At 36.3% G+C, this 72,089-nt stretch overlaps 4 protein-coding genes across 11 annotated transcripts in view; 3 read left to right on the forward strand and 1 right to left on the reverse strand.

Annotated features, from left to right (window-relative positions):
* LOC144973335 (toll-like receptor 4) overlaps positions 1-7,435 on the forward strand; it is a 33,629-nt gene extending 26,194 nt beyond the window's left edge. For all 3 annotated transcript variants that reach the window (XM_078915628.1, XM_078915629.1, XM_078915630.1), the window contains 3 exons: positions 1-67; positions 4,059-4,238; positions 4,451-7,435. The exon at positions 1-67 is cut by the window's left edge and continues 2,377 nt beyond it. In XM_078915628.1, coding sequence (XP_078771754.1) covers positions 1-67; positions 4,059-4,238; positions 4,451-4,645 — 442 coding nt within the window. In that variant the 3' untranslated portion in view covers positions 4,646-7,435. The remainder of the gene's footprint in view (positions 68-4,058; positions 4,239-4,450) is intronic.
* Positions 7,436-10,265: 2,830 nt separating this feature from the next.
* LOC144973336 (inositol polyphosphate multikinase-like) lies at positions 10,266-47,544 on the reverse strand. 2 transcript variants are annotated; one of them, XM_078915632.1, is made up of 5 exons: positions 47,173-47,544; positions 24,355-24,528; positions 23,565-23,737; positions 21,702-21,780; positions 10,266-14,045 (listed from the first exon to the last, which is right to left on the reverse strand). In XM_078915632.1, the coding sequence occupies exons 1-5, from the start codon at positions 47,276-47,278 to the stop codon at positions 13,429-13,431; spliced, it is 1,149 nt and encodes a 382-aa protein (XP_078771758.1). In that variant the 5' UTR covers positions 47,279-47,544; the 3' UTR covers positions 10,266-13,428. The 2 variants fall into 2 exon arrangements, with proteins under 2 accessions (XP_078771758.1, XP_078771757.1); XM_078915631.1 differs by lacking the exon at positions 47,173-47,544 and adding an exon at positions 30,175-30,638.
* On the forward strand, positions 31,478-49,575 carry LOC144973337 (cytochrome c oxidase assembly protein COX19-like). Of its 2 annotated transcripts, XR_013645532.1 has the most exons (5): positions 31,478-31,714; positions 37,212-37,323; positions 40,894-44,259; positions 47,546-47,727; positions 49,031-49,575. XR_013645532.1 is itself a non-coding variant. In XM_078915634.1 (3 exons), exons 1-3 carry the CDS (start codon positions 31,636-31,638, stop codon positions 40,970-40,972), a joined length of 270 nt encoding a protein of 89 aa, XP_078771760.1. In that variant the 5' UTR covers positions 31,478-31,635; the 3' UTR covers positions 40,973-49,575. The 2 variants fall into 2 exon arrangements, 1 of the variants encoding a protein (XP_078771760.1); XM_078915634.1 differs by having other exon boundaries at positions 40,894-49,575.
* Positions 49,576-58,294: 8,719 nt separating this feature from the next.
* LOC144973338 (cytochrome P450 4V2-like) overlaps positions 58,295-72,089 on the forward strand; it is a 38,249-nt gene continuing 24,454 nt past the window's right edge. For 2 of the 4 annotated variants that reach the window (XM_078915635.1, XM_078915636.1), the window contains exon 1: positions 58,297-58,930. In XM_078915635.1, the coding sequence (XP_078771761.1) occupies positions 58,777-58,930 (154 nt within the window). In that variant the 5' untranslated portion in view covers positions 58,297-58,776. Of the gene's footprint in view, positions 58,931-60,484; positions 60,598-72,089 lie in introns of those variants that run through there. The other 2 variants (XM_078915637.1, XM_078915638.1) reach the window with 2 other exon arrangements.

Below are 72,089 nucleotides of genomic sequence, written 5' to 3' on the forward strand. Positions count from 1 at the left end.
TGTCATAGAATATGAATACGATCTGTTTGTTTGTTACTGTCACCAAGACAACAAGTTTATCACTGAGGTAAGTGTCAAATTGAAAAGTGAGTTTTTCAGGAATTTAAAACCAAAGATTTCTCTATAAAATGTGGGTACCGTGTGTAGGGGCTAAAATTGGAAATGCGGCTAATAAACTCTCCCTCTCCCTCTCTCTCTCTCTCTCTCTCTCTCTCTCTCTCTCTCTCTCTCTCTCTCTCTCTCTCTCTCTCCTCCCTCCCTCTATCCTCTCTCTATAATATATATATATATATATATATATATATATATATATATATATATGTATATATATATTTATATATATATATATATATATATATATATATTATATATATATATATATATATATATATATATATAATAAAAATATAAATTGTCACTCACATTATATATGGCCAAGACGTACGTTTCTGTGGCTTCTGTTGGGAAGAGGGGTATAATAGGGTCGGGAAGGGTGGGGGGGGGGGGGGGGCGGGGGAAGGGTTATTTGACCTTTTGCGTTTTGAGCTTGAATTTATTAGAGTGTCTGCACATTGTCATTAGTTCTGATCTTTTGTTTAGGGTGCTATTGTTTCTGTGGTTGTGTAATAATATTTCCAGTTTCTCTGTCAGGCACAGGTTGCATTTTCTAGCACCGCATCTGTAGGGGCTGCTTTGCCTGACGAACTCCAAGGTTATTGTTGGTGTTTTATTAGTGTTTATTTGTTCTCAATAGTGCATTGCTAATTTGGTGCTTTTTGCTTTGCTTTCATGTGTTATGGAGGCTTTGTCATTGTTGTATCTTGTTTTGAATGGGGGTTCTGTGCTGCCGATGTACGTCTTGGCCATATATATGTGAGTGACAATTTATATTTTATATTAGCTCTAACCATCATTATCGAGCACTTTCGTACCTCCGAGTACCCACCAACACTCATATAATATATATATATATATATATTATATATATATATATATTTTATATATATATAATGAGGTTGACGTCACTCATGTCTTTGTTGTTTTTCGTTGTTGTTTTTTTTTTTTGCCATCCATGTTTATGAGTGAAGTTGACGTCAATCGAGTCTTTGTTATAGTTTTTGCCATCCGCGTTTATGAGTAATTCTCACTAAACTGTATTATCCAGACTATAAAAGTTCATGGTTACACAGAGTTATGTGTGTTGGTCCGTTATACTTCCGGATGGCAATGTTGTGAGCTTCTCAGCCAAGCGCATACTATCTATAGTGTTGTTTTGTATTGGCCCTTTATACTTCCGGGAGGCAATGTTGTGAGCTTCTTAGCCAAGCGCATACTATCTATAGATAGAATGCGCTTGGCTAAGAAGCTCATAACATTGCCATCCGGAAGTATAACGGACCAACACACAAAACTGTGTGTATCCATGAACGTTTATAGTCAGGTTAATACAGTTCAGAGAGCATTACTCATAAACGCGGATGGCAAAAAACAATAACAAAGACCTGAGTGACGTCATCTTCGAACTATCTATAAATTAACGATGGCTACGATTGGCACGCAGGCTTTCATGGGTCTCCTCGTAGCCATCATTAACATTATATTATAGCCTGACACTGACCAAAAAATTACGTCAAAAGACAAGTCTTTGGCCACAAAAGAAAACAAATCGTGAATACGCTTCAATAGTAGTGACGTCACTTCCCTCGTAATGACGCATAGTAACTTAGTAACTTGTTCTAAACTATCGGAACAATGGCGGACGCCCTTATGAAATACTTCTCCGACGGGCATAAAAGTGTATCCAGAGGAGAAAAACATTATAAATCTAATCATGTTTTGACTTTTATACATGCTGATCACATGACATGTGAAAAAGTTCTAGCCAACATGAAGAATAAAAAGTACCAATTTTCTTTGTTTAGAACCAAGCTGCTTGTTGCTGGGCGGGCGTGACATCAGACACTGAATCCTATTGTATTCAAACGTTCAAACAATGGGATCACTTGTTTCCTTGAGCTCTACTAAGGACAACTCACTAGACGCTGCACAAACCTAAAAAATGACGTCAAACTATATGTCCTAATGGCTTCCAGCGTCAGGCCGTAGCCATCGTTATGTTATAGCCTGACACTGAAATCCAAAAGGACTGGCAGTTTGACGTCATTATTTGGTTTTTGCACCGCCTAGTGAGTTGTCGTTAGTAGTGCTCATGGAAACAAGTTTATTTCATTGGTTGAACTATTGAATAGATAGAATGCGCTTGGCCAAGGAGTTCACAACATTGCCATCCGGAAGTATAACGGACCAACACAAAAACTCGGTGTAACCATGAACTTTTATAGTCTGGTTAATACAGTTTAGTGAGAACAACTCACAAACGCGGATGGCAAAAACAATAACAAAGGCCTGAGTGACGTCATCTGCATACTATCTATACAATTCACAATTTGTTTTCTTTTGTGGCAAAAGACTGGCATTTTGACGTCATTTTTTGGTCAGTGTCAGTCCATAACTTTACGAAGGCCACGGTCAGGCTATAGATAGTTCAGGTCTTTGTTATTGTTTTTGCCATCCGCGTTTATGAGTAATGTTCACTAAACTGTATTAACCTGACTATAAATATTCATGGATACACACAGTTTTGTGTGCTGGTCCGTTATACTTCCGGATGGCAATGTTGTGAATTCCTTAGCCAACCGCATACTATCTATATGTTAACCATGGCTATGGCCTCCTTGTCCTTGTAAAAATAAAAATTACAATTTTTTAAAGCGTTTTTAGTCGCAGCCTTCGTTAACAAAAAGCCTGATACTAACCAAAAAATTGTCATAAAAGAAGACGAAGATCACGGGGGAAAGTGAGTTGTTATCAATATCTCAACCAATGGAAGCCTTCGTTTCCTTGAGCACTTCTAACAACAACTCACTTTTTACTTTTGTTTGGTGATCATCGTCTTCTTTTGTTATGTCCTTTTTTTTTTTTTTGGTAAGTACCAGGCCTTTAGTTTATGAAGGAGATGGTTTATAGCTCGGGAAACTCATAATTATTATAACAATGGCCATGATTTATATTCCCTTTCCATGTGCTCGAGGTAATTGGTCACATTGCAAAATGTGTTCAAAGTGACCTACATAGTGAAAAGTATTCACATCTTTTGAAATGTCTCACATCACTATTGGTCATTTTGTTCAGCGTGACCACGGCTATGTTTACATTTTTCATAAACAAAGCAACTTGTTTACATTTGTTAAGAAATATCCAATCGTTGGACATCAACAAATCATGTGATTGATGACTAGGTTGGACGAAAACATGAATATCGATCGCTCCCATTTTTATCCCTTGATGTGAATACATCAACCCAGTCCAACCCTTGATGTTGTCAAGGCGACAGTTCGTCTATTTCCCTGGCTCCCTTTTATCATTGGCTTTGCCATTACTCCTTCGACTTCGACATCAAAACCTGTTTCGCCACCACTCCGTAACTTACAAATGAATACTAAGATGTTATATGTTGTTTACTGGAAACATATGTACAAAAATAAATATACTAGCTTCCAAAACGAACAAAATAATAAACACCGAAGTAGGATTTCGACTTTGTACTATTTGCCTGCAAGGTGCACCTCATACTCTTCTGTCTTCCGTTAGGGATGAGAGAATAATATAGAAGGGAAAATAATAATAATAAATTGAGCTTTTATATAGCGCAATATCTACAAACTTGCTCAAAGCCCTTTACAAGGAACAAAATGGACGTCACTCAGTGTTTTTATCCAGCGAGTTTATGAGTAGTTCTCACTAAATATCAATGAGACTTTAACCGTTTAAGGTTACACATAGTTTTGTGTGCTGATACGCTGGTGGATGTTGTAAGTTTATTTAATTAACCTAAACGCATAGAATCATTATTGGCCAACCAGTATTAAAATGATGTAGTGACGTTTTTACTGTTGTTGTAGTTGGCTGAAGAAGGGATTTGAGCCCGAAACGTTCTGTGTATGGTATAGTGTTATATTCAGTTTTTGTACATGAGTTTTACACCATCTTGCTGGCAGGAATTGGAGCCTCGACTTGGCCAAGAGAGAGGCATCAAGTTGCTGCTTCACGACAAGTGTTTCCAGGCTGGGCAAGAGATTGCCGAGAGCATCCTGAAGGCGGTACAACGAAGCAGCAAGACATTGGTGGTCATGTCCAAGTCTATGATGGACAGTAACTGGTGTAATTATGAGATGGCGGTGAGTCTTATTCATTACCATCAACATCATTATCATCATCATCGTCGTCGTCATCATCATCATCATCATCATCAGCATGTCAGAGATAACAAAATATGAAAGAGTACAAGATGTAAAAAAGTCTTTTGGAAACACAATACCCAAGGTATTCATTCTTTCACTCCTGACTCGAGTGTTGAATTTAATATTATATTTAACCTTTTTATTCTTAGATGGCCAAACAAGAATCCATATCGACCGGACGTAACGTGCTGGTCATTCTGTTCCTGGAGAAAATCCCCCAGGCAACCATGAGCCTGGACATGGTCAACTATATACGTAGCAACGTCATCGTCACGTACCCAGCATCCCATCCCGAGGTGCAGGAGGAATTCTGGGACAGGCTGGCCAGTGATCTACAGTCTTGACTCAATTGTACTCAAATTATTATCATCATTTGCAAATCTGATGATAACCTAACGCAATAGGGCACAGAAATGTGATGTCAAAAAATAAATAAATGGTTCCTATCTCGTTGGAAGTGTAAAACTAGTGTTCCAGAAAACTGAGTACATACCTTTTGTAAATGATCTTCTGATTTCAGAGAAATGACATCTTATTTTCTCTTCTAAATTAATATGTTATGCTGGTCGTCAATAAAGACCATCCAGCCTCGCTCTTTTACATTCTGTAATTTTTAGAATCTGCATAATATACACCCTGCTACTGAAATAGTTATGCCACATTATGTAACCTATTCATTATTATTCCTCCGGAGGACTGTTTCTTATTATGAATAAGCATAAGCCTTTCCGCCACGACATCAATGAGCACCCTATGCGTGTAATTAAATAAGGGAACGGAGCACCCTCTCAGTGTAATTAGTTAAAGATCACCTTAAATTCTCATCCAGACACAGACCATGAAAGTTCTGTCGTTATCCTTCTCCTTTTTTTTTCATTGTTTTTTTAACAGTCTTTGTTTTTGTTTTTTTAAAATACTTTCATAGTCATCATTATCATCATCATGATCATCATCTTTTTCAACATCATCTTTATTACTTTATTGTTGTTGTCATTAATATCATTATCATTCCCATCAATATTATTACCGAACTGTGATGGAGAAGTGGGATAAGAGAGAGAGAGAGAGAGAGAGAGAGAGAGAGAGAGAGAGAGAGAGAGAGAGAGAGAGAGAGAGAGAAAGAGAGAGAGAGAGAGAGAGAGAGAGAGAGAGAGAGGTCTACCCAATGTATATATATAATTTGCCCATGACCTGTGTTTACTGATATTGTTGAACATTTTAATTAAGTTCGATAATGAATTTGTTTACTTGTTCGCTTTTTACCCCGATGAATATTAAATAGTAAGCTATCTTTTTAAATTCAAAAGGAAGATTACGAATGAACTGTTGAACGACTCTACGAGACAAGGTCAGACAGTCAGACAGTCTAACTCCCGCTCAAACAAAATCGAAACTCCGAATCTTCATACCTTTAAAAAGGAAACAGTTGTAAATAGGTGAATAGCGTTTAGTAACATAATTTTTATTCTGAGATCAAACACTAATGTTGATTATAAGTGATTTAAATCAAATGGCGGTTTTTTGGTGGATTTTGGGCAACTATCGCAGGTGAAGTAGGATAAAGTTGGCGGATTTGGGTGGATTTCTGGCATAAAGTTAAAGTTGGCAGGATTTTTGCAAAGGCACCTGACAACACTGCTGACATTCATTTCGACGATTTTATTGCGTGATATTATTATTATTATTATTATTATAAACCACTTGATGTGAAGGCTACCACTTATGCCACTTAGGCACTTGGCCTACAATTATGGCTGCAAGACGGCTAGAGTTCCTCGTAGCCAATTTCGACTTCAAAAGTTGCCAAATATAGCGCAATATCCACTAAACGTGCTCTAAGCGCACACGAGGTCCCTGACCAATAGCAACATGTAACATGTAGAACGGGACATGATGCCTGTTAGGCTATATTGGAATATTTTTTTTTCCAACGGAGGCAACGCTGTTAACGGCCAGGTGCTCATTTTACACCTGAATACGGTGAGAGAATGTGAGTAAAGAGCCCTCTCCAAGACTCAACTATGTGCCGAGCGAGGCTCGAACCCAGAACCTTCCGATCCGAAAGTGAGTGTCATACCACTTGACCACATAACCGCACTACTATAACTCTAACCCTCTTGAAAAGCTCTTCGATTTTGATTAACAAAAAAAAAAAAAAAAAATCGACTTAAATCATGAAAAAAAAAAAAAAAATAGAAAAACTTAAATAAGCATTTTAAGTTTCTAAAAATAGTAAGACGATTCTCTGTGGCAAATTTTGGCCAAATCAGCCACGCATTTGGCCATCTGGCAGCTGTGCTCGCACGGAATGAGCTGCGAGCTGCTGCAAGAACATCATAAAATTCATCCTCTCGTTTTTAAATTGTCACGTTATTATTGATAGGTTGAAAGCAATACGAAACTTTTTAATATTAATACTGTCCATTATTTTATTGCTTTATTTAATACCAGTAAACGTGGGGGGAGAGAGATAGTGATACACCACAATACTCTTCAACAGTCGTAACGTCACTTCCTTCCTAATGACGCATGGTAACTTAGTAACACTGGCTCTAAACTATCGGAACAATGGCGGACGCCCGTATGAAATATTTCTCCGGCGAGCATAAAAGCGTATCAAGAGGGAAAAAACCCCATACATTTTATCATGTTTTGACTTTTACACATTCTGATCACAAGGCATATGAAAAGTTCTAGCCAGCATGAAGAATAAAAAGTAATGATTTTCTTTGTTTAGAACCAAGATGGCGGCCGTTGACGGGCGGCGTGACATCAGACTACTGAATCCAATTGGTAGCGCTCTCGCTTCATATACAAAGGGACAAAGTGAAGTCGATCGATATCTTTTCCACTAATTTTGATTTCCGCCATCAAGACGCTGAGCTTCCTTTGTCACCTTTGCCAGTTCAATCACTGTCAAGAATCTATCAAGCCTGAGCCCGTCGGAGAAATAACTATAACTACTCTCAACTGGAAGTGTAACCCCACAAGTCCGCCCACAATATTCAAGATTATCATCATCTCATCAAGATCGCATAAGATACGTATTATCATTATATTCCCACTTATAACTGTGATCACCATTCATTTATCAGAAGACTCATTTAATTAAATTTCATATCATCTTAAACAAATCGTTATGTGTTCTTCATTTTAAAGTAACTAGTAAATTCTGGGGGCCTTATTCTTCACATCTTTATTTTATGCATTGTCGAGTTAGCTCTTGAGCGCTCATTTTAGACCATGACAACACTATCAATGTACTTAGTTTGAGATCACCTTAAAGTCTCACCCAGACACCAGCACAGGATCCCACAAAGAGGGATACACTCAAATGTTTACAAATCATTTTTTTAAAAAGTACATAACAGAGAGATGATTTACAAGGAAAAAAAATATGATCTCCCAAACTATAACCGTACTGTTTTCCTTCCAGCCAATGACTCCGGTCAGGGTCATGACAAAACTAAGTAATCTTATTCAAAGACAAAGACAGAATCAATTGGAAAACAGATACAGGGTGATAGAAGACAAAGCAAGTACCTCCCTGCCCACTATGGGAGGTCTGAATCCCCACCCAGACTCATGTAGGTCATTCCAGGACAGACGCAAATAATCCCACCATGAGGAAAACACTCAAATGTTAACAGACCATTATATATTCAAAACAAAAAATTGTAACAATACATAACAGGGAGGTAATTAACAAGGATAAAAATATCATCTCCCAAAACTGACATTTGACTGTTTTCCACCCAGCCAAGGACTCCGACAAGAGCCAGGACAAAACTATATAATCCTATTCCAAGAGAAAAACAGAAAGCAAATTCAGAATACAGATAAAGGGGGGTCGATTAAAATGTCCCTCATCTTGTCAACAACTCTCCAACCTGAGACTTTAAGGAAGTTTTCAAGGAAGTCCCAGGTGTGAGTGTTTTTGTCAAGATGATTGTTATTAGTTATATTAATCGATCTATATTTGAAGGACGAGTATTTTTGGCCTACCTTTTAAAAACGTGTTTTGTTGTCCGTGTTCGCTTGATCTGGAGGAAAGTACTTGGTGATAGACAAGAGTCCGAATCAAAGTGTAGCAAACAATTGCTATTCTATAAACTCCGGTTCCATAAGCCTAATGGTTCTTAAGGTCTAACCCCCCCCCCCCCCCCCCCCCCACCCCTTTCCCTCCTCCTCCTATTCTTTTTTTAAGTCTTATAATTTTAATGACAAAGGTAAGACAAAAGGGAATTAGTTCAAAAAGAGAACAGATATAGATTCAAAGAGCACACTATCAGTGTACTTAGTTTGAGATAACCTAAATGTCTCATCCTGGCACAAGCACAGGTCCCCACTAAGAGGAATACACTCCAATGTTGACATTAAAATCATCCGCGGACATAATACATGGTCATATTAATTGTTTAGATTTCTCTTCAATGCAACAGAGTCAGGGGCAACGTGGCTCAGCAGTCTGGGCTTTGCATCGTACCCGAAAAGTATCGAGTTCAACTCCTGTTTGTTTTTGTTGTTAAGGGCGCTTGCAAAAACATTTAGGTCATATTAGCACCAGTGAAAAGAAAGAAATTGGGATAATAAAAAGTTCAAGAATTACAATTAAAGTACCCAAGAAAAAAGTGAGACAAAGGGGAATTGGTTAAAATATGAAACATGTAGATTCCAAGCGCACACTATCAGCGTACTTAGTTTGATATCTTGTTTTGTTTTTGTTTTAAGGGTTTTACGGCGCTTGCAACACATTAAGGTCATATTAGCGCCAGTAAAAAAAAAGAAGAAAATGGGATAGTTCTAGAATTACAATTAAAGCACCCAAGAAAAGGTAAGACAAATGAGAATTGGATCAAATAGGGAACAGATGTAGATTCCAAGAGCACACTATCGAAGTACTTAGTTTGAGATCACCTAAAAGTCTTATCCAGTCACAAGCACAGGTCACCACTAAGAGGAATACACTCAAATGTTTACAAATCATATATAATAAGTAAACAAAACATAATACATTACATAACAGAAAGATGATTTACAAGGGGAAAAAAATCATCTCCCAAAACTAAATATACATTTGACTGTTGCCCTCTCACCAAGGGTATCCGGTCAGGGTCAGGACAAAACCAAGTAATCTCATTCCAATACAAAGACAGAAAGCTAGTTGGAAAACAGATATAGGGGGATAGAAGACAGTAAGTACCTCCCTGCCCACAATGGGAGGTCAGGAACTCCACCCAGTAGTTTGAGATCACTTAAAAGTCTCATCCAGACACAAGCACAGGTCCCCACTGAGAGGAACACGCTCAAATGTTGACAAATCATATACAGTAGAACATGAAAGTAACGTACTCGGAAATAGCGAGTAAAATCTAAATCCCCGTTTTTTTCTCTTATTTGAGTCAATAAAATTAGCATGCAAGTAGCGAGTATGAAAAAGAGGTCAACTCGGAAATAACGAGCATTTCCTGCCCCAGCCTAGGACTTCGAACGAAGTAAAGCAAAACACCAGACAAGGGCGATTTAAATATTTTTAGCCTAGCTTCTTTTCTTTTCTTATTTTTCGTTACGAGTAATATTACTGTATCTGTAAAACAAAAATAGAGTGCAAGACAGAGAGATGATTTACAAGACAAAAAATATAATCTTCCAAAACTCTAACTATACATTTGATTGTTTCCCTCCCAGCAAGGATATCCAGTCCGGGCCAGGACAAAATCAAGTAATCCCATTCCAAGACAAAGACAGAAAGCATGTTGGAGAACCAATATAGGGGGATAGAAGACACAGTATGTGCCACCCTGCCCACTACGGGAGGTTAGGAACCTCACCCAGTGATGATGATGGATATGATGATCACGATGACGGATATGATGCTGATGATAGTTCTATTACAATAATTATAATCCATCTCTATAAACATTTTTCTCCTCCAAGGCAAAAGAATCACAAAAATTCGTAAAATTTTCGGAGGAGTCAACAATTTTATTCAAAAACGAGAAAAACAAACACATAATATGTATTGAGAGTTATAAATATGTTACCTAGAACTGTAAAGGAGCAGGACTGCAACGATACAGTAGCTTTACACTTGTCAGCATATTTTGATTTTGAGAATGTTGATATGGGCAAAACTCAACTTGCAAAATTATGCAGGAAAAGCATGCTACGGACATATGTCGACTGATGAAATGGAGGACATAGAAACAATTGTCTTGGCAAAAAATATATGAGTGACTTTATTCATTTTGATAAGCTCTAACCAACATTATCGAGCACTATATATATACCTTACTGGTACGATAACTAGGGATTTCGTGGCGCTTGCGACACTTTTGGGTATTTTCAGCACCAGCGGAAAGTAAGACGATAGAGGAAAAGTTCTAGAACTGAAGTTTAAAAGAACCAAAGAAAAAGTAAAACAAAGGTAACTGGTTCAAATGGGAGGAAAATTCCATGAGCAAATCTATCAATGTTGTTATGGCCAATGAGGAGTTACCCAAACAGGGCCTCAGTCACATTCTGCCATACTCTGGAAAAATCCATATTTTAAAATTTGGCCAGAAAATTCGTCCTTCGAATATTCATCGATTTAAATGAAACTCATCCAGGAAAAAACTCTTAAACCTGGCACTTCGCCACTTGGCCAGAAAATTCGTCCTTCGAATATTCATCGATTTAAATGAAACTCATCCAGGAAAAAACTCTTAAACCTGGCACTTCGCGAAGTGGTAGAAAAGGGGGAAAAAAGTATCATCTCCCAGAAAAAGGAACTGCTTATTTGTTTAGTAAAATAAAGGGAGTAAAAATGACTCTTATAAAAGATACAAAACAAAGTAAACGACATTTCAGCATGGACCAATTTTGGGTGGATCAGACCTCTGATGTCATCAATTAAAAACAACATGGTGTGCAAAGCTTGTAGGTAGACTCAATTTAAAAGAAAATTGGCATGTACCTGGTTTTATTCAACTGTGTAAAAAGTTAAATACAATAGTTTTAATAAGAATCATATAATTAAAAATTATGCCCTTCCACCATGACATCATAAGATACTGTCGCTAGGCAGTCCACGAAGGAATAAAGATAATTAATTCATCAAACAAAATGTCTGATGTCAACAGGAATCACCCATGTTGTCCAAGTGAGACAATTGGGGGTCAATAATCTTGCCCAAGGAAAAAAAGAAAATGCCTGAAGCGGGGCTCGAATCCGGGACTTTCTGGATCACAGCGCAATGCCTTAACCACTCGGCCACTTCGCGCCCACCACCCCTCAATATAATTTGTCTAAGAAGAATATAAGTCAACAATTGGGCAAAAGTAACCACAGCCAGATACCGAGATAGTCCGCCAGATACTGTGACAGTTGGTATTAGGGTTGAGTGAGTTAATGCTTTTAAGATCTGAAATAAAAACTTGTAATAGGATTATCTGATTAATGAGGTAGATATTTATAAAATGCAACAATGTTATAGTTCAGTTACAGCATCTCACCAACCCTGTTAGGACACACATGCCTGCCTGAGTCTTTAAATATGCATAGTTTACCTTGGAGAAAAATATCAGTTCCCAGATTAGCTTTATCAATGGCCAAATTGCCCTTGGGATGGCTGAATAACACTTCCAAATCCTTGCACTTTGCTATCTACCATCATATTTTCATTTTCATTTTCAACAAAATATATTGAATTTGGATGCATATATTGATTGGCTGATGGAGCCCAAAATTCATAGTTCTACAAATTTTACATCTGTGCAGGTATGTGGTTTTGTGGTATGCCACTCGCTTTCAGACCAGAAGGTCCTGGGTTCGAGCATCGCTCAGCGCATAGGTGAGTCCTTGGAAAAGCTCTTCACTCACATTCTCTAACAATACTAAGCTGTAAAATGAGTATCTGGCCGTTAATAGCATTGTCTCTATCCAAAAAATAAAGTATAATATCGCCTTACAGTCATCATGACTCGTCCTACACGTTAAGTGTTGCTTTTGGCCAGGGACCCATTGTAAAGCGCTTTGAACACGTTTAGTGGATATTGCGCTATATAAAAACTCAATTTATTTATTTTTCTTTTACATCGAAGTGGGCAGTTCTGTGTTTGTGTTAGAGATCACATTCAAATATAATATTCTCCATGCATTTCTTGAAAGACATTATCTGAAATCAACAGTTGGAAAAAACATGGAAATCACCCTGATTCTTAATATATTATAATGCTTTGGATATAATTATCTTTCACAATTCACATAGAAAATTACACATTATTTATTTTTTAAAACATTATAATTATCATTCGATATTTAAAACTATATGATAAAGGATTACAATAAATATTTGAAATTTGCACATTTACAAAAACAAAATAAAAAAATTAAGCAATAAAAAAAAAATAAATTAAGGTACAAACCGTGCTTATCTGACCATTGTTCATAAGACTTATGTGACCCACCTGGCAAACCTGATATTATCTTTGAATGAAAAATTGATGCAATAAAAGGTTCTCCTCAATAACTGCATCTATTTTGACTCGGGCCTTATAAATAATGCATAAATTTTAATTCTAAACATCGCATTCAACCCCATATGGTCAGTTTATTGATATATAAAATATATCATGATAGATAATTTGTATGCATTTTACCAATGAACTAGAAGTAACTGGTTGGGATTTTAGTAAATGCGAGGGTATTACTAAAAATAGAAAACAAATAAAATTCCCTTTATTCATCCCATAGGGGAAATTTGACGTAAGGGTCAATTCTATGGGAAAACTGGAATAACCCAGGCGTAAGCTGCAATGCAGCACCACACTGAGCTAGGGCGAGATGTCTTCCTCAAGGCCAAAATAGTGTGGGAATATATTCAAACTTTTGGTTATGGAGCAAAGACTGTACTGCTAAGTAACACTGCCCCAACTATGCACTGTGTTGATACTTTTTTCGCTGATACTGACACGATAGTTTGTGAAACTTGTCGCTTACAATAATATGCTAATCCAACAAAAAAAAAAAAAATAGAATGAAACCAGTTTACAAAGCTTCATGGTTCTACGAGACTAGAGTAATTATAAAGCTGTTACTTAACATGACAACAAATATTTACCAACAACGACTAATCAATCCAAAATTATTCAGTCAGCATCTGGAGGGATGATATCAAGTTTTGGAGGCCAAACAAAAAGTTTTCATCTAAATTTGATGTCGGGAACACATGAGCAAAATCAATGAGATGAACAGAAAACTGTGGAATGTCTTCACCGGTGTCGTCAGCACAAAAACAATCATCAGCAGATTCAGTCATCAATGAGACTGTTGACCCATCCTTCTTTTCTCTAGTATCTTCCCTTTCCAAAACAGTAGTTGATTCTCCCAAATCATCTTCTTTCCTCTTTCGAACTTTAGTAGAAGAAATAAATTCATGTTCGGAGTCGAAATTATAATCATCATCACCACTTTCTGTCATGTCGTGAGATCGTTTGCGATTATCACCCACTGATGGTGAGGAGTTGTCATTTGATTTTGAAGATACGGATGATTCTGAAGCGCTTGTCCTTTCACATACACTTTCATTTCCTATGCTATTTCCTTTCATGCCTTCATATATAATGAGTAGAGAACTAGCAGTGAAAGAAAATCTTCTCTGTTTTAAAAACCAAGCTTCCAGCTTTTTAAGTCTTGACATAATGCCTTGGATTACTTGCCTTTTCATTTTGGTATTGAGGATGGAGAAGAAACCACTGAGTCCTGAAAATACAGAGGTTAAATATAGTGAGTATAAAAAATAATTAACACAATAACAGGTAAATTAATTAAACATGTTCTTGCTTGTTTATATATGAATCCTATGAACAAAGTTTATACTTTTGTAAATGTTACTATGTCACTTTACTTATTTGTGGCTCAACAGTGTGGTCATTGCCTCTTTACCCGAAAGGTACTGTGTTCAACTACCCACTGCGCTGTGTGGCATTGAGCAAGTCACCCCACCCTAGCTCACTTTGCAGCGCTGCACTGTGGCTAACACCTGGGTTGTTCCAGTCTTTCCTTGGAATAGATATTAAGGACAAATTTCCCCTTTGGGATAAACAAAGGGAATTTTATTTTTTATTTATCCTTATTTTAATAAACTACCTCTAATTTTTACAGAAATGCTCAACCTTTTGTTTTGTATTTAGATGACACAAAAATTTTAATGTTTCATTCATCGTGTTTTGTTGATAAAGGGGAAATTCGAAACGTCCATATAATCTGTCTTCTTTAATTAAATGAAAGGTTCCATTCCATTTGACTATTATTTATTTCTTCGAGCTTCAAGCATTAGCAACATTGATTTTAAATCAAACGACTCTACACACTGACATTACAACAGAAATTACCGATTAAAGTGAAAATGCAGAAACATTAAACTGAGCACTTGACTCGATTCAGAAAGCCAACATAAATGTGTCAGTGCATGACATATTCAGTCGGATGGTGAAAATTTTGGATTTGCATTTTCTGAAAGAATATGCTCACCAGAGCATTTAAATCTTTATTTGAAGTAAATTTGGTGATTTTTCATGATGTTATAGTCAGATGTATGGGAAAGGTATCCAGCAACTTTTCTCAAATTCCATACTTTTTCAACTTGATTAGCTGTAAAAAATATTCAGAAGTGAAATTCAGCATTGTTATTTCCTGAAGATGTACCAAAAAGGTCAATTTAATCATTTATGATAAGAAATCATTTTTGATAAAAATTGACCTTCTAACTAAATTTGGCAATATCTCAGTTCAAACCTTTTCACCATCCGACTGATTATGTCATTCACTGTAACAAATATTAAATGTTTGTTTCGTGACGAATTTGTGAATGTTGTAGTGATGGACCCATAGGGCCTTTTGCAAAATTATAACCTGAAGATTAATTCAGAAAAGTGAATGGAGCAGGCACTTATGTTGATAAAAATAATAAAAGAAAATGAAGTGAGTAGAAAATTGTCAGAAGGAAATAGAGAATAAAAATTTCACATTGGTGGATGGTGTCGACTGCATAGCGTCCCTCTGATCGCCAGGCGGAGTTGTATCAGTAAGGTCGTGGGTTCGAGCCCCTATCGCAGCTAAATTTTTATACGCTATTATCTTCTGTCACTTTTCTACCCACTTCAATTTCTGTTTTTATAACCTGAAGACCTTTCAGAATTCCTCTGTGTTCTTTCCAGCACTTTATTATTTCTTATTTTATTACAGTGCACTCTCCTGATAACGACCTCTCCGAATAACGACATTCTCCCGATAACGACATTGGCCCCCGGTCCTGATTTTTTTTACTATATGTTATTAGTAATAAAACTCTCTAAATAATGACATACTTTTTAGACCACTCTCCGGATAACGACATTGAGTTAGCAATAATCGGCTGTGACTTTGCTAGATACAAAAATAAAAATAGCTAAAATGTTGTTTCCGGTAAGTTTCATTTCATTCTCTGAGCCAGAGGCAACTCATAGCCGGTGACCGGCGAGGTATCAGTCGATCCCATCGTTGACAGTATCAAACAGAGACAGGAGCCACCCGAAGATGACGACGATGATGAAGATGAAGCTGCCCCTCTTGTCACGGGTAGTGATGCAAATTCGGCACTACAAACTCTCAGATGGTTTGCACTGCAACATAAGGATGGTGCATCTATTTTCGACTTGTTGCCTCAGATGGAAGATAAAGTCAGCCCTATGATTTACAACAACAAGCGACAGACCGGGATTATGGATTTCTTCTCTAAATCGAAATTCGACAGTTAGTTTAAAAAAAAACAAGACAAAAAAAAAAAAACAACAAAAAAAAACAAACAAAAAAAAACAACAGAAAAAAAACATTTTTAATGTGGCCATGTGTTCAGTTGTATTATTAAAAACAGCTGCACTCATGCCGGTCCCAAACCCGGATAAACAACAGAAGGAAAATGACACACAAAAAACAACAACAAAAACAAACAAACAAAAAACAACAAAACTACACACACACACACACACACACTTCGTGTATTTTACATGTTTGGAAAGTCCGATCACTGATCACCCACTATGGTTGGTACATTAATGTACATTCTAAGGGTCTAACCACACCCCTTTTTCCGCCATCTTGAAATTTTCCGAATAACGACATGCACCTCTGGTCCCGAGCCATGTCGTTATCGGGAGAGTGCACTGTATTACTGTGTGGATCTCAAATGACACTGACATACTCAAGTATTGACCCAACGTATCGACTATCTAAAAACAATCTGTCTGTGTGTTGACAGGACATCGTTTCGGATTTTGATGGGTAAAACTGAAGTCTAAAAAGTAGTCCTTCAGATCCATTGGGTCCATGGAGCCGGATTTATCCCAGTTTCTATAGCGTGAAACGGGCAATTGCTTGCTATCCTTTGGACAGGATGCTAGTTTATCACAAAGTACTTTCCACCAAATCTAACCGACTCAGCTACCCATTCACTACTGGGTGGACAGGGGGGTCAGAAAAAAAATCTCGACTGCATCAGGGATCAATCTTGGTCCTTATGCATGTGAAGCGAAAGCACTACAAACTGAGCTATTGGGACCCCCAAAACTGAAGACTAAACTATGACATAAATAATAGTGCATGGGCCAGTGGGCGAAACCCCCCCCCCCCCCTGGGGGAGTTTTCGCGACATGTATTTTCTGAAACAGCAATATATCTTGAGTATTGATCCGGGCTTTATCGTTTTTTCAAGTGTCATTTACGAAAGTTATGGCCCTTGAAAGGTCATTGGGTGCAATTTTTTGTGCATAAAATGATTGTTTATCACCTTAAAATTGCTTCACATACAATCAATTGTGGAATTTTATTTTAATTTCTCATTTTTTGCCTCATATCATACAATATTTTACAAAGCTATATAACGTTTTTAAATCTTTGATAGCCATTTTCTATATAATTTGAAAAAAAAAATCTATTCTTGCTTCCCTTCAGGATATTAAACAAGAGGAATTTTGTACTAGCACAATTCAGGCATGTTTCAGGGACATATAATACATATTAATCCGGGTGTTACCGTTTTTTCAAGTGTCATTGATGGGAGTTATAGCCCTTGAAAGGTCATTGGGTGCATTTTCTTCGTGAACTCATTTTCGTGCATAAAATGATTGTTTATCATCCTAAAATTGCTTCAGATACAATCAATAGTGGAATTTTATTGTCATTTCTCAGTTTTTGCCTTAGACCATACAATATTTAACAAAGCTATATAAGGCTTTTAAATCTTTGATAGCCATTTTCTCTATAATATGAAAAAAATTTATTACAGTATATTTGCTTCCCTTCAGTGAAAAATAAACAAAAGGAATTTTGTACTAGCACAATTCAGGCATGATTCATGGGCATATAACACATATTTCTGAAATCGTATCCTTTGGTGTAAGCGTAATTTTTTTATTTTTAGACTTAATGTTCATAGAGCAAATTTCACACTGCTGCTCTGAGGATTTTAAATCTTCTAATCATTTATGACATTGGGAAAGAATGGAAACTTATTGTGGTCTGAAAAACTTTTGTTTTTCTAACTGTGACTGAAGCAAGGCTATGTGCACATGGATATGGTTATGAGTGAAAAGAACTACAACAGCTCTATGCGAGTGCATGTGTCTGTTTTGGAGGCTCTAGAGAGGCTTCTGCTTGCAAACTTTGAGCAGGACACGAATTCAAAACTCAGTAAAAACCTCATGTCTTACATAAAGGAATTCACAGAAGGAATTTCAAGCAGTACGGCCAATAAAATTGTCCAGTCAACTGTGTTTGCTGAGTTATTTTCCCAGTATGAAACCTTCAAAGAGTGTCCCCGCTCAGGAAAGTACGGAAAAACTGCACATTATTGGATCCAATACATGGACAGAGTTTGGCTTCTCCTCCAGTTTCTGCAAGCCAAAAAGACCAACAACTTTGTTCTTCGTGTATCTTGTTTGAAAGAACTGTGCCCACTGCTTTTTACCATGAATCACCACAATTATGCCAAGTATATCAGTTACATATTTTGTGTCACTAGCCAACCTGATTAATTCCCACCCAGGGGCAGAAGAAATGTTACAGGATAATGGCTTTAGTGTCTCCAGATCAAGGTCGCCTGCTGGAATAGCAGTTCACATGACCATTGAACAAACAATAAACAAACATACAAAGGTATTGTTGTCTAGTGACTACAAAATTATCGATTTATTGAGAAACTAAAAGTCAATGACCATTTTAAATTAGTAAAAGGCTCAGAAATTGCAATACCAAAGGAAATTTCTTTCGAAACACTCAAAGAAATGACCAAAAGACCCATAACAATTTGGTAGCATTGATGCTAGTGTCAGTGGAAGAAGTGGTGGTTGTTGTAGCGATGGTAGAAGTGATGTGGTTGTGGTTGTGGCACGATGGTGATGGTAAGAGATGCTGATGTACCAAATGAAGTTGTGATGGTGATATCTGCTAGCCCAGTACATCAGTTATGAGTAAGTTTTGAGATAAAATATCTGGGAGAGTGTCTTCAATTCAATAGATGACATTTTGCAACAGTAGCAAGATATTTTCCATATATGTTATCTAAAAATCCATCTCTCTCTCTCTCTCTCTCTCTCTCTCCTCTCTCTGTCTTTTTTTTTTTTTAGCATTCACTACCATTACTACTACTCCTACTACTACTTTTACTACACGGTACTATATATTACTAATACTATTGCAAGTATGTAATATGCAAGGACAAGTTAAATACTTCTAAAATGGTTCTAGAGAATTCATTTTGAACCAAATACCGTTCATTAAGGTGCCCACTTTGTAATTGAAGACTCGTACAAAATAATGAAGAAAAAAATTGATCATTATAAATTTTATAAATTAAAATAGAGTAATTTTAGTTATCATAAAGGGAAATAACCCATGTATGTTTAAGCTTATTAGCAATACAGTTTTTAATTGAAGGCTTCATAGTCAAAGATGTTGGTTCAATTAAATTTTCACTTAGAATTTTCTATTTAATAAGTGGCAAAAGCTTAAATGTGGTCTGAGACTATTTAAAGTATAAAATAATCTTGTATCATAATTCTATGCAAATCTTCAAAAATGTATGAGAAAAATATTGGTGAAAACCGGCATCATATAAGCAACTGAAATGATAACTATAGTACTAAATGTGATGCAAATGTATCATTCACATCACAAATCTTTTAAAAAATCGTACTTTGGAATCGTATCCCCGTATTTGGGTTCAAAAATCCGACTAAAATACGCGAAATCGTACTGGTTGGCAGGTCTGCATTTCTCAGCTGAATTGATAACAAAAAGTCCTTTATCAGGTTTCTCGTCAAGGAATGGGAAAGTGACGAATATGCAAAGAAACTGAGAAACAGGGAAGTATTCTTTGTCTGTGAAGAGAGGGGCACTTTACTTTACAGTGACACGGGTGAATTTACCATAGCCGTACCTTGTCCAGATCTCTACTCATCACAGGAAGAGGCAGACACACGAATCATACTGCACTGTCAATATACTTCCCGCCAACCAAACTGTGAAACAATTGTTGTCAGATCACCAGACACAGATGTCTTCATACTTCTCCTTTCATTCTCAGAGACTATTGGTTTTTGATGCTGGCTGTGGCAACACCATCAATGTCTCTCATATAGCAAAGACTTTGTCTAAACAGATGTGTGATGCATTACTTGGTGTCCATGCATTCACAGGCTGTGACACAAGTTGATTTGCTGGGCAAGGAAAGCTGAAAGCTCTAAAATTTCTTCAAAAGGAGGAAGATCTTAGAATTCTGTTCTCCAGATTTGGAGCATCAGCAGCTGTTTCGAGTAATGACTGTCTCATGTTAGAGTCATTTGTGTGCAAGCTGTATGGCAAAACCTCACGCACAAGTGTCAACACAGTGAAGTATGACATAGTTCACCAGCGTTTCAAAGGAAAGAAAGGTGCCATCTCATGCAATGGTGGAATTGATCTGTGTCAGATGCCGCCTTGTAGTCGAGTATTGTCACTGCACATATCAAGAACCAACTTTCAAACTCTCATTTGGAGGAATGCAGTGTGCCAGAATCCTAGTATTCCAAAACCAGTTGGCAGAGAAATTCTGCAAATGAATTGGAAGTACAGTGGTTCAAAGATGCTTTCGTTCCAGATGAGATGCAGGAAATTGTGTATGAAGAAATCTGCACCAGTACTGACGAAGATACATATGCTGAGGATGATAGTGATAGCTTTGACAGTGTTTTCATTGAAGATACTTCGGAGGACGAAGAGGATTTTGCTACTGATGATGAGGATGTGTAATAACATTGGTGAGCAGTGCAAGCTGTTAAGGAGTAAAGCATGTTTGCAAAACACATAAGGACATTGCTTTTATGTACTTACTGCATCTTTCCCACGTATGAATCAAGAATCCCCTTTGAGTGTCAATTATTCTTTATAATGTAACAATGCTATTTCGTTCAAAAGTCTTTGGTAACGATGCTTCACTTGGGTTGTGAGCAAAATATCTTTTTTATGATATCTCTATTGTTTTTACCACACCTTGTACTTACTTTTAAATGTGAGAACTGGACAATAATATCATGCTTTAAAAAAATGAAAATTGTGATGAATTTGTCAAACATCTCACAAAGTTGAGAAAAATTTAAGGGTTGCTTACACTTTAAGTTTTTTCAGTGACGTAGGAATAAGAATGTTGTTGTTGGGGCTTGGACTATAGCTTCTTTCAGTGCTACATTTTCAATGAACATGCGGTTTTTGGCCATGTTTAAAATATTTTTTGTGTAAAATACTGAAATAGTCCATAGGTTTAGATTTGACACTTCATGAGATTACTGACAAATTGTTTCAACTCTCTGTGAATCTATATGATATTTACAAATTGAAAGCTTGTGCATACCGTTTGATAGTATATTCAAGTTCCTTCAGTTTGATACCCAATTTGCATATATTTGAATTAATATTGTAGTCTCCAGAGCCTTTGAAAGAAATGTGGTCTCTTTTTTGCAAGGGGACTAAACTCAGTTTTTTCAAAGGGCTATAACTCTCTTAAATGACACATTTTTACGGTAACAGATGAATTTGTATGGCCAATAAGTTCTATTATTTGAAAAATATAGTGGAATAAACACCAAAATGGGGGGAGGGATCCCAGTGGCCTACACAATATAAGGTTTGAATGATGAAACTGTAAGGTGCAATCAGTGTATTTAAAAAATCCTATATAAATAATTGAGTCAGCCACCGGGCCTTACACAATTGAAAAAAAAAAAATTATAAAAGAATAAAGGGGAAAAAAACATTAATAAAAAGCAAGAAAGAAAGAAAGGAAAGAAAGTAAGAAAGAAAGAAAAGAAAGAAAAAAAAAAAAGAAAAAAAGAGAGAAACACTTACCATCAGTAATGAGTGTCTTTTCATCAAGGCTCCGAGTGTAATGTTTATCAATTATATTCTTTTCAGTTTGATTTTGAATCTGGGGTAAATAGAGACAACAAACATGGGAGAGAATTTGTTCGAGAATATAAACAAACTTGAGCATTTATATAGCACAATATCCACTAAACATGCTCAAAGCACTTTACAAGGGATTCCTAGCCGACAGCAACACTAAAAATGCAAGACAAAGACATGATGCCAGTTAGGCGACGTTACAATATTTTTCAGGACAGAGACAATGCTGTAGACGAGGTACTCACTTTACACACGAGTACAATGAAAGAATGTGAGTAAAGAGCCTTTTCAAAGGACTCAACTACATACCACTTGGAGCGAAACTCGAACCCTGGACCTTCCGACCCAAGGCGAGTGTCATACCACTGACCACATAGCCGAACACTTACATGCACAAATTTATTTCAAAGTAACCAAGAACTGTGATGATCCCATAATCATGAAAACATCCTCATTGTTCACGTGATCCATAAAAGATAAGAATCACATTCACACAGTGCTCATAATATGTACCACCATTCTGTTGCATTGAGTGCTTGACACATGTGTCCCAACTGCAAGCAAAGCCTACAGACAAATGACACCCAATCTGTACCGTCCTGCAGTTAAACTTGACAGTTACTGGCATATAATGAAAAGCATCATAACACATGGGTATTAGTCGTGATGAACTTGCTCATTAATCCAGACCTGTCACAGGCAACCGACAAAAACATCGGATCACCCACTCACTTATGCGGAATGTAGACTTCACAACCTTACACTTACACAATTCGTCACGGTCTCTGGAATTTTTCCAGAATGCTATTGCTATTAAGATCCAGGCCTGTCCACTCTTTGATGTTGTCTTGCCATAGTTTTTCCTGTCTTCCTCTTCTCCTCTGTCCCTCTACAGTGTCCTGCACAGATTATCATGGAGGACAGTGTGTCCGAACCACGACAATTTCCTTCTTTTGACGATTGACAACAGTGGTTCCTGTCCTCCTGTTCAATCCTCCACTCTTTTAAAATATCCTTATTAGTTTTGTGCTCCAAATATGGACCTCTCAGGATTTTCCGATAGCTCTTATTTTGTAAAGCAAAAAATCTCTTTTCTAGATCTGCTGTGAACGTCCATGTTCGACAGCCATAGAGCATGATCTGTATATAACTTTAACTTAACTCCAAAATCGATTTTGGTTTTCCATATGGTGTTAAGTCTTGTCATGGCTGCTGTTGCCATTCCAAAAAACTGTATACTGTATAAAGTTTACGAAAAAGTCCATGCATCGAAATGTGTCCAATTTGACCTTTTATCATTTGACATATTTATCTGCATTAATTGCAACTTTATGGAGTGTGGCTCAATTTTGTAACATTTTCATTTCTGAATAAAATAACAACATATTTCTATCCCATTTCTTCAGAAATGTAATTTAAAATCTGAATCTGGACGAAAATACATCTGAATGTTACCAAATTTGATCCAGTAAAAAAAAAAAACCCTGAGATATATATATATGTGTGTGTGTGTGTGTGTTCTAATTAAATGCATATCAATGGCAGATCTGTATTTTGTTGTTTTTATGACGAGAAGACTATTGTCCGTTTCATGCTATAGAAACCAGAATAAACAATGGCTCAATGGGCACAATGGCTCTGAAAGACTACTATAACATGAAGCCTGAGCTTACCTAAAGTAAAGGTCCCATCCTGACAAGAGTGAAGTATTTAATTTTGGCACAAACATTTACAAATGCAACTAATTTTTCTTTGCATATAACTAAATAAAATCAAATATGATATTTTAACAAACTGAGCTCTTACTATCATTCCAACTATCTGGAAACCTGTTTTTTTGAGGGGAGGGAACTTCTTCTCTTCATAGAGAATCTTTTCAGCCGATGCCTCTTGGTCATAAGTGACTCTGCCCATCTTGAGATCCATCACACAGGGCTTCTGAAATTGGGCTGTCAAATTGGTCAGTTTCATCATTGTCACTATATAAGAGGTAAAAAAAAATTATTTAACAACTTGAACAAGCACTATATAAGAGGTAAAAAATTTATTTTAGCAGTTTGAACAAGCGGATTGGAGCTAAATAAAGCTATGATGTAATATCATCATTTTCACTATATCAGAGGTAAAAACAAAAGGTTGTGACAGTTTGAACAAGTGGATTGAATCTAAATAAAGCTATGATGTAATAATGTAATATTGAACTGCAATCAACAGTCTTTGTAATTGTAAAAACTAAGGAATCAAGTTCAAACATAGCTTTTTTTCTTCATCATTGTTATGCAAGACATCGAAGCAAATATTACTAATTTCCTCTTTTAACATTATTCCAATTCTATCATTAAAGAAGAGTTTTTGCTTCTAAATTATGGCAGCCAATGCACTTCATTAATTCCACCACCAAACTATCATTGGTATTTTTTATATTTTCATAAAATATTTACAAAGCATATCTGACAGGCACTTTCTATTGTGAACAATAATCCAAAGAAATCACAATTTTCTGCAGGCAATTGCTTTTATTCCATATCACCATCAAAATATATTTTCAGTTTATTCAAGTTTGGTAAGAGTAAGAGAAAAAAAAAATATACTTAACTGTTTTCATTTTCTTCTGTCCCGTGATATTTTGGTATAAATTGACGCAACTCAAGCAGATCTGAATCATTGCATTCGGAACTAAAGACGTTTTGATAAAATTTCAGCTCCCTTGGGCCACGAGGTGGAGGAAACAACGTCTTCAGGATGAGTCCATTTTTGAGATCATAAATTCCTGTTGGAAGAAGGATAAAATATCAGTTTGATTTGGTAACAAATTACAATTGGCCTGTGATGGTAAAAAATACTTTTGAAAGGAGTAACGATTTCAATAAAAAATAATACAAAACACAAACACCCCTGGTACAGATATCTTTGTTAGCAAACTAAAAATAGCAACAAAGGGAAACCCGTTTAAAAAAAAAAATATATAAAGGTCTTATTAAATTGGAATTTAAGAATAAATAATTATAATGTATCTGAAATTCAGTTTCCTTGTGCTTTCTTCTTGAGGCATTAACCCTTTTGAGATCCCCATGATTGAAAATCGAACAAATTTGTTTGAATTTCCGTTCATATGAACTCAAAACACTCAAAACTTTTGAACGAAATTGGCATGTTTTGTATTTTAGACGAAAGAGCGTGTTTGTATATGATGGCGATCCCCCCTCCTGATCGTCCATTTCTTGGGAACTATTCCATCTTGTAGCCGGGAGGTGTCATTTCTTTCATTTTAGGTTCATCACCGAACTGACGCAACCATGATTCAGTTATATATAGAATATTGATATCGTGTTGATCTATGACATCGATTATATCGAATGTCTTGTTTCTCGATGACTGTGCGTTAATATGGCCAATACAAATGTTATGATTTCCATGACTTGGTCTTGTGTCATTTGTCAATATTTTCGTTAACGTCTGTGGTGGTCGAGTTGAACGATGACAGTTCACTGGACGTCGCGGGACTGTTGTTTCAATAACATGTTGTTTACGTCGACCACCACGTTTACAGACAATCTTTTGTTGATTGTAACGGTGTTCACGTTTGAGGCAGGAGTGTGTGTTTTCAATTTGTAAACAATAAAAGTGCAGGGTGAATAAAAGTCCAACGACAGCCGACAGTAAAAATTGGTTGTGAGAACGAGTAAATCTGGCGGGGTCTGGTGAAACATTGTAATATAGTCCGAAACAATTTTGATAAAAATGATGTCGAAACCGTATAAAATATAATTAAAGCAATATCACAATGGTATCTTACGTGTTGTACAAAAATCCTAGAATAAAAATTGAATTGAAATAAGACGTGTAAATCCTTGAAATCTGTAAAAATTGAAGAGAAATGTCACAACAAAAACACGTCTTGCCTGTTAGGCAACTACACACTAACTCTTAACAGCAACACTGATTTATTTTTTTTCATCCAGATAATAGTTTCCCAATTGTTAATGCAGAATAAATCGTTTCCACCAATCAAGCTATAATCGCATAACATTAAGACTAAGATCTGGTGTTAGGTTAAAGTAAGATTGAATCTCGCTTTTTATGGATTAAATTGCATTGTTTGGTCTTTTAAAAATAACACACACACACACACGCACAGAGCGAGGTCCATCCACTGGTTGTATTGCAGAGACAAACCAGTTACCGGAGTTACCGTGTACGTAGATCCTGAGGCTAGGTGCCCGTTACTGTGTAGGTAAACACTGCCTTTCCGAAAAATAAAACTGAAAATAATGTTCGGCAGAGAAACTGAGTAAATCGGGTGAACCAACAATCCCATTCTTTTAAGGTGGCATTTTTATGGACCTCCATTGGAGGTGTACAAAAACGTACCTTTTTATGCACCTCCGTTGGCGGCGTAAAAAAAAGCATCGTTTTTATGCATCTCTGTTGGCAGTGGTGGTTAATTAATGAAAATGTTGCTGCATACGTCCATGAGGTTTAAATAGTTTTAGATTGTATCTAGATTAGCATGCTGCTTAGTGATTATCGATGTACGTTTATACAATTATATTGAATTAAATTGATTTTAAAAATCAAAGGTAAACAGAAACATGGCACACAAATACTGATCTCAAATAAATAAATAATTTTAGAAAATTTAAATCGAAGTTTTTTTAAAAACATGATAAAAAGTTTTTGAAAAACAAAAAGAAAAAAGAAAAAAAACAAGCATAACAACAAAAATTATGTCTTATGAAAGTAAACTAAAAAAAAAAATGTCCACAATGGGAATCGAACCCTGTACTTTCATGGTTAGAGTCTGACAGGTTGTCCACTATGCTATGGAGCCACCGGACTATTCATCAAATTTAATAAGGTCTTTCTAAAACATTATTTTACCTCCTATGCAACTTCTATTTTCTGGCTTTCTGGCTTTCTATTTCGATTTTTTAGATTATTATTATTTTTATTTAAATTAGACATCCTACAGATGTCACAATATAACTTTTGTCATATCCAAATACAGAAACAAAATATCGCTGATGAAACTGGTAGAATGTGCATGCGTAACGGAGGTGCATAAAAATGATCCGTTAAGATACACCGTAAACGGAGGTGCATAAAAACACTACGTTCTTTTAAATACTTGATGTAACTCCAGTGATAAAAGTCTACCTATTAAACTTTAGAAACTGATGGAATGGTTAGTCATGCAACCTGAACTTGAATTTTGATGATCTTGATTCTAGAATATAATATAATATAGCGCTGTGATTATCCCTGTCTGGGGATAATGAAAATTCGTTATCCCCAGACACATATTTGAAACTCCACTCTTTTAAACAATTATCCACATTCCAGAATATGGAATGTTTCCGAATGCACATAGAAATAATAAAATATCTATAAAATCATAAAATTAACCAACATTAAATCAGTTGTTACTACATATATACACAATATGTGTCGACTTCGAAGTGGGTGTCATGGCCGAATGGTTTAGTCGTCTGCCCTGGAAGTTTTACCAGAACCGACGTTGTGGGTTTGAATCCTGGCTCCGCCCCTTTTTTTTTTTTTAATTCCGTCTTCTTTTTACAGAACGTTGCAAGGGATAAATGTCCCATCCATCCTCCCCCCACCTTTTTTTTTTGTGCGAGTCTATTCTTTTCTACTTTTTGTTTGACCTTTTGTTCCGTTTCTTAGCATGAATTTCTTAAAATTGATTTTTATTTTTTTTAAATTATTTTTTGTTTTTTTTTTCTCCTCTGTCTGATCATTTGGTCGCTCTCTGAATATATCTGTTTGTTTGCTTTTTAATTATTTATCCTTTTTAGACACTTTTTGAGATCGGAGTGGGGACGAGTATGACAATTTGCTAGAAACTAGAAAGGAGCCAAGAGAGATAGAGAGAGAGAGAGAGAGAGAGAGAGAGAGAGAGAGAGAGAGAGAGAGAGAGAGAGAGAGAGTTTAAAAAAAAAAGAGGTGGGGAGAGGATGGATGGGACATTTATCCCTTGCACCGTGCTGTAAAAAGAAGACGGAATGTAAAAAAAAAAAAAAAAGTGGCGGAACCAGGATTTGAACCCGCAACGTCGATTCTGGTAAAACTTCCAGGGCAGACGATTAAACCATTCAGCCATGACACCCACTTCCAAGTCGACACATATTGTATATGTATTGGTAACAACTGATTTAATGTTGGTTAATTTTATGTTTTTATAGATATTTTATTAACTTTCCTTATTTCTATGTGCATTTGGAAACATTCCATATTCTGGAATGTGGATAATTGTTTAAAAGAGCGGAGTTTCAAATATCTGTCAGGGAATAACGAAATTTGGTTATCCCCAGACAGGCTATAATAATAATATTTAATATTTAATATAGCGACTTACGGCGACGGTACTACCGCAAACTCGGGGACCCGAGTCTCTCTTGCTTAGTTTACCCTAGATACGGTCTGCCGCCTGGAATGATGACACCGGATGTTGCTTATTGTTGTATGCCAGATTCTTATCGTTGTATGCCAGACTGGCATTTTCTTTTTTATGTGTTTTATTATTATGTGCGAATTTAATGTATAATGTTTTTATACGTTTTGAACCCGTTTTTGAACAAATAAACGTATATTTGAAAATGGGTAATAAAAACAGTAAAACATTTTTTTGACGTGTTCAATCATTTGGATTTCACGTGGGGTTCTTTGCCGTGTTTTTTTGTCTGGTGTGTTTGTGTTTTTCACGCCGCGGCATTTCGATTCTCATCGTTGTATGCCAGATTGGCATTTTCTTTTTTTCGTGACCAGCATTTTCTACAAAATTATGTGTTTTATTATTATTATGTATGTACATGAATATAATATGTATTATGCGAATTTAATGTCTAATGTTTTTATACGTTTTTGAACAAATAAACGTATATTTGAAAATGGGTAATAAAAACAGTAAAACATTTTTTGACGTGTTCAATCATTTGGATTTCACGTGGGGTTTTTTGCCGTTTTTTTTTTTTTTTTTTGTCTGGTGTGTTTGTGTTTTTCGCGCCGCGGCATTTCGATTCTCGTAATGGCGTTACAATTATTATATGCTCATGCGAGGACAGAAGAAGACGCTATTCTCTTTCTCCAGACTAACGGGTTATTAACAAGAAATCCACCAAATTGTGCGACTTGCAACCGAGTCACCACTCTTATAAAGAAAAGTGCCACAAGTGACAACAGGTACTGGCGTTGCCCTACCCACAAGAGTGTCAAAGTTCCCTTAAGGAGAGGATCGTTCTTTGAACATCAGTGTCTTCCTCTGAGGAAAATTGTTGAGCTGCTCCTTTTGTGGGCTTTCAAGGAGCCGATTCTAAACAGTACAGGGCTCACTGGAGTGAGTGAAAATTCTGTTTTACAGTGGTATGGTTTTTTTCGAGACATTTGTTCGTGGTGGCTTTTGAACAACCCGTACCAAATAGGTGGTCCAGGCCTCACAGTCGAGATCGACGAAAGTCTAGTGGCCAAAAGAAAAAACAACGTGGGCCGAGTTGCTGAGCAACGGTGGGTGTTTGGTGGTGTGTGTAGGGAGACGGGACAGGGATTTTTAGTGGTCGTGGATAACGACAGATCAGCGGCTAGACTGTTGCCACTTATTCAGGAGCACATCGCCCCTGGTTCCACTATACACAGTGACGGCTGGGCTGCATACAACGGGATAGCCAACCTCCCAGTCCAACCTCCATATCAACACCTGGTGGTGAACCACACAGCTAACTTTGTTGACCCCCAGACAGGCGCATGCACCAACACTATTGAGTGCTATTGGAAGAACTGCAAACGCAGGTTCAAATCTATGCTGGGTGTCCACAGTAGTCAACTGGAATCTCATTTGGATGAATTTATGTGGAGGGAGCTATACGGGAAGACTCACCAAGAAGCCCTTCGACATATTATTCTCCATCTTTCGCAGTGGTATCCAGTATAGGGTGAGTTATAAATACTGTTTACTACTAGTATATGAAAAAAAAAACCCAACAAAACAAAACAAAATCCAGTCCAGATCTAATTATCTACTATGAATCTAGAAATAGATATATTTAGATCTCGAAGCGATCTAAATTTTATATTTTAAAAGATATTAGATCTAAAAAAAAATTAATTAAAAAAATAAAAATTTTGGCCAAAAAAAAATTTGGATCTAGATTTTATATTTTAAAAGATATTAGATCTAAAAAAAAAATTAATTAAAAAAATAAAAATTTTGGCCAAAAAATAATTTGGCCAGAAATTATTTGGGGTCCCCGAGTTTGCGTAAAAAATAAAAAAGATTTGGCCAGCAATTTTTTGTGTCCCCGAATTTGCGTAAAAAAATATAAAAAATTTGGCCAGAAATTATTGGGGAAATTTTTGGGTCCCCGAGTTTGCGGTAGTACCTACGGCGACTAGCGACACATACCTAGCTTTGTTTTCTTGTACTTCTCAATACGTGAGCTGTGACCACCAATCTGGGTATCTAAACATTCCAGTTCGTAGGCTTGAACTTGTACTTGGTGATTATGGCTCATATTCCTATCACATTCCGAGCCTCTTGGCACCTTGACTGAATTTGCATTCATATCAAGCCCAAGCCCAAGTCCAAGCGAATCAGTTTGAGTTTGCCTCGACATGACTTCGCCTACAAGTAAGGTAAGGTACTATAAAGCAATTCCTATTCATTCGCGATGACTGTTATTATTGTAATGGAATCCTATTGTTAATTTGAACTAACCGGTTTGACAACCGACTCGATGTTATCAATGTCACGTTTTCATGTCAAATCAATAACAAATAAGGAACAAATAACACCTCATCCTAATAACTAGTTGTTGGGTGAACGGTTCCGGTTTCGGTTTTGAGTTTCGCGATGAGTTCATTGGGTTGAAAGTAGAGAGTAACTTCCCTTTGACCTACAAAACCATATCGTGTTTCCAGGTTGGCTGAATTTTTGCCAAATTGGCGGATTTTCGCGTGGCTGGGAAAATATGATCTGGCGGATGGCGGATTTTTGATGATTTGTATACATACCCTTTAAAAAAGTATAAGTATGGCAATCAAGTCTAATTATTTCTTCACCCCCCCCCTAAAATGACGTTTAGGATCACCTATTGTGAAACTACTGTAGGCCTAGATCTATATTACACAACCTAATTCCGATTAACTTTGTGGGGTTCCCTATCTCCACAGTGGGCAGGGAGGTACATACCGTGTCTTCTATCCCCTTATATCTGTTTTCCGACATGCTTTTCTGTCTTTGTCTTGGTATGAGATTGTTTGGTTTGTCCCGACCCTGGCTGGAGTCTTTGGCTGGGAGGGAAACAGTCAAATGCATGGTTATTATTTTGGGAGATGATATTTTTACTGGCGCTGATATAACCTAAATGTGTTGCAAGCGCCCTAAAACCCTTAAAAACAAAAACAAACAATTCCGATTAACCGAATGTGAAACAATATCCGACAGTCGCTCAAACAAAATCGAAACTCCGAATCGTCATGCCTTTAGAAAGGAAACAGTTGTAAATAGGTGAATAGCGTTTGGTAACAATTTTTATTCTGAGACAATACAATATTGTTGATTATAAGTGTTTTAAATCAAATGGCGGAATTTTTTTTGTTTTTTTTTTTGAGGATTTTGGGCAAAAGTCACAGCTGAAGAAGGATAAAGTTGGTGGATTTTGGCGGATTTCTGGCATAAAGTTGGCGGAATTTTTGCAAAGGTACCTGGCATTACTGAAACCAAAACAAACTGAAAGTGAAGGCCGAAAGTGAAAGCACCTTTAAGAGTCCGAAGCCTAAGGTTGTGATTTTACTCACACCGATTCAGACGTGAAAATTGTAATTTTCAGTCTTGATCTGCGAATCTGATTGAAATATTTAAATTATGTCGAGCTTGTCTACTTTCTCATCCAAACCCAATGTTAAACCACCCCAAAAAGGCAGTTTTCCTCTTGATCATGACGGTAAGTCCTATCTATAGTTACTTTGGTAAAAAATTCAAATTGGGTTGAGCTCAATGAAACCTATATCATTTTAAAGTGCTTTTCAACACGATTCTAATGATACCAAAATTGTGAAAATCAGATAAGCAGAAAAAAAGTTATGTTAGTTTAAAGGCTGAAAAATGGTCTTCTATTTGCCTTTGTTATTTACTGACGGACTTTGTGACCTGAAAATTGTTGCATTTCCGGTAGTAACCACCATTTGGATTTCAAAACTGGTCTAAAATGGCCGCTAAGATTTGAGTAAGGATTTTACTGGAACGAATTTCATGGATGCGGTATACAACTTTGCCCTGAATTTAATTTTATAAAAAAGTTAAGATGTTAAATAAACGTGCCAGCATGAAATTTTGATTTACCAAGTTCTAATCTTTTAATTATCCAGAGCTAAATTATACCCTATATTATCCATAATCAAAAGTTATACTAAATTGTCATTGATTTTAAAATAAACTACACCAAACGATAGAGTAATTTCTCCTGAAGAAAATAAGACATAAATCATTAAAATCCATCCATAAACAAAAAATCTATGGAACTTTTTCTGAGACCCATCACTCAAAAGTCAAAAAAATCGGGTCACAGCCACCAGGCCATTTATCGGCTCCCTGCTGGAGGGCCAAATGGACGTTTACCAAAGTACCTACTATCTAGTCCTAGCCTGCGAGAGCTGCGCCGGGGTTACCAATATTTAGCTTCCTTACCAGGACCAATCATTCGTTTGGACAGAAAAATAAATAAAAAACTTACCGCTTACCGTCAAAAGCAGTTTAGATATGAAGATGCTTTTGTTTTCTATAAAAAAACATTCGGTACTAGACAATTCTTGATGAATTTCAAAAGTTGTATTTGAAATTATATCCTAAATTTTTTCATGATTCATTCCTCGCAAAATCGTGTGTGTTTACGTCTGTTTACAATGGTGCCGCGCAAAAAAACAAAGGTTTTTTAAAAAGTTTATTGAGAAAAAGATACGGAAAAAAGTGTCCCTAGATAGGTATGCAATTTGGTGCATTAGTGCAGTAAAAATTGGTGCGCAAAATTAGTTCGTAGCGGATGCGAGACTCTGTGTGTGTGAGTGTGTGTGTGTCTCTTTTTTTTTTTGGGCGTGCCTACGTACACGGTAACGGGGCATCTAGCCTCAGGATCTACGTACACGTAAACTGGTTTACCGTTGCAACACAAGCAATAGATGGTCCTCGCTGTCGTGACTGCGCGCGATTGTGTGTGTGTGTGTCTGTGTGTGTGAGTTATTTTTTAAAAAATCGAAACAATTTTAACCATTAATGGCGAGATTCGATCTTACACCCCCCAAACTCCAGATCTTAGTCTTAATGTTATCATTAAAAGACAAGCTTTGCGATTTATAGTTTAATTGAAGCCCGAGTCGAAATATACTCTTACTACTGCTCTCTTGGTGGAAACAATTTTTTTTTCTGCGTTAAAAAATATTATAAATGAAGACTATTATTTGAAAACAAAAAAAATCAGTGTCACTGGCAAAGGGTTAATTGCAGTTCTCCTGCATCCTGTGAGACTCCTACGGCACTTGCTAATCATAAAAAAGGAAATAGCAATCAACAATACTAAGTTGAAAAAAAGGAGGGGGGGGGGGGGGGGAGGGAAGAGAGCAAACCCAGTAGCAATGCAACCTTTAGCGGTGAAATTCGATCTTTGATCTAACACCAAATCTTCTTTCATCAAAAGACAAGTAACGGCAAAACGATTTTATAGACAATTAAAATCCGAGTTGCGATAGTCTGACTGCTCTCTTGGTGGAAACGCTGTATTCTCCGTTAACAATAATAAAGATAAAAGCAAACTATTATCTGAAAGCAAAAAATTTGCTTCACTGTTAAGGGGATAAGAACACCTGCCAGCATCGTTGACATGCTCTACATCACCAAGGTCACCAGCGACACGTCTCCCTTTCGTGTTCATGCAACCCCCCCACCCTCCACTCTCACGGTGGTGGTGGCGGCAGATAAAAAAGGCCTTTTTTCTTTCATTCAATCAACTTGACTGCTGTTGGACCCTAGGCCTCTCTACAAGTACAAGAAATAATACACACTTTTTTTCTGCTCCAGCGAAAATATCTACCCCCCACCGGTCTAATTATTTGTAGCAGACGACAAATTTCTCAAAATGGTCACATGACACTGTAAAAACAACACAGGAAGTCCATGAAAGCTTATTTACGGCATTTCCTTTGAACCGTGTAAACAACAAAATTTCGTTTTCATTCGACTCAACGGGTCAGATTGGCTGGTATTTTTTAACGAACTAAAGTTCTGAAAAATCAAATTGTTTCTTAGAAAGTTGAAAGATGCTAGTTTTTGAAACAGAGGTAGGTTTTAAAAATAAAATATTTATCTTTTACTTGAATGTGTGCTCAAGGCGAAGTGGACGTTCAGCGGAGGTTGGTAGGCCAAAGGCCCACCTCTCTAGATAGTAGCAGCCTAAATAAGCTTTCGACTTTTGATAAGTCAACGCTGTGATTATTATTAGGCTGTCGTCATACACAGACATGTCTGCCAATAAAGAAAATTGATTATTATTACCTGCCTGGCAATAATTTAAAAACCTGGACTTTTGATTATTGGCGGACCCTGACACTGACTACTGTCTGGAGTCTGGATAACCAATTTTCGTTATTGGCAGACACATGTACCAAGTTGGCAGAAAGATTTTATGCAAAATGCCAATATAGTCATGAAAAATACCAAATATTCTGAAAAAAATGCCAGTGGTTATTTGTGTCCCAAATCAGTATTAATGTTATATTAATAGATATCAAATGATATTTGTTACAGTTACAGTGAATGACATATTCAGTCAGATGGTGAAAAGGTTTGAACTGAGATATTGCCAATTTAAGTTAGAAGATCAATTTTTATCAAAAATGAGTTCTTGTCATAAATGATTAAATCAACCCTGTTTGTACATCTCATCTTCGGGAAATATCAAAGCTTAATTTCACTTCTGAATATTTTTTACAGCTAGTCAAGTTGAAAAAGTATGAAATTTGAGAAAAGTTGTTGGATCCCTTTCCCATTCATCCGACATAACTTCATGAAAAATCACCCGATTTACTTTAAATAAAGATTAAAATGATCTGGGGAGCATATTCTATCAGAAAATACAAATCTGAAATATTCACCTTCCGACTGATTATGTCATGCACTGACACATTTAACACAAAATGAAAGTAAATAATACTGATCAAATGTCAAATCCAGCTTTATTTTTTATTTTTTAACCCTCTAGTGTTTAGATTATTTTGGGGGAGTAGATAATGAGTTCCCTATGGCCATGTCAATCATGTAGACATCCTTTGATTATATAAGCATAGCTGCCAACCGTTCCTTACAAAACGGATTTGTTCCGTATTTGGCTTCCTGAGTCCGTAAGTCCGTATTTTTAGTTCAAAATCCGTATTTTGTAATTTTTGGCTAATTTGTGGTAAACAAGGCATGTGAGTCTAATGAATTACTATTATTATTATTAATACTACTATACTATTATTGTTATTATTATTAGTGTCCAGCGAGAGATGATGAGAAGGGTTTAAATCAACACAGCATAATATTCTTCATTCCCATGTAAACTAGCTCTATAATTTGAATTATACTTCTCTATCATAAATGATTTTCAACAATTGAAAAAAATCTAGTTGAGTATATGACGCCAATTTTCACTAAAACCTTTCATAATGTATTGGAGATTTGCATAAAATATGCATGTTGGCCTCGAATATACTTTTAATGTTCTCATATAGTATTGATACTTTCACTATTTGTTACAAATATTGTGTTAATTAATAATAAAATTAAATCTTGATTGAAAGGTATTCAATCAGAAAATCAATTGCTTATATAGATTAAACATTACAATGATTATTTCTCTTTATTAATTTATGGAATATAAATTCAATCCTTTAAAAAAATGTTGATCTGATTCTAATTTTTTTTTTTTTTCAAGCAAGCTTTTATAACGGTTTAGATTCAATTGAATTAAGTATACTCCGTTTTTAGGTCTTTTTATCTTGTCAAAGTAAAGAGGTAGTAATTCTCCAATATTTAGAGTTCAATTTACTACAACTACTATTACATACTACTTAAAGATCATTATGTTGCATGAAAGAAAATATATACAATCGCCTACTTTTTAGCCAATCTCCTTTATTTTTATCTTAAAACCCCCTCTCAAGTGATGGACCAGGTTGGCAGTTATGCATTTCTAAACATCCTAAGTTATTTCATTTTACAATTGTGCTTGTATATTTGTCCTTATCAAAGTTAAGGCAGTTGGATTCTTTCTTTATTTTGTCTGTTCTGAAATTTTGATCTCATTGTGGAATTTATCATTTCATAACGGTTCAAATGAGCTGGAACCTAACCCGATAATTTAGAAACATTTGGACTAGCCTCTGTTATTTTAAATGTGTTAGTAGTAGTAGTAATTAAAAAGGCTGACTTTTATATGTTACAATTCGAAAGGGGGGGGGGCACGTCGTCCCCTCATCCCGAGTTTAGCAAATGGATCAATGAAATTTAAGTTTTTGTCACTTTGATCTGAAAAGGTCAAACTGGCATTTTGCATTTTTGTTTTCAACCAAAGAAAGTTGTTAATCATCAAATCTGTTCATAGTCCACCAACCATTAAAATTTTCACATGAGAGATACACATTCTAACATTGTTGAGATGTGTAGGCCTATTCTCTCAGGCACTGGTCCACACATCGCACTGACAGGGTATTAACGGGTCTCACCCCACCACCCCCCTTTTTTTTTTTCCACCATCTTGAAAACCCCGGAATAACAACACCACTGGATAATGGCATTATTTTCCGATCCCGAGCGATGTAGTGATCCAGAGGTTTTACTGTACCTTCCAAATACATATAGAAAACTGCCATTTATGGATGCCAGAGAACTTAGCCATGTTGACTAGACAAGATTACATGAACCTAACCAGGCCTTAGCCGTCAGATCACATTCAGCGCGAAGTGAGCATAGCCACAGCATCAATTGAAATAATGAATATATTAATGAAATTTAAACGTTAGAATAGATTAACCTTTAATTTATGATTATTAAGAAAAAGGAGCTCCTGGTGTCATAAATGATCAGTGTGACAAACAGTCCTAACAATAAGAGAGTATCTGCCTATCCACCCCCACAATGGTGGATTCATGTTAAGAGTTGCCATTGGCTTGGGAGCCTTGTAAATAAATGATAAAGTAATAAATTAATAATCAATTAACAAATAGATAAATAAAATTTATTCATCCATAAGGAAATCGTCATTACTTTGAGCAATTTTAGTAAGCAATATAAAAGCGAGTTTTTTGGGGGTTTTTTTTAAACTATAAGAACTTCAGATTAAAGAATTAAAATCTGATTTAATGTTTTATATGGTTCTGATCCATCATGTTTTGCTGTTCTGTATATTTCAGGAGAATGCAAAGAATTTATGATCAAATATATGCAATGTCTTCGTATCAACAAGAGAGAAGCAACAAAATGCAGGGAACAGTCCAAAGACTATCTCAACTGTAGAATGGAAAAGTATGCTGTATTTAGCTGTTTTATAGAGTTCGTTATGGTAGCCAATATACTCTCATATAAGAAAATAATAAATGAAATTCTCTTTATTCATCCTATAGGGGAAATTTGTCTCTAGGGTCTGTTTCAAGAGAAGACTGGCATAACCCAGGCGTCAGCCGCAGTGCAGCACTGCAAATTGAGCTAGGTCGGGGGACTTGCTCAAGGCTAGTAGGTTCTACGGTTCCCGGGAAATGAGAACCGCAAGAAGTGGTTCTGGTTCCAAGAACCAGTTCTTTTTCGACATTGGACATTCTCGAGGAATCGTTGGGACCGTCACACGATGGGAACTGTGCCTGCATTAGATGGCAGTAGAACTGCTTAGTGGAAGTGGGAGCAGAGGTGGCGTTTTGCCTCAAAACATAAACATTAAGCATGTGTGTGTGTGTGTGTGTGTGAGAGAGAGGGTTGATGGAGCAGGTCAGGTCAATGTTAGGGAGTGAATGGAAAAGGGATTGTTAATATTTTGTGTCTTTGGCATCCTGGGCCATTCCCTTTTTTCTCTTTTATATTTCTACGTTTGGATAGAACGCCAGTCTATCGCAAAGTACATTTCGCCAGATCTTATGGACCCAGCTACCCATTCACTGCAGGGTAGACAGGGAGATCAGAAAAAAATCTGGACTGCAACCGGGATTGATGTCGGTCTCTTTGCATGTAAAGAGAGTGCTCTATCAACTGAGCTATCAGATCCCCCAAATATTCTAATGGGGGTTTTAAAAATACAGATGTTATAATTGTTATTTTTGAAGAAAGTTATAAAGTATGTGAAACTCATATTATTTGATTAGTTAAAACACCAAAAGAAATTTAAATATTATTGTATTATTAAATTACAATGCAATAGAAAGGAGTGGTGACAACAGATAGACAAAAATAATTTTTTAAATCGGACCTGCTAGGTTTGAAACACACACACACACATAAACACAAACACACAGGGGTGATGTCGTCAAAATAGATCAGTGTCATTGCGATCATTTGTATATAGTAAATTTGGAAATTTATCCCGAGTAATGGAATCGTCCAAGGCGTCACGCGACCCCTCTCCCCCCCCACCCCACACACAAGAGGGCAGTTAACTGCGAGGAGAGAGATTGTCATGTGCTAGGGGGGGTTGGTGCGATTAATTAAGTGGGATGGGTGGTGATTGGTGAAAGAGAGGCGAACGACTTAGGCAAAAGAACCGAGGAAAGGCAATAAGGAAACTAGAATCGCTGAGACTGTTAAAATAGAAAGGTGAGAAGTGAGTACCGCCAACGGTTCTTCACCTTGGAACAGGTCATCAGTTTTCAGCTATGGAATCGTGGGACCAGTCCTCAGCGCGGCACTACTCAAGGCCACATTGCGCGGTGGCAGGTGGTCAAACTCAGTACCTTTCAGGTACAAAGCAAAGACCATAGCACTGAGCCACGCTTTGTCCTGTATTGTTTTCAATTAGAGCAAAGCCATAAGGTCCAGGGCTAGGGAGCCTGAGTTTGATCTCAGTTTCTATGATAGATTTCAACTAGCACAAAGTACTCTCTGCCAGAATCAATAGACATAACCACATAATTAATCACTGCTGGTTGGGCATGGGGGTTCAGAGAAAACCTGGATGACACCTTCGCTTATGAGAAGAAATGTTCTACAAGCTGAGTTATGAGAATACCTTTTGAATTGAAGCAGAGGAGTAACAATCAGTATTCGGTTTGGTTTCTTTGGAATTGAAAAATGTATCGAATTTTGGTTTTACTTTTACTTATATGCTTAGCGATGATTTCCAGCACAGGTCCTTATGGATCCTGTACGCTGGACTCCAGTTGTTCTTTATCAGGAAAGGTACTCATGCAGACAGTGTTGACCTTTTGTGTTTAGTCAGACAGTATTTCTTGCTCTTTCTAGAATTTATCAAGTTTATTTTTCTACGAGTTCAAACTATTTGCACATATCACATATGATTTCATAGGACGAACTATTCCACAACTGAACAACTCTCACATTAAAAGTATACTTTCCAAAATAGGTCCTTGTCCTATGTGGACAAAGCTCCCTACTGATCCCCCTTGTAGCATAATGCCTGTGTAGATATCCATACTGCATCTTCACAGAATATCCGGCCTCCCTGTCATAAGTGCCTCTTAGTATTTTGTTTACTTCTATCATATCATCCGGAACTCTCCTGTAACTCAGCCTTTGTTACAAGTCCATTTTTCAACATTTAAAAATATTATTATTATTATTATTAGTATTATTATTATTATTAATTATTATTATTATTATTATTATTATTATTATTATTATTATTATTATTATTATTATTATTATTATTATTAGTATTAGTATTATTATTTATGTTTTAAAAAATTTCAAATGTTTTCTTATTTGTTTTATGATTTAATCATTTCTATTGAACTCTGCCATGTTGGATGGCTGTAAAAATTACATACTTGTTGAACCACCCTTGTTCTCCTGACAAAGCCAGTAACTGTATAACATTTTTTCTTCAGCATAATTTCAACTGTCAATAGGAATTCATGCTGTCATGTTGTTTTGGTTTTTAAAAAAAAATTTTTTTAATTGTTTTGTTTTAAACGCTTTTATGCCTTTTTGTTTAATTTTCTTTTCTTTTTTTTTTTTTTTTTTTTTTTTTAATTTCTTTTTTTAGTTCACATTTTTGTAGGTGAACCGGACAACAGCTTGTTTCTCATGAGGTCAACAGTCATCAATTTCCCTTATTCATCCTATTTTTGAGGCCACCATTGTTTGGGTTTGGCATATTTCAGCTGAAGCTTGTGCTGGCTTGGGTTCTAAAACTTTTTCTTTTTTAACCAGTTAAACGTTTCTTTAAAATGTAACTCCGTAGAATTATATTGCTTTGTTTCATGCTGCATGTTTGAGTGAAAGTTAATCGTCTTGAGCTTGTTGAGATCTGAGTAAGGTGGTGAATAAAAACCATAGATTATTATTATTACTATTTTTATTATTGTTGTTATTATTATTATTATTATTATTATTATTATTATTATTATTATTATTATTATTATTATTATTATTATTATTATTAATATTAGTAGTAGTAGTAGTAGTAGTAGTAGTAGTATTACTGTTATTGTTATTATTATTATTATTAGTAGTAGTAGTAGTAGTAGTAGTAGTAGTAGTAGTAGTAGTAGTAGTATTAGTACTGTTATTGTTATTATTATCATTAACTACCGTATTCTGGATGAAAAACACATATTTTAAGAATTTGGCAAGAAATCTCGCCCTTCATAGATCAATCGATTTAAGTTACCCCCATCTTGGTATAAACTCTCAAACCTGGGACTTAAGGAAGGCTTTGCAAGGTACCAGGTATGATATTTTTTACCAAGATGAGAGTCATTTAATCAATCGGATATTTATAGGACGAATTTTCTGGCCAAATTTTTAAAGACATATTTTTCTAGACTGCGGCAGTTAACTGGCTAAATTTAAATTGCTATCAAAGTTTTTAAAGCGATTTTTCCTAAGCATTTCTTTTACATTTCGTTTTGTTTTACTTCTTCTCTGAAGGAATTTAATGCTGAAAGAAGACTGGTCCAAGCTTGGTCTGGCTGACGTGAAACACGAGGAGAAAGAGAAGAAATCATGACAAAAACCTGACACATTCATCATTATTTTTTATTGATAAGGAGAAAACACAGATTATACTGTATCATTATAATATGCATAGACTCATAGACTATCCATGTTATTCTTCGTTTTAAAACATTTTTGTGCTCAAGAAATTTTCATCCTCAAATCCGTATGGTTGTCTTTAAAAGAAGAAAAGAATTTAATGGATAATGATATGCATATATCAAGTCATCAAGTCTATGTTAACCATTATGTAGCATATAACCAAAGAAGAAAAGAAGTGAAAAATAAACATTTCCAAATAATGGTTTTCTGAATTACCATGATAAATGAGATAATTGAAGCATCAACCGTTTTATAATGCAAATATTTGTTATTAATTGTATGAAAATGTTGCTGCTTGAAGCTTGAAGGAAAAAGCAACGATGAGAATTGAAATGTAAGCTCCAATTTATTAAACGAAGACAGATACTGTGGATGTTTCGGGTTTCCCCATCATCAACAAAACACGATGAATGAAACATTAAGGACGAATGAGAAACGTGTGAATTGTGTAGTTAAGGTAAATAAACTAAAACAATGATGGGACAGGAAATAGAATGCCCCTAGATTTAAAAAAAAAAAATAAAAGTTCTTCAGAGCCATTAGGCCTGGTTTATATAGTGTTAAACAGACAATAGTAATTGCTTGCTATCCATTGGATAGGACGCTAGTCTATCGCAAAGTACTTTCCACCAGATCTATCAGACCCAGCTACCCAATCATTGCTGAATGGACAGGTGGGGGGGGGGGGGGTCAAAAAAAATCTCAATTGCAGCCAGGATCTGTCTCGGTCCATTTGCTTGTGAAGCGAGTGTTCTACCAACTGAGCTATCAGGTTTTTCTATAGATAGATTTTTAAAGTGTAATGATATCCTGACGACATTGATAATTTGTAATGTCAAATCGTTAAATTTGTGATTCAATCAATGTGAAAAAGAAAACAATTTGATAAGGAATAATGTAATTGAGGTATAAATTATACCCCTCCACCAAGGCACCATTAGATACCGTCGCCTAGGCATCTTGTGAAGGAATCTTCTTTCAGCTTATCCTGCATTTTGCAGGGTTGTCATGATGAATGCCACATTTCCATGCATCTCGGTTCAGATGCCCAGTTTTTTTTCATATCGTCCTTAACCTTATCCAGCCATCTAGTCTTTGGGTGTCCCTTTTGCCTCTTTCCCGCTAATTGTAAATCCAATACAGTAGAACATGGAAGTAACGTACTCGGAAATAGCGAGTAAAATCTAAATCCCCGTTTTTTCTCTTATTTGAGTCAATCAAATTAGCATGCAAGTAGCGAGTATGAAAAAGAGGTCAACTCGGAAATAACGAGCATTTCCTGCCCCAGCCTAGGACTTCGAGCGAAGTAAAGCAAAACACCAGACAAGGGCGATTTAAATATTTTTAGCCTAGCTTCTTTTCTTTTCTTATTTTTCGTTACGGTACGAGTAATATTACATAGTAGCCTAGTCTAGAGTACATAGTAGTAGTAGGCGAAACAAATTTGGGTGGGGGTTGGGTGTGTGTGTTTGTGTGCGTGTGGGGGTCAATTATTCACCCAATGTGGTGACACGCGACGCGCGAGGTAAGCACTGGCACTGGCAGCCAACATGTCAACATGCCTCACTTCGCAGCATCGGTCAGCGAGAGAGGGGAGCGTGGAACCATCATTTCAGTGGGTCAGTGATTGAGTGATGCGCTTGCTTACCTCATCAAACATGCCTAGTGCATACAAACACTCGCACACACACACATACACGAAATCTTGATGGAAATGGAAGGCGCGGATCAACTTCAACCTGTGGCCATCATTACGTAGTTAACGAAAGCCGTGTTCAACCCCGCCCTCACCCCACTTTCTCCACACACAGTCATTTGCACGCACGCGCGGCACACACACACACACACACACACACACACACACACATTGTCTTTCCATATTTTTGTATGGCCGAGTGACCTTTCCTGGCAACTCGGGAATAGCGAGAACTCGGAAATAGCGAGTAATCAGGAGTGGACCCGTCGAACTCGCTATTTCCGAGTTCTACTGTACTTTCCTTCCCACGTATTAGTCTTTGGGCCACCAGCACACCCCCCCCCCCCCCCCCTTCCCTTTGGGGGAAATTTGTCACTATGTTTTCCTGATATAGCAGGTCTTAAGGTATAAAAATCCACTTCTTATGGTTTTATAAAGTGTAGCCTTACTTGAGTTATTGCCCCTGAAAGGTCATTTAGTGCAAAAATCAACTGTTTTTTTTTAACAATCAAAATTGAGTTCGTAATCGATATATTTTTATGCATGAAGACTTTCACGGCAGTATCATGCTTAATTTAGCATAGCTGCCAACCGTTCCGTTAAAAACGGATTTGTTCCGTATTTGACTTCCTGAGTCCGTCAGTCCTTATTTTTAGTTCAAAATCCCTATTTTGTAATTTTTGACTAATTTGTGGTAAAAAAGGCATGTGAGCCTAATGAATTATTATTATTGATCCATTATTATTACTATTACTACTACTATTATTGTTATTATTATTATTATTATTGGTGTCCAGTGAGAGCATAATCTCCATTTGTGTAGCTCTTTAATTTGAATTATGCCTCTATCATAAATGATTTTCAACAATTAAAAAAGTTTCATTCGTTTATATGACGCCTGTATTTTACTCAAACCTTTCATAATGTATTGGAGATTTCCATAGAATATGGATGTTAGCCTCGATATACTTTGAATATTCTAAGACAGTATTGATACTTTCACTATTTGTTACAAATATTATTTTGATTAAGAATAAAATTAAATCCACATCTTTGATTGGAAGGAATTCAATCAGAAAATCAATTGCTTATATAGATCAAACATGACAATGATTATTTCCCTTTATTAATTTATGAAATATATAAATTTAATCCCTTTAAAAAACATCTTCATCTGATTTTAATTATTTTTTTTTTCAAGCAAGCTTTTGTAACGGTTTAGGTTCAAGAAAAATAAGTATACTCCATTTTTAGGTGTGTTTATCTTGTCAAAGTAAAGAAGTAGGAATTCTCTAATATTTAGAGGTGCATTTTACTATAACTACTATTATAGTATACTACTTAAAGACCATTATGTTGCATGAAAGAAAACATATATGCAATCGTCTACTCTTTATCTGAACTCACCTAATTTTTACCCCAAAACGCCCTCTCAAGTGATGTACCAGGTTGGCAGTTATGCATTTCTAACCATCTTAAGTTATTTCATTCATTTTACAATTGTGCTTCTTGCATGGCTTACTCTACTCAGGCCTGACCAACGTGCGGCAGTAGACAAAATGTGGAGGCGATAACAGGTTTATCTTAACAGTTGGGTTTTTAATGGTAAACAATGCAGTTATCTAATAAAATCATTAATATACTCATTTAGGCACTGTATGAGTACTATAAGCCATTTAAAAAGCCAGAAATATTATTTTTGAGAAAAAAATAATAAAACGAATTTGAATACAAGATTTACCTCTATGATAGCTTTAAAATCTTTTGTTTTGGCTCCTTGTCAGATGGCATGTTGGACAACTTGCAGTAATTGTTAAGCAATATGTTGCTCAATATGTTACAGTGGTGCTCTTTAATTTGAAAATCAAACATTTCCGAAATTTTATACAAAGTATTACTTAATGAATTTCGACACACGTTATTTGCAATAGACTGAAAAATAATGTAGGAAAAAATTGTCCACTGACAGGTTAAATCATTTGCCTTCTTCAAACCCCCTCTGTCTAAATTTGATGTATAAGATCCAAACTTATTAAAATAGGTAAATAAAACGTCCTCCTCTTCACCTGCGTGATCCTTACGTGTGACATAACCAGCAATGTATACTAAACTTTGTTTTACTTCATCTTTGACGGAAGATTCTAGATCTGGGAAATTGTCAACAATTTCACAAACTTCTTCTGACCACACAAATCCACATTTGTCACAAGAATGACCTGACTCAGAAGAAAGCTCGTCAATATCAAAACGTAGACGAAGTAGTAATTTAGTTTGAAAGATATTAACTTTTTCAAGAATTTGCTGGACATTAATGAAATAAGTACCACCACTGCCTTGTCTCAATTTACCAAAAGCTTTTTCTATGGGATCAGTTGTAAATTTTCCAAGAAGAACATATTCAGAAGACTCCAATAAATACTTTGTTAGTTCAATAATTCCTTTACATGTATGCTGAATGGCTAAAGAAGTATCACGAGTAAATTTTTTCTCTCTTTTACCCTGTTGGCTTTGTAATTGAGAAGCAAAATCAGAAAAATCCTTAAGTATTTTTAATCCTAAATCTTTATCAGTAGAAATGGCTGCGCGTAATGGATCTTTGAATCGTTTGTCTTCAAAGCGTGATTTTACATTCATAATTTTCCAAAATTCAATTACCTTAGATATAAAATTTACTGTTCCGTCCACATTTTCATCTTGCATTCCAGGGTGTTCTATTAATGCTACCTTAGTCTCCTCACAGAAAACATTCAGACAGGTTTGAACTTTTTGTCTCTCAATAGGTTTGGGATTAGCAGACTGATAATTTAATTTTGACATCTTCACTAGACTTTCATCTTCCATTTGCTGTAGTTTCTGTATGTGTTCCCATTTAGCTGTAAATTCATCTCCATTATCCTCAAAAACAAGTTGTCCCGTTTTTTCTGTGAGCCAGTTATTTCTTATGTTTTTAACTATATGTACAAAATCGTATAATAAAAATATATTGTCGGTTGTCTTCCAAGGAGATTCTAAAGAAAATAATTTGAAAAACGATTGATTGATTCTATTATTATCACAAATGATAGATACTACAGTTCCACCTGCTTTTTTTATATTATTCAATAGCTCATTTGTTTGATCAAACATAAATTGTGAGTCCAGGTTACGCACAGGCAGCATTTTAATTAAATATGATGGACCACCAAAAGGTGAAACTAACATAAACCCTAAAACTGTTGTTGCAAGTTCTTCTGGCTTATTAACAGATTTTCCGAACAGTTTTCCTCCATGATATGTTAGGAGAGGTTTAACATAGACTTCATCTATCAATAAAATATATTTTTTTTGCTGTTCCTCTAAGGAAGAAAAGACACTTGTTAAAAAAGTTAAATCGCTGGTATTGTTTACTTTAGATGATATTCTGTTTAGGGTGGTTTGGCTTGGTAAACCAAAATCCTCACGAAGACGATTATATAAAGATCGGGAAGTAGCTAAATATTCAAAAGCTCGTACTATGATATCAGGTGAATATTTCACATGTTTTACTGCAACTGTATTCAAAGTTGAACATTGTTCTAACAAAACAGACTTTTTGTGATTCAGTTCCAAAGAATTAAGATAATCTAAAGAAGCCTCAAGTTGTGACCATCGTGCAACTTTTGTAATCCTGTTTCTTGAAAGCGGTGTTATTGATGTTTTTACTCCTGCGTGATATCCATCGAAGCTTTGATCAGGGTTGATTTTTAACATAAACCTTGGAATGCCAGAAGAATGCAAGTAATCTGTTGATTGTATGAATAAACAATTGTTGCTTACAAAAGAATCTCGCAAGGAAATTGTCGACCAGCTATAGAAGAGCACAAAGTATCAAAGTCTACAACATCTTGTTTAATAAATTCATTCAATTCATCTGGTTGATGACAACGAGCTTGACTTTGTAGTTGTTCTAGGAAGTGGTGGTGGTGTTGGTACTAAACTTCTTGGAATGTTATCAAAAATAGAAGGAGGGTCTTTTGGTCTTAATCTTCCTTTGACTGAAATTGTTTCAAACCCTTCAGGAAAATGTTTGATGCAAACAACAGTGTTTGATGTGTTTGGGATATTGTCACGGGGTATTGCTTTCATCCACCTTTCACGTTCTTCTAAATTTTTAGGAAGTCTATAAACAGTAATTTTATCAGTTGATTTATAATTTGAATGGCAACCCGTAACACAACATTTTCTCCCCATGTTTAGTCTAGACCTGTATTATAATTATGGGACCTAATGCAGACGAAGACAACTTATATTCTAAGAAGTCTCTTTACTTTCACTTTGAGTCAGTCAGAGAAGAGTAAGCGAACAGAGTTAGACTAGACTAGCAATCTTGATTATAAAGTTAATTCAATTTAAAAAAGCAGGTAAAATAATAAACAAATAGAGTTATACTTGCATACGATATGAGGAAAAGTAATCCAAAGTGAAATAATACAAATTAGACACAACAGTAATTTGAAATTGACACCGATAGGAGGCTGCCATTTTGTTTGCGGCAGTAAACATGCCGTTCTCTTTTCCTCCTCCGATAAGATTTATACAGGAAAAAACAATAATAAAATTTAAAGTATTTATCTAATATTAATTCTAGTACATTTCGCAATTGAAAAAACACAATATAATGATTGTGGTGTTAAATATAATTTTCCCTCTTTCTTTAAAACCTAATCCAAGTTTAGGGCTGTTACTTTTTACTCCCTCCTTTAATGGGTTGGCATTCTCGCCTCCACATTTTTAACTGCCTGCATAATCGGGAGGCCTGAGTAGAGTAAGCCATGGCTTCTTGTGTATTGGTCCTTATCAAAGTTGAGGCAGTTGAATTCTTTCTTTATATTGTCTGTTCTGAAATTTTGATCTCATTGTGGAAAGTGTCATTTTAACGATTCAAATGTGCTGGAACTAAACCCGATAATTTAGCAACTTTTGGACTGGCCTCTGTTATCTCAAACTTGTTAGTGTTAGTAATTCAGAAAAGTGAGTGGAGCAGGCACTTATGTTGGTAACAACAAGATATGAAGTGAGTAGAAAAGTGCCAGAAGACAATAGAGAATAAAAAATTTTTTTTTTTCGCGGCGGTGGTGGGGTTTGAACCTGCGACCTTAATGGTACGACAACTCCGCCTGGCAGGTGAGAGCGTGGCTCTACCGTGTGAGCTATCCACGAACACAAAAATATTCGTTTCAAACCCAAAGTCATTTCTAGATCCCTCTCTCACCCACTTCTTGAGATCGCCGATTCGTTCGCCACCATCGCGAAGTAATTTTGACCAGCAGTTAAGCTTAATAGCCAATATTCTCATCACAAACATATAACATAGAAACGATTGAGACATTGAGTATGCTCCGGTGTATGGGGTGAATTTTTAATTCAGAAAAGTGAGTGGAGCAGGCACTTATGTTGGTAACAACAAGATATGAAGTGAGTAGAAAAGTGCCAGAAGACAATAGAGAATAAAAAATTTTTTCGCGGCGGTGGTGGGGTTTGAACCTGCGACCTTAATGGTACGACAACTCCGCCTGGCAGGTGAGAGCGTGGCTCTACCGTGTGAGCTATCCACGAACACAAAAATATTCGTTTCAAACCCAAAGTCATTTCTAGATCCCTCTCTCACCCACTTCTTGAGATCGCCGATTCGTTCGCCACCATCGCGAAGTAATTTTGACCAGCAGTTAAGCTTAATAGCCAATATTCTCATCACAAACATATAACATAGAAACGATTGAGACATTGAGTATGCTCCGGTGTATGGGGTGAATTTTTAATTCAGAAAAGTGAGTGGAGCAGGCACTTATGTTGGTAACAACAAGATATGAAGTGAGTAGAAAAGTGCCAGAAGACAATAGAGAATAAAAAATTTTTTCGCGGCGGTGGTGGGGTTTGAACCTGCGACCTTAATGGTACGACAACTCCGCCTGGCAGGTGAGAGCGTGGCTCTACCGTGTGAGCTATCCACGAACACAAAAATATTCGTTTCAAACCCAAAGTCATTTCTAGATCCCTCTCTCACCCACTTCTTGAGATCGCCGATTCGTTCGCCACCATCGCGAAGTAATTTTGACCAGCAGTTAAGCTTAATAGCCAATATTCTCATCACAAACATATAACATAGAAACGATTGAGACATTGAGTATGCTCCGGTGTATGGGGTGAATTTTTAATTCAGAAAAGTGAGTGGAGCAGGCACTTATGTTGGTAACAACAAGATATGAAGTGAGTAGAAAAGTGCCAGAAGACAATAGAGAATAAAAAATTTTTTAGTGTTAGTAATAGTAATTAAAAAGGCTGACTTTTATATGTTGCGATTCTATGAAGGGGGGGGGGGGGGGGGGGGGGGGGCACACGTCGTCCCCTCACCCCAGGCTAAATGAGCGTTCCTTATCTTATTTTTGAAAAGTTGGCAGCTATGATTTAGGCATGATTGCAATACGAAGTGATAAATTTATGTGAATTATATAGTGAAATATGAAAGAAAATGCCCATTTTGTCAAAAGACATTTCCACCAGATATACTTTCTTATATTAGACGTTCTTTCATTTCCTTTTTCAAAAAAACAATAAAAAACCAAGTTTTACGTTTAACGCCCTTTTCATCTCATTGAAGGTTATATAAAAGGCGGCACCTCCATTTTAAAGTCTGTCTGCGATTGAATGTTTCGTTGGTATATTTTGTTGAAATCGACTATTTACATTATTTGTATTGAGATTATAATTTGACGTATCATACACATTAAACAATAATTACATAGTTGTCATATTATTATTACATGGTGTCCTATGGATCAATAAACAAATTATAAAATGAATGGCACAGGATATTCAGTTATCATACATTCCTTACTTTAAGCACGTTTTCAGTTATTGATCTTCATCTGTATCTGAAGAATCTTCATCACTTGGAGAAGAATCAGTATCTGATGGCATCCTTTCACTGTCATCTTCCAAGACATCCTGACCATCATCAATTTCTGACAAAATGTCTTGCAAATCTCTTGGCAAAAAGTCCTCTGCAAACCATCGAATCGCTAGTCCTCCAGATGGTGAAAATCTCCAGCCATTTTCCGTTGGGTCAGGCAGATCAAAGAATTGGACAAGCGAGTTCCTCCACACCAGGGTTTGGTAGTTGGCTCTTTTCATGTGCAATTGGAGAACTTGATTGCAGGGTGGCATTTGTGAAAGATCAACACCATCTGAACTAGAAAGAATGCTTTTTTTGCCCTTAAAACTCTGCCTTACTTTATTATATCTGAGCTTGTCAACAGAGTTGTGTCTTTTCCATATAGAGTGCACATAGAAGCTTCCAATTTAGACTGGCCAGTTGGGCATACTTCTTGTGCTGTTCCAAGCCTGGCAAAGACATCGATTAGAGACTGATCCTTCATAAGAGTTTTCAGTGGCCTTACTTCTCCCTTTCCTGCAAAACAGCTTGTTGTGTCACAGCCAGTAAAAGCGTGGAGGCCAAGAATTGCTTCTCTTAGACATGAAGACATTGATGATGCTAGACTTGACATATTCTATTTGGCGTCGATTATTTCGTGCTCCAGTGTCAAAAATGATCGTTTTATTAATCTTGTCAGCAAATGACAGAAGGAGGAGAAAGACATCTGTATCAGGAGATTAGATAATTATTCTTTTTATAGCATCCTGATTTGAAATATATGAACAATGGAGAATTATTCGAGTATCTGCTTCGTCTTGTGAAGAAAACAGATCTTGAATTGGTCTTGAAATCACTGATCTTCCATCTTCACTTGTGATAAATTCGCACCTATCTTCACATACATAAAAAAATTCTCTGTCTAATAAGTCGGGGGCATAAAGATCCTTTTGAATTTCCGAGAGAAGAAAATTGGTCAGTGTCTTCTATATTGCATCACTAGCCAAAAATGCTTTCCAGTTTGATGGTATTTTCATGGCAGGTCCTTTAAGAAGGAAGGAGTCATTTGTTCGCCCCCTTCTGTCTCGTTCACTGCTCTTTATCGAGTCTGATTTGTATGTGTCTGTAATAAAATGTACAGGTGTTCTCTGGGGTAAAGTGTGTAAAAATTTCTTTGGGAGTTCTCCAAATGTGTTGGGTATATCTGTAAAACTATGAAACTGTGACTTGCATCTTTGAGAGGTCTTCCGTGACAAGAAACTCCAGTTTTTAATGACACTTAGGAGCTGTGCTTTTTTTGTCTTGAGCGGTAAGCCAAGGACCATGGGGTTGGACTCAGTGGATAGCATAGAACCTTTTCCATGTCTATGTCATGCTCATGTGACAAAAACCAGTAACTGCCCAAAAAGGTTTCATTGAACTTTCATTTTTACTTTTGACCGTGACAACATTTGCAGCAGAGGCAAAAGTTTTAATTAGGGGATGTTTGAACGCAATAGATTTATCTTTTAGTCTTGTGTCAACAAAGCTCTCGAATCTTTCCTTTCCATATTTATCTACTTTCATTAGGTCATTTGTAACATCTTCTGACACTTTCTTCCCAGATGACAAGCAAACTAATGTATCAGTTATCAGTACTCAATTCAAAAGGGTTGGTGAATGCTGAAAATGCCCTTACAGTACTCCTAACACGTTTCTCACTTACTTTTCAAGCAGTCTCAGATTTGGAATTATAGCCGAGATACAATGGTAAATAATTTCACCATCCATCTCCATCATTGTTATTTACTTTTCAACCAGTCTCAGGTTTGGAATTATAGCCGAGATACAGTGGTGAATAATCTAACCATCCATATCTACCAATGTTAACTCGAAGCAGTCTCAGGTTTGGAAATTCGCACGATGAACTACAACGGTATCCAATATCACCATTTATCTCCACCATTGTAGTTAACAAGCAGTCTCAAACCCGTAAGCCGAGAGAAAATTCTTAAATGAATCACGGAATGAGATACATTCTTGGCCTTCTGATCAAAATGTGTGTAAACCATCGCCCCCTATGGCGCAAACCCATCAGCTAACGGAACAGCTAAATATGCGCGTGTTGACATTGTGTAACTCAGAGATGATGATGATGATGATGATGATGATGATAGATTACTGACAGACGATATCATAGAGTTCTATAATGGTCATTTCTTTACATCATGTTCAATACCGCCATCAACAACGAGCTACAGGAAGGAAGTTAATAAGAATAAACAAAGGCTCTCACTCCTTCAGACACGGTAACAATACATGGGAAATAACTCTGTCATTACTACACATGCTATAACAATTACGCAGTTATTTCTCATTCATTACAATAACGATGATGGTGATGATGATGATACATGTATGTGGTTACCTATTACTGTAAAAAGTAAGAAAACACACACAAAAATAAAAAACCCCCAAGAATTTACCTGACAACTGCTTACGCAGGTAGGAAAGTGCCAGAAGACAATAGAGAATAAATATTTCGCGGCGAAGATGGGGGCTCGAACCCGCGACTTTACTGGTACTACAACTCCGCCTGGTCGGGGAGGGCGTGACTCTACCGTATGAGCTATCCACCACTCCAAAATGATATTGCTGTAAGACCACTTTCAATCCACTACCCTATAGATTGTATTCCTGGGGGACCCATTGCCTCACAAATAGTATCCCTAGAGAGACCATTTGCGATCCACTCCCCCTCAAATAGTATTCTTTGGGACCCACAGCCTCACAAATAGTATTCCTGGGGGATACAGCCTCACAAATAGTATTCCTGGGGGACCTACAGCCTCACAAATTGTATTCCTGGGGGATACAGCCTCACAAATATTATTCCTGGGGAACCTATAGCCTCACAAATAGTATTCCTGGGGGACCTACAGCCTCACAAATAGTATTCCTGGAGGACCTACAGCATCACAAATAGTATTCCTGGGGAACCCACAGCCTCAAAAATTGTATTCCTGGAGGACCCACATCCTCACAAATAGTACTCCTGGGGGACCTACAGCCTCATAAATAGTATTCCTTGAAGATCCACCAAATAGTATTCCTGGAAGATCCACCATCTGACAAATAGTATTTTCGAAAGACCCACCGTCTCACAGGCAATCTTCAGTGGAGACTCGCCGCCTCAGAGATAATTTCAAAGTTTATTCAATCTTAGGCCAATCATACAATTTGATGACAACATATATGAAAGTGGGAAAAATGGTAAATGGAACCGATACCATTAATAACCACAAAAAATACAACAATCGTAATACCACCAATAATAATAATAATAATAATAATAATAATAATAATAATAATAATAATATCATCATCATAACTACCACCACCATCATTATTACTACCACCACCATAGTATTCATTCGTGACTCACCGACTCACAGATTGTAATTCTGGGGGACCACTGAAGCTGCGTGGCTGTCGTTAGACGCGTCCTTGACCGAAGTCTAGAATTGCTGCCACGAGGAAGGTTATCATCTCATAAGCAGGCTTATTATTGTGACGAACGATTTTTTTTCTCTTATGATTTCTTTATCTTTCGTCGGTGTCTCATTCAAAACCACTTCAAATTTTAGCGGACAACAATATTATTTGCGAAGGGAAACTAACACTTTGAGTTAAAACACTCAGGACATGGACAGTTTTATTCTACAGTTAAGCTAATGTAAACATACACTCTTCAAACCCATTGATTGTATAACGGAACGCTACACCCGACCACTCACTCTCCGCTTAAGGCTTATTCACCTGTTCAATTGTCTGTCCATTGACTGCATATCTCCTAGTGTCGATCATCGGCCACCAACACTCAAAACTTCCCGAACTCGATGACCAAGGAAAAGTCGGGAATTCCCGAGAAGTAGCACTTCAACTGAGCTTTGGATGGCTTTTTTGTATTAAAACTTAAAATACATTAAATAAATTCACTTTGTATAATAATAAAACATTGATACCTATAACCATTTTGATCTATTTACAACGTTTGTGTTTTGTTAGCTGTTTAAAATATGATATAACGTCAATACCCAATACCAATGACTAGGTATTGAATGAAAGCACCGATGACTAGAGCGATGCTCGAGACTTTTTTGAGTCTCGAGACTCAAAAAAGCATCGAGACGCAAAAAAGTCTCGAGCTTCGCTGGAATCATCGCCGACGAGAGAGGGGTGAACAATGCAGATAGTATACATTGTTAGTAACGCGTGCGTCGCTCGCGCAGTATAGTCTCGAGACTCGGGACTCGGGACTCAATACGAGAAGCATCGACGACCAAGATTCTCGAGACGAGAAAAGCATCGAGAACTAAGTGGAGGTCGGGAAGTTCTCGGTCGTCGATGACCTGACTTCTCAAAACCTAAAGCATCGATAACCTTTTGGTGACCCGGATGCCCTCCCCTAATATCTCCTGCTAATTGTCCTTTCCAAGCAAGACTTCACAAGTGTTTATGCCCCGGAGTTCGCGTCCCGTTCAAGAATAGCTAAATTGCAATAATGTTCTAGCTTTCCGTTATCTCTTCCCGCTATAGTTGTTAATCAAAAGCATCTGGATTTCATTGGCTATCTAAATAGGAACATTCTTTTTGATTGGCTATCCCCATCATTTTTTTATATATTTTTTTTTGGCGTGCGCTTACTTTACAAAACCAAATTCATCTCTGAATTGAATCACACACATACGCTAAGAATCCCAAGAAAGAAGAACCATTCCTCCAATTTCAAACGTGTGAAAGTTGAACTTCTCTCGGTTGAAGGTAAAATTACTATTGGTTAACATTCAAAGTGGAACGAGTTATTATTGTGAAGTCAATGCTTAATCTACCATTACTATTATGATTTGTGTATATTTTATTTGTGGTTCATTCTATGGATGTTCGTAAGTTGAAATACTTGTACAAAACTACATCTATATATATATATATATATATATATTATACTATAGTTAACATTTGTTTATGATCTATGCTATTATTTCATTTATATTCAATATGTATATTGCATGATGTCTGTACTCTACCGCCAATCCACGGCCACACATCATAATAATCACAATTATAAGTTACAAACCATAAAATACAAGGGACATAACCCCGTTAAATTCTCATCATGTAAGATAGCTCAACTGTCAGTTGATGCTTGATACTAATGCAATAACTGTAACCATTATCATGGAGTTACTGCTTCGCCTGCAAATAAAAGCTATTATGATGTGTCGCTCAAGGACGACCCGGTTGCGAAAGATAAACTAGATTTGGCCTTAAGACCTTTTGTTTAAACTCTTAATTGAAGGTCCTTGCCTTGTACCCAGTCATTCCTTGCCCAATTCTTGCCTAGTTGTCAATCCCTGATGTAAGTCCTCGCCGACATCAGAACCTTCCTGTCAGCCCATAAATACAACACACTGTTGTGAAGTCAAGAAAACAATAGAACCAGGAGCCAACCCTTGAACTAACGGATACATTCACCAATCAAGCAAGCCGACTGGATTAAAGATAAGCCAATCGGGTTTATACCATTTTCAAATGTATTTTCCACTGACACAGATGATTAAAAATAAATGAATAATAAATTAGATTCGCTCAATAGAGCTATTCTTCCTGAGATTAAATAAATACAGGGATAACAATTAAATTGTCAAATATATATTATACCATCCATAATTTTCATTTACCTTCCACTTATTCTCTCTATCCTTTCCTGTAACAATGTAATTAAACTTACTGTATAGTTTGAATCCAGACCATTGAGCTTATCGTTTGGACTCGAACCCACAATAAAACCACAAAAACCCCGCCACAATTACCACTTGCGCTTCCCCCCCCCCCCCCCACCCCCTTCCTACTTTGGAAGACAGGCCCTCTTTCTAGAGTTCATAAATTAAAATGTAAATGCTGCTCGAAGCTCGAAGAAATAGATGACAATGTGAAATTGAATGTAAGCTTCAATTTAATAACGAAAAAAAAAAAAGATAATGTGGACGTTTCTAGTTTCCCTTTATCAACAAAACAGGACGAATGAAACACTACAGACGAATGAGATAACCTGATAGTGACGTTGTTAATAACATCTCAACCGTCTATAGACAGTATGCGCTTGGCTCATAAGTTCACAACACTGCCATCCGGAAGTATAACGGACCAACACAGAAAACTGTGTAACCATGAACTTTCATAGTCCGGATAATACGGTTTAGTGAGAATTACTCATAAACGCGGATGGCAAAAAACAAAAACAAAGACTTGAGTGACGTCAACTTCGATCTATCTATAGTATCACGTTACTGTAGAACGAGCTTAAGTCTCAATGGGATATTAGCTTTAGTCAACCATGAGTTGTTGTTTTTCAAACCTGTTTCTATGCTATCTTGTGATGACAACGCCTCTCAGTCGTCATATGAATACTACTCACCATGGTTATAAAAGCCCATGGCAGGCCGCCAACGTCATTTGCTATCCATCACACAATCCAGGGTTGATTGTGTGAAGTACGTTCGGTGCCGGAAGATAGCAAGGCATAGTGCAGGCTACTGTACTGTGTTAGTCCGTGAACGGGTGACCAAATCATAGTACACAGAAGGCAAATCTATTACAATAATATATGTCCCAATAAAAGTATAACTCAGAGGCCGAAACTGTGTTATACAGACCGGTACAGAATAAAACAAACACAGGAGACCAAACACCGTGTTGTAAAATATCAAAAGCTGGTCGGTCGGTGACGAAATAAAAAGCGACATGATATGTCGTAATATCACATCTCAATAAAAAAGTGTGATAGTAAAAAGGTGCCCGTTAACAATTGAGTCGGTCAAGTTTCTATCCAAATCCAAAAGGATAGTGAGAAGTCCTGTATGTAAAATAAATTTGAGAAGCTGCCAGTTTTCTGGAAACCCCATATATCGTCAGTCTCTCTCTATTCTCGATTCATCCGATAACCATATCAGTTTTATCATTGGAAGAACAGGGTTGTTGTAATCAAACGATACGGATGAAGAAAATGTCAATAAATACAGATCTTATGCTATTCGTTTTGCTCAAATGGATTTTAATCATCAATACGAATATTACACAAATCATTCACCGAGTAGAGCCCCATGATGCTATAAATAAGAATCTCAATCCATTAACCGACACACACAGCAGTTCAACTTGTAGTTATGTTATTGCATTTAGAGTAGATAAGTAGTGCATTGAGGTTAGATTTTCTATTCCTTTTATTGATGACTGTCATCACAATTGATATTCGAAGGAAGAAATTTTATATGGCAGCCTAATCGCTTTTGTCATGTTGTTCTTTATTTTTTAAAAAATGATATTCACAAATCTCAATGAACAGACGTATATCGCAATCCATACCGAAACAACTACGAAAGGATCCATAGACTTCAATGATCGGGTGATATAAATTTTTTTTCTTTAGAGGAAAATCGACAAATGGACCTCTTTTACATCATATGCCCCTCGTAAAAGCCAATTACGTGAATATATCTCTGTAAGGTTCAAACCACACATGCCCCCCCCCCCCTTTTTTTTTTGTTACATACAATATACACACATTCTAAAAAAATTAACCCACTAGAGCATTGATATTGCGCAATATCCACTGAGTGAGCTCACAACACTTAAAAATGGCTTCTAAGCCAATAGCAACATGAAAACGAGACATGATGCCTGTTGGGCGATATAACATTTTCCTCCAACACAGACATCACTGCTTCCGGTCAGGTACTCATTTTACATTTGAGTACGGTGAGAGAATGTTTTCGATCCATTCCGTCTTAAATAAACAGCCAGCAACCGCCCCTGATGGCGTTATTACAACTATTAAAAAAAAAAACAGCAAATAAAACTAAGACAACGCAGTCACAGGTCAGGTACTCATCTAACAACTGGGTGCAGTGAAAGAATATGAGTAAATAGCCTTTTCCTTGTGCAAGAAGCTTAGCTCCTATTGCGCACTTTACAGGGCTTTCCTGAGACTGATGCCTGGGTCATTTCGTTCTTTTTTCTCGAGAAAGACTACAGAAAAATCAACCCCAGGGTACATATTGAGAATATTAATTTATTTTCACTTAATTATTTATTAGGCAAGTATCGTGCGGCTATGTGGTTAGTGGTATGACATTCGCTTTCGGATTGGAAGGTCTTGGGTTTGATCCACGCTGGGTGCGTGGTTGAGTCCTCTCACCTTACTCAGGTGTAAAATGAGTACCTGGCTGCTAACAGCGGGCACGGTAACTATAACTCATGAATGTTTTGTTTTAAAAAATCGAAACAAACCCACCGTTCCAGATAAAACCAGAGAAAGAGAGAGAGAGAGAGAGAGAGAGAGAGAGAGAGAGAGAGAGAGAGAGAGAGAGAGAGTACAAAATCAATAAAACACATACACACACACATACACACTCACACACACAGACACACACAAACAAATTAAAAACTAGGACGCTTCTTAACCGTAATCTAGGTGATATAAAGATCTCCATGACCGTAATATAAAAATGCCGACTCGCCACAACCTTTGACCTCAATATTGATGACCGGGCGGGTAACTTTGTTGTGTGTTATTTGCCGATGCCGCATAGCTACTGAATGGCATGTGTAGTCGCTGCGGAACGTACACCCTTTCTAGTCAGAGTCAGAGAATAGAGAGATAAAGTTGTCCAAATCAATCTCTGTTACCTTAGGCATGCAGGTATTGCAACTCCTTTTATGTAGGCTTGGTCATGTCTAAAGTCCAGACGTGTTTGGTCGAATGAACTCGTATAAATAAGGACAAAATTAAGCTGCGTTGTGTCAAACATAAACAGCTGTGTCAGGATCGGAAGATCCAATTTGCCGAGAGCGGAGTCGGAGATAATCATCATTGTAAATTCGCAACGAGCGCGGAGTATAATTCGACTCGCTACGTGATAGATAATATTTATATTAATTATTGATTAAGTGTGCTGTCTTATTTTTCTCTTTCCAATTTTATTTTCACTTCGACCAGAATCGGTACTAAAGATAGTGTCGTTCAGTGCCAGTAAGTCGACACAGTTCCACAGTTTACCGATCTAGCTATTTCTATATTTAGGATTCCACAATGTTCCTGTCAATTTTCATTGCGGTTTTCATCGTTATACTGTGCACTGCTTACCACAACCAAGACAAAAGGAAGTGGGAATTGGTCAGTAAACTGCCAGGACCAAAAGGATTACCTATTATTGGTAATGCACATCAGCTGAAATCCGGCCATGGTGAGTGCTTTTCTTTGGGTCAAGTTGGGGATTGGGGGTGAAGAGAATGTGTGTTTGTGTGTGTGTGTGTGTGTGAGAGAGAGAAGAGCGTGTGTGTGTGTGTGTACGTTCCTCTGTGTCTTATTAAACTTAAGTACGTATTCCCCTGAAAGCAGTAGAAACTAGATCATCATCATCATCATCATTATCATCATCGTCATCATCATCATCATCATCATCAAAATGATATATACATTTTCATCAAAGATTTTAAAAAATCCATCACTAATCTATTTACGAAGTTTCATGTTTTGCCTTTTTAAATAAAAGTCATATTACACTTTACTACACTGTATTCCTGTATGATTTTATGCTGTAGTACCAGAAAATCATTTCTTTTATCTTTTTATCGCATGTTTGCTTTTGGCTGTCATAACATTACCAATTTCTTCTAACTCTCTCATTAAATCATATTTTCCATTTTATTTGTGCTTGAGAATTACGTCTAGGCAACTCTATAATAATATTTGCATTTTCCTTTTACTTGATTTTACCTTGTCGTTTTGCTAGAGAGATTTTGTCACTCTACAGAAAACACAACAATTTTGACAGACCGCGTCGCCATGACAACCAATTTATCACACACAAAAAAACCTCACTGATATTTTTATATCGGAACTTTTTTCTATTTCGGAAACAAACTCATTTAGAATTAGTTGGAAATAAAAATCATAAATTTGTTGATATTACATTTTCTCATGAGTGTCTATATAAACGTCTCTTGGAAAATAATTTAAAAAATAAACACACACACACACACACACACACACACACACACACACAAAGGAAAAACAACAATAACAAAAAATAATATCTCCAGCAATTCGCTATTTTCATTCTTTGACGCCTTGTACCGGTTTCTCATACTTTCTCCTTTTCCTCTTATTTTTAATCAATACATATCCCGTGTTCTGCCTACTACATGTTTACCGTGCACTGACAAAAAGCTTTTTTAAAATTTTGGCTAAACAATTTTGTTTAAAAAAACCACTTAAAATAAGGATGGATTGGAATCTAATACAGCCCTCTATTTGTCGAACATTCCTTAACCTGAAATTTATTTTTAAAAATTGCAGGTTTGATAATTGTACAAGTTGGGAGTTGTCTTAATTCATCGATACATTTGAAATAAAATGATTCCTATCCAAAGTGGAAACATTTTTTTTGTCAGTATAAGCCAATTATATTTCACATAGAACTCCGTTTCGACGGCAGTTTCAAATGCCTTGCTGAGTTTTGGTTTTTGAAAATTACCGTTATGCCCCCCCCCCCCCCTCTTCTTCGTTTTAGGCAGAATACATTGTGTAGAATGATTTTTTTTTTTCAATTTTATTTATGTCATACATTTGTGTTTTTCATTGAATTTTTTGTTGGTTTACATGTTTGTTATGCTTTCTATACATTTATTTATTTCAATTCCATGACTCTAGTTCATGCTTTTCTTTCTGCAATACAAATTTGCTTCTATATTGTTAATCTCTATACTCCAATCTCACCATTATCTTGATGTGATAGAGAAATGGACTAATATTCACCGGCTGTGCTCGGAGTATCGCTATACCGGGATGTTTCTGGTAAAAGTTCTCTTCTATCCAGTGGTTCTGGTATATGGTCCCGACAGAGTAGAGGTAACCCAAGAGCACCTTAGAGGATATCCCAGCATGCTTTGTTACTCTCTTTTTTTTATCTTCAGGATTTTGGGTTTTGAATTTTAATTTTTTTTTGTTTTATGGTGCACTGTTTGTGTTTTATGAAATCAATATCTATACCACTAAATTTCATGTTGGGATTTGATCAGGATTTTATCGTATATTTTATACATAATATTAGATTATTAACCCCCACTTTGCTCCCTCCGGACACCATTGGTGATTCATGTTGACATCAGACATCTGCTGCCAAAAATTTCAGACTTTTTGACAAAGACTTGTAAAGATTACTGATGTATACATACATCTTGGTCTGTGTCGAGTTATTCCATGTGTGTTTTTTAGCATGTTCTCTGATATCTACATCTAAATCTTGCCTAACCACTCTATTGTCAACACGATTAAAAAAAAACAACAACAAAAAAACCTCAATCCTAACCTTTCTCCTGAAAACTCTGTCTTTAAGTATAATTTATTTGGTGTAAATGAAGTTTGATTTAAAAAGACAGTTCCATGCGGCTATGCGGACTTGAGGTATGCCACTCGCTTTCGAATCGGAAGGTCCTGGGTTCGAGCCTCGCTCGGCGCATAGTTGAGTCCTTGGAAAAGGCTCTTCACTCACATCTCTCTCTGTACTCGGGTGAAAAATGAGTTAACAGCGTTGTCTTTGTTGGAAAAAAAATTGTAATATCGCCTAACAGGCGTCATGTTACGTGTTGCTGTTGAGATTGAGTGTTATTATCAAAGTAGGACAGTGTAGATTCGATGTCAAATGCCGTTTTGTGTTAACCCTTTAACGGCAAGATTTAATTTCTATCAGGTCACATGTTCCCCATTTGATTTCTTCCATGATTTTCCCAGCATACCTAACCATCATCTCTAAACAGAGCATAGAGCAGTAACAGCGATGCAGTCAGGGTTTCAATGAAGCCAAAGTCGCATCGCTGTTGCTGCTGTATTATAGGTAAAATAGCTGCGATTTGATCCAATCCAATCCAATCCAAAATAGTTGCAGCTTCATGCGATGAAGATTGACGCAACTAGGTGGTGTGTGTGTGTGTGTGTGTGTGTGTGTGTGTGTGTATGTGTTGGGGAGGGGGGGGGGGCATTGGCGTGCTATCTATTTATTGGTTTTATGATAGTTTGTTACAATTGAGAACTTTTTGTTTTCATCATTCTTACTCCTCAGTAGGGTTCAACCGTTACGTCACTTCCCTAGTAACTGGTTCTAAATATCGGAACAATGGCGGACGCCATTATCTCCATCACCGCCCTAATGAAATACTTCTCCGACGAGCATATAAGTGTATTCAGAGGAGAAATTCATTATAAATCTGATTGTGTTTTGACTTTCATACATTCTGGTCACATGACATGTGAAAAAGTTATAGCCAGCATGAAGAATAAAAAGTACCGATTTTCTTTCTTTAGATCCAAGCTGCTGGTTTCTGGGCGGACGTGACATCAGACTATTGAATCCTATTAAACATATAAACTGAATTTATGATATTAGATTGGACTACTAAATTCGAATCCGCCTGAAGTGTTCCAAACAAGGTTAATAAGAAACATGTGTTCAGCATTGTCCTGTCAGTCCATTGAGGAAATAAACGATTCGTGACTCTCCGTGTTAGCCTTAAATGTGACTCATAGCTTTAAACTGGTATCATGCCGAGATGAAGCGGATGTCAACAAGTGAATACTGTAGCGTTAAAACGATCATAAAAAATTAGATGCAATAAATTTCGGGCGTTCACACGACATGATCAAACTGTTTTCACAAAGCACATAAACTTAACCGGAGACTCATGTTTTTGGACCTAATGCAATTTTTAGTATTTAAATCATCCCGATTTAATACTGTTTTGAATTGATAGGTCACCATTGTGTTGTTGTTGTTGTTGTTCTTCTTCTTCTTCTTCTTCTTCTTCTTCTTCTTCTTCTTCTTCTTCTTCTTCTTCTTCTTCTTCTTCTTCTTCTTCTTCTTCTTCCTTCCTTCCTTCCTTCCTTCCTTCCTTCGGGCAGTCAACGCCAGTGTGTTGGCGACAAGCGTTGCGCCATGTTGTATGCGCTCAGAGCGGCCAGGAATTGTTCGTGACTTGGTGCTGTCACCATTTCTAACAAGGCACGCACAGATACCTGAAATTATCCTTCAAATGTTCTTGTTATTTATTTTATTTTTGTTCATGTGTATCATACTGTAGTTGATTAAGGACATTACCTACTCTGTCAGCAGGGCGAACCCCAATGTATGTTCGGGCATTGGACTGACATTCTTTCTATTTTAATGGGTTAGCATGGCAAAGTGGTATGGTCATTGCTTTGTACCAGAACGTACCGAGTTCGACTCCCCGCTGGGCTGTGTGGTCATGAGCAAGCCACCTCACCCTATCTCACTTTGCGGCGCTGCACTGCGACTAACGCCTGGGTTATTCTAGTACCCCTTGGAGTGAACCCTAAAGTCACATTTCCCTTTGAATAGGTAAATGAAGACAATTAAAAAAACAAATTAATAATGATAATTTTATATTCATCTTAACCTGACTGTATAATTCAATTTGTTTTTCTGTTAACCGATCAATTTTATATTATTTTGATATTGTAAGCGTGTATCTATTGGATTTTCAGATATTTCAATAATTTAGAAAAAATATAGAGCAAACAAAGCCAAACTTATTTTTTGTTTCAAAAATACATAAAATAATCGAAACTTGAACCTTTATGTAGCACAATATCCACTAAATACACTCAAAGCTCTGTATAATCTACCTGCTACTGTATGTATTGAGCCGTTGGACTGGACATTGTCAATGTGTTGTTGTTATAATATAATCCACGATTCTTACACTCTTGCTTTTTGGAATTCCGGACGTGTTCCTAACCGCTGCACGACGAGCTTGCTAGTGCGCGTTGGGAACAGAGTTCGAATTCCAAAAAGCAAGAGTGTAAGAAATCTTTTATTCTGCCCCTCAGCGCATTTTGATTTCGTCATCTTTGAATAAAAGACATGTTCAAAGATATTAAATGATACTTCTTTTTAAAAATCAGATTTTTTTTGGTGAAACTTAACGATTTATAATCTGATGTCACATATTATTTTAAACATGATATCATTACGCGTTGCTATTTAGGGAGAGGGGTAGATTAATATACGATTTATGGGCTTTGCGTGCTATTGGTCTCCCAGTCTCCTGTACTGTATTCATTATTGGCATGAGTCATTAGTGTCAGCTTTCATATTTATAGTAATTCATCAAGATTTACCCATCCATAATATGAATAAAATATTTTTACAATCTTCGGTTATCATAATCATGTCCAGTCATGAACAAATAAATAGATAAATAAATAAATAAATAAATAAATAAATAGATACATTTAGAAAAATTATAAATTAACTAATTAATTTTTGAATTAATTAATATATAAATATATGAATAAATAAATAAATATAAAGATGTCATTGAAATTTACAGATAAATGATAGAATGTTTTGGGGGTTTTTTTGTTATGTTTTTATTTTGTTTTGTTTTGTTTTTTTCTTGGTTCAGAGGATTTATTTTTTGTGTTCTAGTTTTGAGCAATGGTTTGCTCATTTATTAGATTTCAGCTACCGGTCTGTGACTGCTATGTTTGTTTTTATTTTTTCAACAATCTCGAACGTCTGTGCTAATTTATAAAATGTCACCTATCAGCCTATGACCTCTTCTATGTTTGTTTTTTTTTTTCAACAATCCCGAACGTCTGCTAATTTATTAAATGTCAGCTATCAGCCTGTGACCCCTTTAATGTTTGTTTGGTTTTTTTTTTCCAACAGACTTGAACGTCTGTGCTAATTTATAAAATGTCACCTATCAGCTTATGACCTCTTCTATGTTTGTTTTTTCTTTTTTTTTTCTTTTTTTTTTGGTGGGGGGGGGGGGGGTTCTGCTAATTTATTACATGTTAGCTATCAGCCTGTGACCCCTTCTATGTTGTTTTTTTTTTTTTTGGGGGGGGGGGTTGTTTTTTTTTGTTTTTTTTTTTCAACAATCCCGAACGTCTGTGCTAATTTATTACATGTCAGTTTCTGAATAAAACTTCTAGGTTTTTTGGGGTTTTTTTTTTTTCAACAATCCCGAACGTTTGTGACTTAAAACTGGCTTGGCTGGACTTGGACACGTAATGGGTGATGATAATTATGTTGACTCATTAGGTGTATGGTGACCTCATATCGTTGTTACTGATACAGTAACGTAATCTTTTCGTACACCTCATCAACTAGTTAACTGCGTAGGTACTCTGGTAAAACACGTATTTAAAAATTGGGCCATAAAACTCGTCCTTCAAAGAACGGTCGATTTAAATGACTCGCATCTTGGTAAACATTCTCAAACCTGAGACTTAAAAGAAGACTTTGCGAGATCCCAGGTTTGAGAGTTTTTGCCAAGATGAGGGCCATTTAAATCGATCGATATTTGAAGGACGAGTTTTCTGGCCAAGTTTTTAAATATGTTTTTTTTTCCAGAGTGCGGCAGTTCAGGGAGGAAGGCTGTCTGTTGAACTTTGTAAATTGTGTTAGCATAATAATTAATGGTTTTGAGAAGACAAACAAATAGGAACATAACATGGCGTTTTATTTTTTTAACCAGTTCACTACCTTATTCTGAAAAAAACAAACACGTATTTAAAATTTTGGCCAGGAAACTTGTCCTTCAAATTATCGATCGATTTAAATTACCTTTATCTTGGTATAAACTCTCAAACATAGGACCTCGGGGGTGGTCGTTAAGCAGGCTGCCGACTAATACGAAAAATTCATAGAATTACGAAATATTGGCTCAAACTTCAAAACTTAATGAGCACCTCTAAGTCATTAACTCACTAAACCCTAACACCGATTATATCCGTAGTTTACCTGGGCTACTTTTACCCCATGCCTATTTATTACATTTTTCTGAGGCACATTATAGGCGTAGAGTATCAAAGCTAATGTTTTTAATTTTTACATGTTAATGGTGGTTGGAATAAAACTATCAATGCACATGTTGATTTTTAATACACTTTTTTTTTTTTTTACAGTTTTGAACAGTAGCAAAAATATCTAGGATTGAGTGAGTTAAAAGTTATCGAAAATTGAAGTCGATCCCAGACTAATAAAGGATTTTGATGTGTTATTTAATCATTTGAGTGTGAGGGTTAATTGTTGATATATAAAGTTAACAATAGTGATGACTATTTCTGTCTCCTAAAAATTTCTAATTTTAAAACTTGTAATTAGGCATGTCTGCGTTAAGAGCTAGGTTTGAGAGAGAAAGAGAGAGAGAGAGAGAGAGAGAGAGAGAGAGAGAGAGAGAGAGAGAGAGAGATTATTATCATCATCATCATCATCATTCTTCTTCTTCTTCTTTCTTTTTTCTTCTTCTTCTTCTTCTTCTTCTTCTTCTTCTTCTTCTCTTCTTCTTTCTTCTTTTCTTCTTCTTTCTTCTTCTTCTTCTTCTTTCTTCTTTTTCTTCTTCTTCTTCTTATCATTTATTATATTATTATTATTATTATTTATTATTATTATTATTATTATTATTATTATTATTATTATTATTATTTTATTATTATTATTATTATTATTATATTATTATTATTTATTATATTATTATTATTATTATTATTATTATTATTATTTTATTATTTATTATAACCAAGATGAGGATCATCGTTATTTGAAGACGAGATTTCTGGCCAAATTCTTAAATACGTGTCTTTCCACAACATACGGCAGTTAACTGGTGAGAACTGAAGATCATGCCATCGTTAAATCATAAAATGAAAGCCATAGAATTGAAGGATTTAATCAAATTAATGTTAGTTTTGTTGGTTTGTTTTTTGTTTTTTTTTTTAATTTTTTAAATTTGTGGTGGGGGGGGGGGGGGTTGGTCCCGGTAGCTCAGTTGATAGAACACTCGCTTCACACCCAAAGGGACCAAGATTGATCCTGGGTGCAGTCGAGATTTTTCTGACACCCCCCCCCCCCCCCACCCCACTGTCCACTCAGCAGTGAACAGTTAGCTGAATCTGTTAGATTTGGCGGACAGTACTTTGTGATAGACTAGCGTCCTACCGAAAGGGTAGTAAGCAATTGCGATTGTCCGTTTCACAATATAGAAACAGGGATAAACTCCGGCTCCATGGACCTAATGGCTCTGAAGGAGTCACGATGTGTACTTGGGGTAATCGAACATAAGCTTGTTTAGTCGAATGTAGTTGTGATTACTCACACATTCAATTTCTAGATGGTAGTAGGCCGGATTTTCAAAGCTTCAGTATGATAACATCAGGTCAAATATGAAAGTTCCAGTTCCTCCTTGATAAATTACGCGCTAGACCGAGGGATATTTTTATTGATGCTATGCGCTTAGTTAAACTACTCCCACCATCTGCCAACCGTTAGGTACCAACACACAAAATTATGCCTAACCTTAAATGTTTATAGTCTGATTTATACAATTTTGTGAGAACTACTCATACAAATGGCTGGCTAAAAACAATAACAAAGAACTGCGTGGCGTCAATTGCGTTCCTTCTATACGAGAAAAGATGTATCATTAATTTGTAAATTTCAGATTTACAATGAGTCACCACCGATGTATACATATATGCAGGTCTGACATCCGAACGCAATTGTAGGCCTAGTTTAACATTGTTGTAATGGACATTATTTTGCGTCGTTTTAAAAGATTTCCGTTACAACAATGAGCCCACAAGAATTTAGGTTATCAGACCTACAAATAAGAGCACTTCAGTCACCACTCATTATATAACCCTGTTGTCAAGAGGGTCACAATGGACGGATAAGTCAGTAATTACAGTAGTTAACAATTGATAGTATGATAATGGAAAGTTATAGTTTAAGGATATCGGTGACTACCGTGACTACGTCATTCCTATGTGACCTCTACAGGTTCCTGATACCGTTGGGTTCAGTTAACGTGGTCCTTCTGAATCTAGTTTTTTTAATAGCTAGTATTGCTCCAAACTCTGAAAAAACAACAACACGTATTTAAAATTTGGGCCAGAAAACTCGTCCTTCTTCAAATATCAAAGTGATACTTAGCTGCTAGAAGCCGTGGGCTGTAAATAAAGAAATAAACAAACATGAATATTTCTGTTTCAAAAAATAATAATAATAATAATATAAAAACTCTTCTCCAGCCAACAACCGCCCCACCCCCCCCCCCCCAAAAAAAAAAAAAACAACAAAAAAACTTTAAAAGAAAAAACAAAACAAAAAACAACAAACAAAAACAATGAAAACATAAATACATTATTAAAAGTCCAGATCGACGACATGGAAATATAAATATGTATATATATATATATATATATATATATATAATATATATATATATATATATATATATATATATATATATATATATATAATGTAAATTTTCACTCACATTTTTTTGCCGAGACGACTCGTTTCTGTGTTCCTTACACTTCCTCAGTCGGCATAATCCATTTGCAATAATCCATTTGCAATGTCCGTAGAAAACTCCAAACTAAAGTTGTTTCGCTGTGTAGTGGTGATTAGTTTTGATGTGTATTGTGATGTGCTCTCATGTTTATATTATGAGTGTGTGTGTGTGTGTGTGTGTGTGTGTGTGTGGTGGTAGGTGTGTTGTGTGTACATGTGTGTGTGGATATTGTAGTGGAATGTGGTTGCGGCGGGGGGGGGGGGGGGGGGGGGGGGGGGGAGAGGGGGGGAGGAGGGGTATAATGGGGTCGGGAGGGGGGGGGGGGGGGCTATTTGGCCTTTTTCGTTTTGAGCTTGAATTTGTTAGTGTCTGCACATTGTCATCAGTTCAGATCTTTTGTTTAAGGTGCTATTGTTTCTGTGGTTGTGTAGTAAAATCTCCGGTTTCTCTGTCAGGCATAAATTGCATTTTCTAGCCCCGCATCTGTAGGGGCTGCTTTGCTTGACGACCTCCCAGGTTATTGTTGGTGTTTTTCAAGCTCAAAACGCAAAAGGCCAAATACCTCCCCCCCCCCCCCTTCCCCCCCCTCCCGACCCCATTATACCCCCCCCCCCCCCCCCCCCCCCCCCCCCCCCCCCCCCCCCCGCCGCAACCACATTCCACTACAATATCACACACACATGTACACACAACACACCTACACGCACACACACACACACACACACACACACACACACTCATAATATAAACATGAGAGCACATCACAATACACATCAAAACTAATCACCACTACACAGCGAAACAACTTTAGTTTGGAGTTTTCTACGGACATTGCAAATGGATTATGCCGACTGAGGAAGTGTAAGGAACACAGAAACGAGTCGTCTCGGCAAAAAAATGTGAGTGAAAATTTACATTATATATTAGCTCTAGCCACCATTATCGAGCACTTTCGTACCTACAAGTACCCACCAACACTCATATATATATAATATATATATATATATATATATATATATATATATATATATATATATATATATATATATATACCTGCCTTCAAATATCGATCGATTAAAATGCCCTTCATCTTGTCAAAAACTCTCAAACCTGGGATTTCCTTGATTTATTTCCAGCTCAACCCTCTCCGTACCAACTATAGGAAAATCGTCACATTTGTTACGATACAACCAATCTTTTTTCTTATTCAAATTTCTCTTGTACATCTTAAAATTTAAAGAAAATGAACAGTGTGTTGTATGTTTTGCTAAAGAAATTCTGTATCGCAAGAACTTTACCGCTATTGGGTTTTAGTGATAAAAATCTATTTTGTGTTAGTTGGGTGTGAAGTTTTTTGGGGAAAATCCTGAAAAATGGCTGGTAAGGAGAGGGTTAAAGACAGGCTGATCCTTCTATTCTTTTGCTTATTTTTTTTCTGCTCTGCCTTGCAATGATTCAATACGAAACAAAAATGAATATTATAATAACAAATTTAAAAAAGAATAAAATACAAAACACGTAACGTTTCGGGCTCAAAACCTTTCTTCAGCCAACAACAAAAAACAATGAAGTTGTTATATTCATTTTTGTTATATTAAGCTGGGTTTTTTAAGCTGTTATTTTCATTTTCATTCATCTCTTTTTACACCCCACAGCTTAATATTTCATGACAAAACTTTAAAAATTGTAATTAGAACTATTCATACATTATTGATTTTGTTACAATTTGTAGCAATGACTATCCCGCACAATTCTTTGGGCCTCTTTTTCGCTCACGAAGTGCCCGAATTCGCGACAAAATATGGGACGAAGCCGTTTCTTATATGCTATTTTAAAAAATCAATTACGACGCCGTTTATCGATGAATATGACTGAAAGTTGGCACACAGAAAAATGGTAATTTTAGATTATATCAAGCGACAAAACTCGTACGTTTACCAGAAGACCGTTAAAAATAGATTTTTACTCTTTGGAGTAAAATATTTCTAAAACTACCGGGCGTGGAGGTTTTGTCGCTGACAAGGTAATACATGAACATTTCTTCTTTTTGGTTGTAAAATTTCATATGAATATGACGAGTACTTTTCCCGTATTTTACAAAACACCATCCTAATTTGCTCTTCAAGTTTCAATCTTTTAATCCACTTATTACGCAAGATACAACCAAAGGTCGAAAAAAAATGCCGAAAAAGCATCCCATATTTTCGCGTTTTTTCCTCTTTGCGGGTCATCCAAATAAATGACACCTTTGAAACTGCATAACTTGTTTATTTATGAATGGATTTTCAAAATTCAAAAACATTTTTACTCAGTGGAGATAGGACTTTGATTTTAGACAAACTTTTTCCTCAAAAAGAGAAAAAAACATTTTTCATAGTCATTGCTACAATTTGATGTAGCACCGCATGTCCCAGAGTGGATTAGTGGAAATTGTGTGTCGATTTATGTTAACCATTAATTAACACAATGTATCAAGTTCAATCATCGTAAGCCAAAAAAAAACCTTTAATGATATTTCTTTTATGTTTTTGCCTTATTTTTGCTTTATTTTTATTTTTATTTTTATTTTATTTATTTATTTTTTTCTCGATAGGGTGTTTTGCTTCGTATTATTTTTGTATCGATTTTTAATGGGCTTTGTTTTCTATTTATTTATCTATGTATTGGTTGAATTTGTTTGCATTCTGTGTAATAATGTGTCGGCTTTTAAAAAAAAATGTAATTTTTAAAACTTTTGTTTTGTTTTGACTTTCCTGTTTTCCAGCCATTTTCATTAAAGACTTACCCATGTCATTTTGATATATATATATAAACACACACACACACACACACAATATATATATATATATATATATATATATATATATATATATATATATATATATATATATGTATCCTTTAGTTTTAGGAACAGTTATCATCATCATCGCCATCATCATCATCATCAACATCATCATCATCATCGTCGTCGTCGTCGTCGTTGTCATAGTCGTCGTCGTTAATATTATTATTATTATTATTATTATTATTATTATTATTATTATTATTATTATTATTATTATTATTATTATTATTATTATTATCATCATCATCATCATCATGATTACTATTATTATTATCATCTTAATCAAACGACAATCAGGAAAATTCCTTTTGGCATCATGTATTAACACAACGAACGAATCAGAATCTTTCAAATTATGCTAAGGTGACTTCAGCTACCCTGCTGAAGGTCTTTCAGTTTAAAGGTTTTGTTTCCTTTATTTGATAAATTTATTCTCATGTGTGAATCATGACTTGGTTTATTGTGCAGCTATGTGGTCTCGTGGTATGAGACCCGCCTTCGGGTATGAATGTCCTGTGTTTGGGTCCCTATCTGATCGGCAACATTGTTGAGTCCTTGGAAAAGCCTTTTACTCATAATATTCTCTCATTGTGCTCAGGTGTAAAATGAGTATACCTGGTCCTTAACAGCGTTGTCTCTGTCCGAAATTTAAAAAAATTGTAGTATAGCCTAACAGACGTCATGTGTCGTCCTACATGTTAAGTGTTGCTGTTGGCTGTTGTAAAGCGCTTTCAACACGTTTAGTGGGTATTGCACTATATAAAAGCTCATTTTTGGGGGGGAAGAGAGAGAGAGAGAGAGAGAGAGAGAGAGAGAGGGGGGGGGGGTCTTATTCCTATCTCTCTTGTTGGAGAATAAGGCCATGAAAACATTGTCTTCTCCAGACTGTCATGTTGGCTGTAGTAATAACGGATCATGGATACATCCAGGATGTAAAAACAATTTGGTCTCTCTTTCTTTCTTACCCTTGAATTAGACGGCCATATTGGTCATAGCTGCTAGATGTCCGCGCCAATTAGCGGATTTCAGCTATTTTTATTTTTATTTTTCGTGTTATTTTCCGACATTTCTAAGTGACCTATCTTTTGATACTCTGCAAACTTTCCTCCATTTTAATTTTTTTTTAATTCCCACCTTACGTTTTTAAAGTTTTGGACAGAAAATCCATCCTTCAA

This window comes from Berghia stephanieae, chromosome 5, assembly GCF_034508935.2.
Source record: "Berghia stephanieae isolate SIO BIC M18660-M18661 chromosome 5, UCSD_Bste_1.3, whole genome shotgun sequence".
Lineage (NCBI taxonomy): Eukaryota > Metazoa > Mollusca > Gastropoda > Nudibranchia > Aeolidiidae > Berghia > Berghia stephanieae.

Bases quoted from the DNA above. Each gene is read 5' to 3' on its own strand.
- LOC144973336 (XM_078915631.1), bottom strand. From the start codon at position 30,385: ATGTCGAGGCAAACTCAAACTGATTCGCTTGGACTTGGGCTTGGGCTT. The intron at 24,529-30,174 runs GTATGTGTCGCT...TTCTTCCAACAG, and splicing joins GTACAAGAAAACAAAGCTAG to GAATTTATGATCTCAAAAAT. The intron at 21,781-23,564 runs GTAAGAGCTCAG...TATTTACCCCAG, and splicing joins TCCAGATAGTTGGAATGATA to ATTCAAAATCAAACTGAAAA.
- LOC144973337 (XM_078915634.1), top strand. From the start codon at position 31,636: ATGTCGAGCTTGTCTACTTTCTCATCCAAACCCAATGTTAAACCACCC. The intron at 31,715-37,211 runs GTAAGTCCTATC...TGTATATTTCAG, and splicing joins TTTTCCTCTTGATCATGACG to GAGAATGCAAAGAATTTATG. The intron at 37,324-40,893 runs GTATGCTGTATT...TCTTCTCTGAAG, and splicing joins CTCAACTGTAGAATGGAAAA to GAATTTAATGCTGAAAGAAG.